This window comes from Brassica napus, chromosome A10 (genome assembly GCF_020379485.1).
Source record: "Brassica napus cultivar Da-Ae chromosome A10, Da-Ae, whole genome shotgun sequence".
Classification (NCBI taxonomy): domain Eukaryota; kingdom Viridiplantae; phylum Streptophyta; class Magnoliopsida; order Brassicales; family Brassicaceae; genus Brassica; species Brassica napus.
Window position 1 is genome coordinate 7,309,358 of NC_063443.1, and position 72,089 is coordinate 7,381,446.

At 33.0% G+C, this 72,089-nt stretch overlaps 6 protein-coding genes and 1 long non-coding RNA gene across 11 annotated transcripts; 4 read left to right on the forward strand and 3 right to left on the reverse strand.

Annotated features, from left to right (window-relative positions):
• The first annotated feature begins 9,193 nt into the window (after positions 1-9,193).
• LOC111216000 lies at positions 9,194-10,388 on the forward strand. Of its 4 annotated transcripts, none has more exons than XR_007317109.1 (6): positions 9,194-9,284; positions 9,355-9,444; positions 9,527-9,595; positions 9,683-9,718; positions 9,807-9,971; positions 10,067-10,388. It is a non-coding gene; the product is annotated as an uncharacterized LOC111216000 (long non-coding RNA). The 4 variants fall into 4 exon arrangements; XR_007317108.1 differs by having other exon boundaries at positions 9,678-9,718; positions 10,067-10,380; XR_007317106.1 differs by having other exon boundaries at positions 9,673-9,718; positions 10,067-10,375.
• A 2,845-nt stretch (positions 10,389-13,233) lies between these two features.
• On the reverse strand, positions 13,234-17,014 carry LOC111212759 (conserved oligomeric Golgi complex subunit 7-like). Its single transcript, XM_022714346.2, has 9 exons — positions 16,603-17,014; positions 16,446-16,535; positions 16,263-16,382; positions 16,075-16,176; positions 15,726-15,997; positions 15,458-15,603; positions 14,889-15,087; positions 14,096-14,762; positions 13,234-14,013 (listed from the first exon to the last, which is right to left on the reverse strand). The coding sequence occupies exons 1-9, from the start codon at positions 16,885-16,887 to the stop codon at positions 13,399-13,401; spliced, it is 2,496 nt and encodes an 831-aa protein (XP_022570067.2). The 5' UTR covers positions 16,888-17,014; the 3' UTR covers positions 13,234-13,398.
• Positions 17,015-17,096: 82 nt separating this feature from the next.
• Positions 17,097-17,909, forward strand: LOC111213927 (23.5 kDa heat shock protein, mitochondrial-like). The gene is made up of 2 exons (XM_022715770.2): positions 17,097-17,265; positions 17,360-17,909. Exons 1-2 carry the CDS (start codon positions 17,166-17,168, stop codon positions 17,743-17,745), a joined length of 486 nt encoding a protein of 161 aa, XP_022571491.1. The 5' UTR covers positions 17,097-17,165; the 3' UTR covers positions 17,746-17,909.
• A 29,428-nt stretch (positions 17,910-47,337) lies between these two features.
• On the forward strand, positions 47,338-50,988 carry LOC106406793 (trehalose-phosphate phosphatase A). 2 transcript variants are annotated; one of them, XM_013847525.3, is made up of 11 exons: positions 47,338-47,614; positions 48,629-49,162; positions 49,270-49,341; positions 49,412-49,537; positions 49,627-49,683; positions 49,761-49,862; positions 49,945-50,022; positions 50,114-50,183; positions 50,262-50,332; positions 50,425-50,520; positions 50,640-50,988. In XM_013847525.3, exons 2-11 carry the CDS (start codon positions 48,725-48,727, stop codon positions 50,688-50,690), a joined length of 1,161 nt encoding a protein of 386 aa, XP_013702979.2. In that variant the 5' UTR covers positions 47,338-47,614; positions 48,629-48,724; the 3' UTR covers positions 50,691-50,988. The 2 variants fall into 2 exon arrangements, with proteins under 2 accessions (XP_013702979.2, XP_013702980.2); XM_013847526.3 differs by lacking the exon at positions 47,338-47,614 and adding an exon at positions 47,978-48,153.
• Positions 50,989-55,013: 4,025 nt separating this feature from the next.
• On the forward strand, positions 55,014-57,081 carry LOC106403523 (monocopper oxidase-like protein SKS2). The gene is made up of 7 exons (XM_048742127.1): positions 55,014-55,029; positions 55,516-55,751; positions 55,832-55,967; positions 56,038-56,374; positions 56,484-56,834; positions 56,914-56,992; positions 57,076-57,081. Exons 1-7 carry the CDS (start codon positions 55,014-55,016, stop codon positions 57,079-57,081), a joined length of 1,161 nt encoding a protein of 386 aa, XP_048598084.1.
• A 633-nt stretch (positions 57,082-57,714) lies between these two features.
• Positions 57,715-63,124, reverse strand: LOC106405345 (probable pectinesterase/pectinesterase inhibitor 59). Its single transcript, XM_013845905.3, has 2 exons — positions 58,838-63,124; positions 57,715-58,531 (listed from the first exon to the last, which is right to left on the reverse strand). Exons 1-2 carry the CDS (start codon positions 59,775-59,777, stop codon positions 57,834-57,836), a joined length of 1,638 nt encoding a protein of 545 aa, XP_013701359.2. The 5' UTR covers positions 59,778-63,124; the 3' UTR covers positions 57,715-57,833.
• A 2,767-nt stretch (positions 63,125-65,891) lies between these two features.
• On the reverse strand, positions 65,892-71,041 carry LOC106405056 (probable pectinesterase/pectinesterase inhibitor 60). The gene is made up of 2 exons (XM_048742730.1): positions 67,197-71,041; positions 65,892-66,684 (listed from the first exon to the last, which is right to left on the reverse strand). The coding sequence occupies exons 1-2, from the start codon at positions 68,119-68,121 to the stop codon at positions 65,987-65,989; spliced, it is 1,623 nt and encodes a 540-aa protein (XP_048598687.1). The 5' UTR covers positions 68,122-71,041; the 3' UTR covers positions 65,892-65,986.
• Positions 71,042-72,089: the final 1,048 nt, after the last annotated feature.

Here is a 72,089-nt window from a genome sequence, read left to right on the forward strand (position 1 = left end):
CTCTAGAATAAAAAGAATGAGAAGAATAAAAAGGAAAAATTATTTCTTATAAATGGTGAAAATAATTAGAAATAGTAATAAATTCATCATTCCCTTTCATTCAGTGGTCACCAGTTAGACCCTCAGTATAGTCAAACTTTTTCTTCCTAGACTACTAATTTGAGATATATTCAAAATTAATGGTAATTGAACAATTACTAAAATAGTACAGTCAAATTATTATTTACCATACTACTATATGAAATATGTTGAAATTTAATAGTAATTGAATACATTCCCAAAGTAGTCCATTTTGTGTTATTGACTCTTCCTCTCGACTCTCTCTATATATATAAGATTGCAAGTGCATGACTATATTTCAACATCACAAATAAAAGATAGAACTAAAAGCGACAGCCATGGGAAGACCAAAAGTGAAGTTGGCTTGGGTCGAGGAACGAAAGAGAAGAGCAACTGTTTGCCAGCGGAGAATGAAAGAATTGATTCAAATGGCTGAAGAACTAACCATCGTTTGTGATATGAGTGCATGTTTGGTCTTTTACAACCGTAAAAATGGTAAGCTGGTGGCGTGGCCATCTCTGGAGGAGGCTCAATCTCTCATCGACTGCTATAACGCATTACCGGAAACCGAGAGGAACATGAAGGCGGATGATGAAGAGTCATCATTCATCAAGACCATTACCAAGGAGATCGAGAAGAAACTAGAGCTTTCTCGGAAGGCTGTCGAGGAGTTGAAGATGGATAATCTCATGCTCCAAATAAAAAATGGTAGTAGAATGATTGCTGATCTTTCTCAAACCGAGATTGAGAAGTTAAATTCATATGCAAGTAAGAAAATTGCGTATTATGATAGAGAGTTACGTAGGCAACATCCGAATACGAGTGGCAATGAGCCATTTCTTGAGGATGACGATGGGGAGATGAAGACCTATGAAGGAGAGAGCAGCGAGTCTGATGGTGCGGACAATGCCTAATGAAGCAGCTAGCCGTCGAATAATAAAATTAATGTGTCTTGGAATAAAGTTGTTACTGTTGTGTCTTTGCATTCTCGTTTCATATTTCTAGTTTTTGGTTCTTTGGTCATGTTTCTTGTTTTTTTTGTTTTTGTTTCTTGTTGTGTATTAAACTTGTGTCTTTGTTTGCATATGTGAACCTAAATTAATGCAATGTTTTCCCTTTCAATCATTGAAGAGCTCATCTCGTATGTAACACTATATGTTTTCTAGGGTTCAACATAGCAAATTCTTTAAGAATAAGCTATATTTTGATAAAGCATCGTATTTAACTGAGATTATCATTGGCATGCATGTCAAACTATAGGTACATGAATTTTCATGAATAATTTGATATGGAAAAAGTTTCTCCAACGTTTCTTTTATGATGCTTAAACCTTAATTTCACACGTAAGATTCATTGTTGTCTTTCTTGATTTTCCCCGACCGCTTGATCTTTCGTTGCTTGCTACGTAGTAAAACTTTTTTTAGCATATACAAGAAGAATACAAATTACTCAGTAACTGCAATTTCAAGAGATTTGTTTAAGTGTGTGTCCTGTCCAAGTTATTGACTTCACTCATTAGTCCAACGCTTTCAGTGTAATGATAAATGAAACCAACGAGAAGAGAGATAGAGAGAGAGTAGAATTACACCCCAAGATTCCAATAGCATTCTTAGCTACACATACTTGATGTAGTACACCTATAAGGAAATCTATAAGGACCACTCTTCTTTGATTGCTTCTTCAAAGTACACAGAACTTTCAAGTGCGCAGTGTTTATAAACAAGGCTTTTGGGGTATTAGGTTGATTAAAGAATCTTGATTAACATTTGAAGCCTGTGAAGTGTGTGAGAGAAAGCTTCAATCTGCACACACCAAACATGTGATTCAGAATACAGTACTCATGAGGATTCAGTAGGGTGATAAAAATGTCCTTCTACTGTAAAACCTTTATGCAGAGAAAGCTATGGGCGTTCCCCAGTCAAAAAAAATACGCTTCTAAACAAGTTTCAGAAGGATATTGCAACTACTTACCTATATCTACTGAGAGATATTCAGAGACAGACACTACATAATGTGTTCATGAAGGTTTATATGTAAAGTGTCCACTGAACTTCGACATGGATATACTTAGGAGAAACGTTTCATCTTCTAGCAAATTCGTTCTTCCTTTTATAATATCTCTAGCCAGACTATGTACAAGTTTTCAACTACCTCTAACAGTGTTCCCGGGGAAAAACCAAATTCTCCAATGTCCAAATCTATTGAAATCTCTAAGGTAAAAGGTCGAGACAGCAAAGCAAGCACTCAAGAAAAAAGTATGCATGTGGCTCTGGTCAATAGGTATGATATTCATATGGAAAATTCATTTTGATAACCCTGGACCAGATATTAATTTAGAAACCATGCTGCCATATTCTGTCAATCATATCCAATAAGATCAATATCTCATAGTGCATCAAATTAGTTGGCAATTGATTCTAGCCATCAAATAGGTAATTCTTGAAGCATGATTTTTTTTTTTGGAAAGCAACTTCATTGATTAAAAACAAAACTGATTAACTCCGTTCTTACATGGCGTAAGGCCTCCTTAGCTAAGATATCAGCATCATAATTCCTCTCTCGAGGAATCCAACAGAAAGAAATAGCATCAAAAGAGCTAGCATCTATTCTAATATCTGAGATTATCCCACAAATCTCCAAAGGCTCAGTAGATATGAATTAAGTGCTTTGATCAGCGGTGAGGAGTCTGATTCGCATCTTAGTCGCCGGATCCCCAGTTCCTTACTCTTCCAAATTGCTTCCCTCATCGCTAAACCTTCTGCCATAAGTGGTGACATAACAAAGTTAGTGGATCTTGAAAATCTCTGAGTTTCTCTTGAAGTTTTGTTAGTCCATCCCAGTCCAGCAGCCCCTGATGTCTCAGTCTTGAAGCATTATGATTTAACTATGTTTTTAACTGGAAAGAAATAAACCACATGTGGAACATGTGCTAGGGAAAAACAATGTGCCTGTAAAAATGGAGTAGACACAACTTAGTGGCAGCTGATCAAGCTCAGTTACTACCTCCGTCAACTCAACCTGATTTTCATTCCTGCATTGAACCAACTGCCTCCTTAGATCTTGAACCTGCTCATTAAACCTCTGAATCTTATTTTCTTGTGAGAAAATTTTCTGCCATAAATATAGATAGTCATATCATTATTAGATCATACTATGAAGGCATATGTGAAATTAAGAGCGGGTGGTTTTCAGATAACTATGGTTAATGTAAGTTTCTTAAGAATCAAAGCAACTAAAGAGAAGTGAATCGGATAAATTTAAAATAGGTTTGCGAGTTTGTAATAGTTTCCTAGTTTCTATTTCTTTTCCACACAAACGATGCATTGATTGTAAAATATGTTTTTATGATGAATAAATTTAACATTCATTCAAAAAAAAGTGAAGCGGAAAAAGACAAACCTTTTCTTGCACAGACTCTTTGCCGTGTGGTATATGATGTTGCTATGTATCTGACTGAATCAAGGAACGACTAGCTTCAATTTCAGTCTGAAGTTGCTCGTTTGGAAACAACAAGCTATATTTAGATAAATCGTCATATTTAACTGGATTATCATTGGCATACACGTCAAGCTATAGGTACATTAATTTTCATAAAGTTGATGTGGAGAAATTTTCTTCATCATTTATTTTATGATGCTTAAACTTTAAATTCACACGTACATTTATTTATTGTCATTCTTGATTTCCGTCGAATGTTGGGTCTTTCGTAGCTTGGTACGTCTTTTCTTTTCTCTGACTAAACATGGGTGTTATGAAAATAGTAAACCTATACTAAAATACGATAATAAATAAACATTAGACTTAATAATTAGAACAACAAATATATTTAATATACTACCACAACAAAATATATAGTCTAGTCAACCTTTTTATTCCTAGAATACTAATTTGAGATATATTCAAAATTAATGGTAATTGAAAAATTTCCAAAATATTACAGTCAATTTACTACTATATGAAATATGTTGAAAATTAAAGGTAATTGAATACATTCCTAACGTTGTCCATTTTGTGTTCTTGACTCTTCCTCTCAACTATCTGTATATATAAGATTACAAGTGCATGACTATATTTCAACATCACAAATAAAAGATAGAACTAAAGGCGACAGCCATGGGAACACCAAAACTGAAACATATATATAACTAGAGTCGGTCCGCCCTGCGGGCGGGATATATTTTACTTGTAATCTAGATTATTATTTTTTGTATGATTTTTTTGTGTCTAGGATAGAAATTAACGCCCTACAAACTTTCAGTTTTGAATTATTGCTTATACACTATCTAGCCCTTGAGTAATTTGCCAATAATGATTTCAAGAATTTTAATCATATTTTTCTTCCTCCCAACAAGCTAGGCATTTCGAATCGTGACTGTGACCAGTTTTACAAGTGCATCACATCCGTCTTCTCGAAGTCCATGCCTCTCAACATTTGCCTTGCTTAACTAACTCAATGTTTCCGTTGTAGAAGACGCTCTGGTATGGATTCCTTCCACTGCGAAGATGACATAACCCACCAGATCAAATATTCCAGGCTCTGCAACAGGGAGGAGTTTGATCAAATGCTCTGGTATGGCTACGCTTTCCATTTTCCATTTTTTCTGTATATCACTCTCTCCTGCCGTGAACCACAAAACATATCACTCAACCTGAACAACATTAAAAAGCTGAACTTTAAAACACATCGAAAGATCACTGCTTCTCTACACAGCTAAAGTCAGAAACATTGGATAAAACAGCAAACTTTACAATTTAAAACGAAGTTTGTTTCCTAAAGAAAGCTATTAAGTAAACAGAATAAGATTCAACTTTCATGGCAAATCCTTTCCATCCACTTCATCTACCAAAAAAAGAGATAAAATCAGAATCAAACTTCATGGCAAATCCTTACCATGGTCTTTTTCCAGCCTATATAAACTATATATAACCAATCATCTTCAAATCACAAACCTACAAAAATAGAAATAATATTCATCAAGAGTTTCAACTAAGAGCAAAATTCAGATCTGATAAAACTCAAACAAAACCCAGATTTGTCTATTCGACGGTGGTAATCCTCCATACAGCCTCTCCTCTCTTCCTCCACACTCCTCTCTGCTCCTCCACACCGTATCGATCCTCTGGTTCGTCTTCACACTTCGATTATTCAAACTTCACCAAAATCAAAGCCACACAGAAGACATGATGAGAAAGTAAATAATTTGTAGATCTAAAAAGGAGGAGGGGATTCATTACCATTAATTGATAGAAACGGTAGTGGAGATGGAGAGACCTGAGAAGAGATCTCCTGATGGTGGAGAGACATGGAGCAGAGATCCGAGGGAATAGAAGAACAGACGTTGAAAGCGAGAGAGAGAGACGGGAAGAGTAGAGACGTAATAGCTGGAGAGGAGAGGAGCTGTCACGAAGTAGGAGAGGAGGCATCATGGTGCTTAATAACTTCACGTAGGAGAGAGGCAGAGGAGGAGAGGAGGCGTCACAAAGTTATGATCTGTAACTTAAATGAAACGCTAGTTTTTGGGATGGTGGGACACGTGTCGCGCTCACAAAGCTCGACTTATCTAGGTGGAATCCTAGGTGTCCTAAGGAGAAGAGAACAAACTGTTTCTTTATATATAAAAGAGTGTTTTGCTCTCTCCTGAGGCTGCCACCTAGGATTACACTTAGGAAAGTCGCTTCATGAGGAGTCAACACGTGTCCCGCCTGCTCGAAACACAGTGTTTCATTAAAGGAATCATCGATCCATATGGGCTAAGTTTGTGTGTGGGCTTTTTTTTAATTTGGCACAAGAAAAGCAGCCCGATAGCAGTCAACCCTAATAGCACAATGTTCATCTCCGTTCTTTGTTCTTCATCATCTGATCTTCTTTTTCATCGACCAAAAACGTTACCAGTTACATATTTGTCTCATTAAACCTCTTCTTAACTCCATCAACCACGATCTGGTCTTGAATGTGAACTTCTCTTCTCCGAGGCGGTGTCACTGCGAATATAAAAATTTAAGCCTTCCTCTTCTCAAAACCATCTTCTCGATCTGTTGAACCAACAAAGTAAAGTTATTTTCACATAAATGGCCAACTCGAAAGTTCTTATTTCTCATTTGAAATCTGGTAAATTTTCTTCTCCGGTTGAGGTTAGGTTGATGCGTTGACTTCCTCTGCCTAGCAAAGGGAAACATGAACGGTTAGTGGCTACACTCTGTCGATTCGTCTGGACTTCTTCTTAAATCGTTATGGGCGTCAATATGCTTCTCCTTGAAGCCAAGGTTGCTCCGGCGATTTAAAAAACAAACTCAAGTTTTTTCTGTAAGATTTACAAGTAACGTGATCTTAATTAATTTGTGATCTTAGTCATACGATGTTTGCTTCTTCATTTTGTTAAGCTCCTCGGTCTTTTTAATCTGACAATGGCTCGAACAAATGCAGATGATGATTTAAAGTCAAAGTCTTTACAAGCTGAGTTTGGCGAAAAGAGGAGCTTTGGTCGCGTTTTCTGTATTACAGTCAAGGGATTGCAACATATAAAAAATTACTAATGCTCTGCTTCATAGAAGGTATGAAGCTACATATGGAGAAATTCAATGATGGTATTGTACTAAGATAAAGGCTCCTTAGTATATTGAAACGAGAGTCTATAGTGGGGACATGTAAAGCTCCTATGTTATAAATACCATTAGAGTCAAATATCATATGTAAATTTTTTCCTTGAGTCGATTTTAGTTTTCAACAATGTTTTTGTTTTAAAAAATAGATTATTGTATGATAGTTTTAAGCAATCTGCAGGATATTACTGAAGAAAACAAATCCCATCCATGCCCAACAGAGTGGTTATTCCATGTTGATATCCCTTATATATTAATTGAGGAACATTTGAAAAGATGTAACCTCAATTTTGTATTAATTAAAAGAGGCTCCAATGCATAGGTGGCACTCAATTAGGTAGTCAATTACATTCAATTGAAAAATAAGTAGGTCCACATTCGATTTTTATATGTTGTTAGATACATAAGTTGGTCAAACTATATGATATAATGATATGATATGATATTTTCTTTCCTTAAATAAAACCTACGGAATTACCATAAATGTCTAATATATATATGACAATTAATGATTTTAATAATAAAGATTTGATAACAATGTATATCTCCTCCATCATTTTTTTGTTTAATTTTATATTATTAAAATAAATTAAACAATCAAATTAGTTATAAAAATAAAATTTAGATTTTTTCGTATATGTTATATTTTGAATTTTTAAAAACGACAATAAATGACTAAAATTATAAAAATTATTATGTTAAAAATTAATGATCAATGGTTTAACATTTTTATTATAAGAAGATACACATGATTTTAAAACCATATGAGTAAAAAATATCATTTAATAATAAAATAAATAAATATATATATATATATATATATATATATTAAACACTATATACCATAAGATTACATAAATATTTTAATATTAAAACTTTCAATGAATTTTCAAGAACATTTATAAATTATAAACTTATTAAAGATTCCAGATTGAAAATTTTGTTATCGATGATTTAAATATTTTGTTATAAAATGATATGAACGATCATAGAACCGTATGATTATAAATTCTTATTTAATAAATAACTATACAAAATATACTATTCCTAGAAAAATAGGTTGGTTCATCTTAACTTATATTACACTTTTTATTAAACTAACTATCGAATTGATAAATAACGTACCAAAAAATGTTTTGCATTTTCCTTAAATAAAAACTACGAAATTACCTAATATGATTAACGTATATGTGAAAATTAATTATAATGAATAATAAATATTTGATAACAATTTTTGTATCTTAGTTCTTTTTTTAATTTTATATTATTAAAATATATTAAAAATCACATTAAATATATAATAAAAACATTTATAATTTTTCTTATATGTTATATTTTGAATTTTTCAAAACGTCTATAAATTATTAGAAATTTGAAGATCCCCACTCTGAAAATTTTGTGATCAATAGATTATTTTTTTTGTCATAATAAGTTACAAATGATCATAAAATTGTATTAATATGAACTTTTATTTAATATTATAAGAAGATACACATTATTTTAAAACCATATGAGTAAAAAATATCATTTAATAATAAAACATATATATATATATATATAGATTATACTATATACCATAAGATTACATAAATATTTTAATATTAAAACTTTCAATGAATTTTCAAAAACATTTATAAATTATAAACTTATTAAAGATTTCACATTGAAAATTTTGTTATCGATGATTTAAATATTCAGTTATAAAATGATATGAATGATCATAGAACTTTATGATTATAAATTCTCATTTAATAAATGACTATATAAAATATACTATTCTTAGAAAAATAGGTTGGTCCATCTTGACTTATATTATATTTTTTATTAAACTAACTATCGAATTGATAAATAATCTACCAAATTTGTTTTTGCACTTTCCTAAATTAAAAGCTACGAAATTACCTAATATGATTAACGTATATATGAAAATTAATTATTATGAATAATAAATATTTGATAACAATTTTGGTATCTTAGTTCTTTTTTTTTAATTTTATATTATTGAAAGATATTAAAAAATCACATTAAATATATAATAAAAACATTTATATTTTTTCTTATATGTTATATTTTTGGTATCTTAGTTCTTTTTTTTTGAATTTTATATTATAGAAATTTGAATATTCCCACTCTGAAAATTTTGTGATCAATAGATTATTTTTTTGTTATAATAAGTTACAAATGATCATAAAATATAACACATATGAATTTTATTTAATAAATATTCAAACTAAATAATATATATATATATATATATATAAACACTAATGATTTAATGCAACAAGATTGGCTGATCAATTTAGTCGTCCAGTTGAAATCTTTCAATAGTATGTGAAAGACTAAAGTCAAAGTAAATATGGATTTAGAATAGTAATTATATTTTACTAACCAAATACCGAAAAAAACAAACCGAACTGAAACCAACCCGATATCCGCATTGAACACCCGTTATCCAAATGAAGCCAAACTATTGATTCATTCTCCAAAATATAATAAAAATAATAACTTAATTCCGCGCAAGGCGCGGGTCTTATCCTAGTTGTTAATAAATGGAAAGAGTCTTAACGGTTTCAGTGCTGCCCAGATGTTTAGAGAATATCAAGATGTCTGATACGGCCTTACTGGTGAGAAGAGCATTGTCTTTAAGCCAATATACTTTGTTTATGGATCTTCAATAGATTCTTTTGTGAAAAGGGGGATCAGAATTCTTTTGGTTCAATGGAAAATTAGCTCAGCAGTCCAGTGAGAAAGTGTTGAAGGATGCAATGAAACCATCACAAAACAGTAAGTAAATTGATAAGTTTCTGACAAAAAACTGTGAATCAAGAATAAAATTAAATAACTGTATGATAATATGATGTATCAGGTTCTGCTTATGTCTATGAAAGCTGGCGTCGAACTGAATCTAACCGCTTCTTCACACATCTTCTTAACGGTACAGTTTATCTTTACGATTACGTTTAAGTTCTTCTTGATCATGGAGAGTTGATGACATAATATGAGAATTAATAGCGTAGGGCAGAAAAGAATGGCATGTGGAAGAAGCTTCATTGTTAAAGTAATACTATAAATTGCATTCTCATTGAGTTTCTTGCATCGTAAGTAATATATTTCTCAGTAACATGGTATGTTTTTGGATGATTCAGACCAGGTCACCTTCTACACTCCTGGGCGTGACAAGTCAGATAATAGGAAAACAAAAGCTTGCTACATGTCTCTCTAAGGTAGTTTTGTTGCTTCCTGAATTGGTCTAAACAAGCAGAAGAAGGCTAAGGGAAACCGGAACATTATCTTCTGGTTGGACACAGAAGGTAAACCAAATCAATTTTTTAACCATCTGAACTGTTTTTTCTAATCAAACTGGTTTTACTTAACGGGGTTATGATTTTGTTGTAATATCTTTAAGCGCTTGGAATGCATTGGATCGTTTGGTGCAAGAAAATTTTATGTCTAAGAAACCAGAGGAGAAGAAGGTGGTCAAGTAAAGTGATGGAAGATCTAACTCCATTAATGGAGCTATAATAGGAGGAAGTTTTATGCTTGGATCAACAAGTCTCCACCCATAAATGTAGACAAGACAATCAGTTTTTTTTTTTTTTTTGCAATTATTATTTGATCCCAATAGTCCAAAAACTACCGTTGACGAAGCCTTTTTCTTTTGTATTTCTCATTCACTATAATAAAAAATTCAAATTTCTTCTTGATTTTGCCTTTATGTGATAGATTAAAACAAAAGATTTTGTTTGGTATGTACAAGCAAATGTTACTTTTATGTTAGTTTTGACTGCGTTTAGCGTTTGATGTTGTTTGAAATGTCAATTTGATCTCTTTATTTTGCAATGGTGCAACTGAGAAGTTTCATGCAGGCATAAAAGTATTCAAATCTGTTTTAAATTTGTGGCCAATATAGTGGATATTTACTCTTGGGTTGCAATAGCTAATGTGATTCACGATATTAGTTGCAAAGGCAACAATGGTACATGATCAAGCAACGGGCTATTGGTGGCCACGAGCCACATGAGCCATGTTAGTTGCATCAGTGATTTTACATAAATTTTTTTGAAGTGTGATTTTACAAGTTTTTCTGAGTATTAATATTACGTTTGAATCATTGGAAAATGGTAATAATTTTCATGAGATTAACAGAGCATAAACCCATATGAAATTAAGTTGTGAGGGTTTTAGAAAAATTGGATATTTAGTTCCAAAATAGAGCAACGATAAGATTTTTTTTTTTTGTTAAAGAACAATGTTAAGATTTGTTATCATATAAATATATGTACTAATAGTGTTGTCATATAAACATATGTACTTATAGCAAATCACACTTCAAAAATGTTCAATTGTATCAAAAATGATAGGATACATATTTGTTTGTGTATGTACATGACTTTTATCGTATCTCCCTTCAAAACTATAGTATGCAATAATGCTGACTTTCATTTTACTATTGAACAAACTTCCAAATACGTTCCAACTAAAAACTCTAACAATGTGATTTCACCATTTATTTATAATATCCCATAAAATAAAATAATAAAATCAAAAAGAACTAAAAAATATCCTAACAAACAATGATTTTAAACTCATTTTCAAATGGAAATAATGTTTCATAAGCTCAAACCAACTAAAAGATCTAATCTCACAAATATTTTTTCTTTTGTGTTACCAAACTCAAAAACCAAAAAAAAAATATGAAAATTAATGGAAAAGCAAAATGAGCAATTATACTTAATCAAACATATGGTGAAAAAAGAGTAACACTATCTAATAAATAAAATAAAATACAAATAGCATACATATTACTATCTCCCAAACATTGACACACTTTTAAAGAAAGCAAAATGGCATCGTAACATCGTCTCTTGCATTTTAAAAATAACATATGATAATGGATTACCTCAAATAAAAAAAATTTAAAAAAAAAAAATACATCATCGCAATAAAGATAAAATATTATATCATTCCAAGAATCACAACAATATAATTATGCAATTTGGTCAACAACTGCTAATTCAGCTCTCGATATCATTAGATATTATATAAATAAAGATCACATGTAAATAATGTTTCACAAAAACAGAAAATTATGCTTTTGAAAATAAAAATATGTTGATCTAAACACTTAATTACGTACTTGCCCTAGTATCAATACTATTAAAAGGGAAGGAGTCTTAAAAAATCTACCTATAAAAGTTGTTTGGACCCTTTCATTTAACTCATTATTTATTGGTCTTACCTTAAACTTAGACTAACAATATGTTATCATATATTTCTCTAACAATAATTTATTCAATTTTTTTATTTATTCAAATATCACTCCTAAATCTTAATCATTACTATTACTATATTTACCATTTTAACTTTTAATCATAAAAACATTGAAACTAATGTTTTATATTATTACTTTTATCATATAATATATGATTTAAAGCAATAGAAGTTACACGATATATATGTGTACATTCTAACTTTCTCTTTCCTTTATAATAACATAATCAAATCATATATAAACTTTCCTACTAAAATCTCATATTATATACTAAACTTTCAACCCTCTATAGTTTGATAGATATTTTCATATTTAAAAATGAGTTTTCTAAAAATATTTCATCAACCATGTTTTTGTACAATAACATTAAAAATTTATATCAAAAGGTTGTTGGACCCGATATAGACGTAATAGGTCCACATCTGTTCGGGTATTTAGGATCCTAAGAAAATTCGAAATATCTAAAAAATCTGAAAAATATCTGAAACACGAAAAGTACTTGAAACTCCAAACAAATACCCAAAAAAATTAAAATACCTAAAAATTCAAAATCTTATTCAAAATCTGTCACTAAACTGAAAATACCCAAAAATTTATCCAAATACCCAAAAAAAATTTTAATTTGAAAATTTGCCTGAAATAAAAACTATAACCATAAACCAAAAACCTAAAAGAAATATCCATAATTCTGGAAACATATTCGAAATATCCAAATATACCTAATAAACACAACATATGTATGATTGGGTCTAGGGTAGTACCCGGACTCAAACAAAGACATGCGGGTCCAAAAAAAACCCCCAATTCTTAACTTCTCTAGACCTGAACTAAACCTATATTTCCGGGTCGGTTCGGTTTGTTTTTTTGATCCGGATATAATTCTCATGCCTAAAAAAAATTTACGTAAAAGTGTACATATAAAATATCAAATAAACTAATTCATAGATTATATAACTGTTAGAAATTATATTTTCAATATAATAAAACTTTGTATTATAATATAATCCAAAAAACCTGCGCTTTCCAAGCGCGGGTCAAAATCTAGTTGCATAATTAAGAGTTTAATTACTTTCTCGCTTTCAACCTACATGAATTCTTAAGTTGGTGCATAATTACTCTGAAACTTGTTTTTATCTAAAAAGTATTATTAAAATATAAATTGAAAATTGTTCAATCAATAATAAAATAAACTACAAAATATCATTAGTTATGCAATTTTTGATAAAAGTAAAAATTACATTGAAAAAATGGAAACATCTTCTATTTTTAAACATCAAAAACTTCCTTGTTTAAAACGGATGGGGGTATAACTTTATTACATTATATTAAGAAAACAAAGAAACTTGTCTTATGATAGCATCAAAACTTGGAAATGTGTAATACAAATATGACAATGGCCAGCCGAACAAATTAGTTAGCAGGTCCTCTTCGTAGGGCACAAAAGCATGTTTTTGAGAGTTCAGAGACTAATCGAAACTGATACGACGCATCTTACAAACAAGATTAGCCGTAGGGAAATCAAGTTCACTACCAGCGTCTGATTTCATCACATCTTTCAGCTCATCTCTTGGTGTAGCCAAACACGTCTGGAAAGTTGCAAGCACAGGCGGAATCGGCATGGACAAGGCCGCAAGCACATTGCTCAAGTACTCTATATCTACACACAGTTGCTGTGCTCCTCGGTCTGAAATGTATTGGATTCCTCTCAGTTGCTCCATGTACAGAGCCGTTGCGCCTTCTGCTACCTTGAACATCCACTCGGTTGCAAAGAACTGTGCGTCCTCGTTGTTTGAATCACCATTGGTTGAGATTCCTTCAGCTAGAGGCTCCAGCTGCTGAGGTAAAGTCAGGAGATATTCTCCAACGCTTGTAACGTAAGCCTGAGGGTATGAGCTGAAGTTTGGTAGAGCAAACGCAGTTTGTTCCTCCACAGAAGACCAGATTGGTAGGCGAGATACTTCCCCGAGTCTTTGCCTGACTTTTGATATGAGGATGTCATAGACAAGTTCGTTCACTGTGTCCGCAAACGCAGCTACTCTCTGAGATGCCAAAGGCAGTGCGTGGAACCTTGGATCTTTTGACTGCAACAAAACAGCAAAAGGAAATTATACATAAGAGAGAACATTGTATATTAATTTATGAATCTTTGTCAATTAAGACTACCTGCTCCAACAGGTTTAGGAGTTTGCGAGCCTTCTCCGGAACATCAACCAACCGAATAGCTGCCACATCCAGGGAAGCTCGTCCAGCCATAGACAAATCTCCAGCTGTTTGTTCACTTGTCAAATGTGACAGGTTCTGATCCAGATTTGTGCCAAATAATGAAATAGACAAGCTGGAGTTTAGTCTAGCCAGAGTGGCTCTCAAAGAAGCTTCAAATACAGAAGACCTGCTCGTAAGGCAATCCGCTACTGTAAGTATTTGAAGAGCTCCCTGGACAATGGACCACTCCTCATTTGAACTCAAGTCCATCTTACGAGAGCTTTTCTCTGCACTTCCATCTTTCTTTGAGCTAACTCCATCACCTGTACCATCCACTCCGAACACAACTCTCAAAGATTTGAGTGTTTCCTGAAGCATAGAGATATACTGCAACATAGTGTCATCTATTGCAAGTATCAGCTCGTCTGCCTCTGAGCCCCCAGTGAAACCAATACACCTCTCAACCGCAGCTTCAAGAAGAACAACAACTTGGGGAACAGACTCTTCCATCCTACGCACTGTTTCGCTGAGTTCAATTCCTTGAGCTCCAACACCACGCGTAACGGCCCCTCTCAGATCCACAACTGCGATCTCCGAAGACAGAATAGCACGTTCCATCTTCCCATACCTAAAGCATGATCAATTCTAATGTCACAAGCAAGCCTTGAAGAACTATTGGAAAATGAGACATTCCATAAATGCTAGAAATGGACAGAGACGTGTTGAGAAGAAAACTACACAACATGAAACTTACTTTTGCTTAAATGATTCGAAGGGTGAGTACACGGCCTTCAGCGTATCTATTAAGACCCTAAGTTCAGATTCAGCAAACAGGTGCTGGATATTTCTCGCAAAGGACCCAGTTACGTTGTGCAGGTCAATAAGGGCCTCAAGATGCTTGGTCTGGATATTAATACCCTTGGGTAAGTCTCCGGATAATAGATCCATCACACCTGTTCAAGAAATACATCAGAAGTATCAGTACTCCTCTCATTGCACAAATATAAATGTAAGACAAACGAAATATTGCTTAAATGTTTGGGAGATTTGCAATCGCTAAATGAGTAGGTTTAATAACAAAACTTCAGACTTTTTTCCAAACTTTCCTGCTAAATTGACCGATTCACAAAGTTGGCTATTTTGCATCAAAATAACAACTCAGACAAAACACCAAGAACAGTAGTAGCTCATGTCAAAGCAGAAGAAAACTAATCCTCTTAGTACTATCTAGCAAAGCATGCTGATGGTAGAGTAAAACCACCATGGAAGCAAGTAACCCCAAACATTCTGGGTAAAGGACTAGACTAAGAAGGAAAATCTGACCTTTTGCGAGTGCTTTTGTTTCAGGAACAGCATCTCCTGTTGCAAGGTTAAGACGCGAAACAAAGCTAGACCCAAGTACTCCCATGGTCTCAACCAACAGCTTTGGGACGAGAGTCATGTAGTCATCAGGGAAGGCAACCATACACCTGAACAATCATGAAAGAAAAACCCACATGATCGGGCATAAAGGTCTGACATGGTGTTCATGAAAGCCAAATCATATGATTGGGTCTTTAGTTACTGTTAAAAAAAAAAAGTCCAGAAATACCATTTCCACTCCTGCTCAAGATAGAGTAGCAACTCGTCGTAAAAGCTTGGCAGCGAACTGGCAAAGGATGTCAAGTGAAGCTCATCGCCGCCACTAGACAACGGTTGGGTTTCACTTCTCTCGCTGGAAAGCTTGTTGGGTCTTTGCTTAGTGTCGAAATCATCCCAGAGTTGTTTAATTGGCTTAAGACGGACTTTTGAATATTGCAACTCGAGAGACTTGAATCTCCCAATCCGGATGAGAATTCCTCGCAAATCTTGGGCAACATCAACCTGCCAGATTTGTGAAAAAGGCTTTTCAGTCGAATCTAACAGCAACAACCTAAATTAAAAGATACTAAGGTACCAACCTTGTGATATGTTAATGCATCAGTAAGACGTGGCTGCACCATCGCCTCTAGCCTATCCTCCAAAACTTCTAGTTGCTTTCTAACATTAGCAAACTCTGCAACCTGTTTATCAAAAACTGGAGTTGAGTGAGTGAGTGAGTGAGTGAGTGAGGGAGGATACACTAGTCAAGAATGGTATTTGGTACAACCTCTCCAACAGCAGACAAGCAGTTTCTCATGCTGGCAAGAGTTTCTGCAGCACGAGGAAGATCGCCACTGGCAAAAACATCCTCAACCGTCGAGCTTAACTGAGTTAACCCAGCTGCATCCTGTCCCCCCAAAGAAGATAATTCAATACTGGATCGAACCAAGTCTGGATTGATTTACCAAACCTGTAGTGTTTTGTAGGCAGCCTCCATTCTCTGTTTGACACTGTCCACTCTAGCAAGTGTAGCTATACAATCTGCTGATGATCCCTCTGCCTGCAAGTGCCATCCATTTCTAACTCATGAGATCTCAGATCTAGTGTGCAGAATACACAATGCGTACCTTCTTGAGCTTCTGGAGGATTCCGGCAACTGAGCTACGCAGAGACACCGCGTCGTCACGTAGCCGCAGGACATCGCGCGTTGCGCGAGGGACGCGAAGGAGAGCGCTTCCGCTCTGCTCTTCGAGAGACGATCCGATCTCCTCGGAGGCGATCTGGAGCTTCATTTCCAGATCCACGAGGTGTTTCTCCAGCGAGTCCTGCGGGTGACGCGCTTGGCACGACGAGTTAACCCACCGCTTCGCATCGAACTTCTCATCTGAGAACGGACCCAGATCCACCATCATCTCTCGATCGACTACTCTCGAATGAATAAACGAAAATCATTAATCTCCCATCGAAGAAGAAACAAACTGAACCAAATCAATCTAAACCGGTTTTTAATCGGCCGCCAATTCATACAAAACCGAACCGTAGAGAAAACTTTAATTAGGATCCAAAAGAGTTATTATACGTATTTTACTTGCGGACCACGTACTTCTAGAACCTTCTTCTATATAATTCACCCCTCTCTCATTATCACTTTACCCTCCTTGCTCCTCGTACCTTCTTCTCTTTTCTGAAAATGGCCTCGACATCGCGTCTAGCTTTCAGGAGACTTCTCTCTTCCACCGTCGTCGTCCCTCGTCCGGCGGCTGCTTATCGCCTCTTCAATACCAAATCAGGTAATCGAGGTCTAATTCCTCTCATTTGTTATTATTATAACGGAACAAGTGTCGGATCTGAATCTGGTTTTCTTTGATGTGACTCCACTTCCAGGCTTCTACGATCTGATTACACCAGCCATGAGCTTGAGCCATGTGATTCAATCCCTAGAGGACGAAGAAAAAGGCCCTCTGGTTGTAGCAACGGGTGGAAGACTTGGGTGGGATGTGAAAGAGAAGGAGAATGCCTTACACGTGAGGATTGATATGCCGGGGCTTAGCAGAGAGGATGTGAAGCTTTCTTTGGAACAGGATACACTTGTGATCAAAGGAGAAGAGCACGAGGAAGGACGTAAGTTTTCAAGTAGGATTGAGTTGCCCCAAGAAGAATACAAGGCGAATGAGATAAAGGCGGAGATGAAAAACGGCGTGTTAAAAGTGGTGGTTCCTAAGATCATACAGCTACACCTTAACAATCCTCTCCACATTAAGGTCGACTAGAGGTTTCCTCTACGTTTCTGCAAAAGTTCTTCATTATCTTTCCTCTTTGCTACTTTCAACCTTCTATTTGAATTGTTAAAGCTTTCTCACTCCTTTGGTTTATTGAACTATCCAGTTTCTTAATATTTCTGTGATCCTACTTGTCAATTGATCGTTTCTGTGAACTTGGTTCTCCACTGTTGGATTAAGATTTTTAGTATATAAATCTGGCCACAAAAATCTGTTAAAGCTAATCCTAGTTTTTTTCCACCATTCCCTCTCTGGACCTACCACTCAAGCTAATCCTAGGAACAACAAGACCACCGCAGAAAGACTCTTTACATTCCGCAACATCAAAATTTATATATACAAAAGAGATTGGCAGATAAACAATCAAGAAACTAATAGTTCCAAGAATATAAATAAACTAGTATGCATACAAGACAACACATAAACATATAACCACTGTATTTACCCCAATATTTGGACATAACAAAACGTTCTCATAAATACATTCACCTAACAAACCACCACCAACTAGCTAAATAACACTGTATTTACCACAATATTTATACTTTTCTGTTTTATAACTTAAGGTTCTCATACTGAAATTAGCTTATTCATATAACATGTCCCAACCCATAATGCCAAAATATATGTCCATCGCTATTATATCATCAGACATTGTATATTCTTTTAAAAACATAACTAGATTTTGATCCGCGCTTAAGAAGCGCGGATATATTTTTGGTGACCGTAAACTCAAATATTAAATAAATTTATATTTATTATTAGATATCTAAAATATATAAAAGCTGTTCTACTATTATTATTTTAGTCCGGTACAATGTTTTCATTGAGTTTTCATATCCGAATCAGACTTGTGGTCGAACTGTAAGATCTAGTAACTCATATATAGTGGGATAGAATATAATAAAATGAATATAGTAAAAGTATCTGAAAATCAAAAAGACCGTTATTAACCCACTGAGAAAAATATAATTTGTTTTTTGTTTTATAAATTTTTGATATATTAATTTGACTTGTATAAGAAATTTCTTATAACAAATATTGTTAAGTTTATTTATAAATATATTAATTATCAATCTACCAAAATAGTGAAGCAAGTATTATTTTTTTTCCTTTTTAAATTTTCTATCAAACTATTATCAATTTTTTTTTTTTTTAAAAATCAGTTTGTGAAAGATATTTTATTATTAGAAATCCATACAATTTAAATAGTATTACATTTATATGTATTTATGTATAAAATAGTTTTCATAATTTGGGATTTTGTAAAAAATAGGTCTAAAGTTAATTTGGTTAATTTTTTTTATGTAACAAAAGTTAATTGGATTTATAATTTTCTTTTTTGCATGGATTGTATCAGTTAAATTATCTTTTTTAAGTTAAACGCCCAAAGCCCAATTAGTAATATTTATTTTGCTGATAACAAAGTGAGAATAAATAGGGATAACGTATAATATATAAGGAAGACCAAAAAATAAAAATAAAATAAAGAATCCAACAACTTTTTATAAGTAGATTTTTAAAGACACCTTTTAATGGTATAGATTAATGTCACCATCACTATAATTTTTTAAAATAAACCGGATCATTTATGTGTAACAAAATACAATGTGCGGTATTGCTTTGATATATATATATATGTAAAATAGGATAGTATAACCCTAGGCCCTAAGTTAGAAAACCCTACACTGTAACATGATGTGTAATATGAAGAAGCTATTTTAGTTATAAGCATCCCAACTAAATCGTAAAATATGTAAGCATTTTCTCATTTTCTTTATTATTTATGATTTTAGCATCAATTTAGGAAAGATACGAACCAATTGTGTGAAGATATTCTTAGGAATAATTTGAAAAACACGATTTTGTGCTTTAATTTTTCGAAGATTTACCATATATAGAAATATATAACTTCCATAATTCAAAGCATATATTACTAAGAATATCTTGTGGAACATTATACATCATTAAAGCCACGATTTTTTTAAAAATTAAAGTTTGAAAATATTAGGATTCACAAAATATATAAATTTTTGTTTATTCTGCTAAAATATTACTTACTAATATCTTTTGCATTTCTAAGATCATCAAATATACTATTTTAATATTGGATCCACAAAATATATTAACTTTCCATATTTTCTACACTAATATTCCTACTCATATTGTGTACCCAACTTTATTTCCCAGCCTACACTATTAGTATAAAGTTTTCAATTGACAATGCTAACTGATTTGAAAAATTAAAATTAAAATTTATAACGCAAAATCAAAATCAACAATTTATGGATATATTCAAAATAATCCTATACCATAAATTTTTATGATTTTAAATCAATACTATTAAAAGGGAAGGAGTCTAAAAAATCTACCTATAAAAGTTGTTTGGACCCTTTCATTTAACTCACTATTTTTTGGTCTTACCTTAAATTTATACTAACAATATGTTACCATATATTTCTCTAACAATAATTTAGTCAATTCTTATATTTATTTAAATCACACTCCTAAATCCTAATCATTACTATTACTATATTTATCATTTTGATTTTTAATTGTAAAGGCATTGAAACTAATGTTTTATATTATCACTTTTATCATATAATATATAATTTAAAGCAAGATAAATTACAAGACATATATGTGTACATTCTAACTTCCTCTTTCGTTTATAATAAAGTAATCATATCATATATAAACTTTCCCACTAAAATATCATATCATATACTAAACTTTCAACCGTCTATAGTTTGATAATATTTTCATATTTAAAAATGATTTTTCTGAATATTCATGTTATCTTCACAAAAATGAAGAAATTTATTGGTTCTATTAAAGCTAACATGACTTCACAATATCAGTATTGATTATTCAAGATTTTGAAAATTATTTGTTTAGATATTATACTTTTATATACTTTTCACTTCAAAACGAATCAATACTATTAAAAAGAAAAGAGTTTTAAAAAATCTAATATAAAAAATTGTTGGAGTTATGTATAACTATTTATTATTTTTCTGATAATACATTAATCACTCTAAACATACAATATTTTAAATATTTTTAACAAATTTTAATATTATTTCTTATGATACATTTACTCAGAAAAATATTTCATCAACCATGTTTTTGTACAATAACGTTAAAAATCTATATCAAAAGGTTGTTGGACCTGATATGGACATAATGGGTCCATATATGTTCGGGTATTTAAGATCCTAAAAGAATTTGAAATATATGAAAAATCTGAAAAATATCCGAAATACGAAAAGTATTTGAAACTCCAAAAAAATATCAAAAAAAATTCAAATACCTAAAAATTTAAAATCTTATTCAAAATCTGACACGATTAACTGAAAAATATCCAAAATTTTATCCAAATACCCAATTTTTTTTTTTAATTTGAAAAATTTACCTGAAATCAAAACTCTAATCGTAAACCAAAAACTTAAAAATAATATCCATAATACCGGAAACATATTCGGAATATCCAAATATACCTAATAAACACATATTTATGATCGGGTCTAGGGTAGGACCCGGACTCAAACAAAGACCTGCAGGTCAAAAAAACCCAATAGGTTATCTTCTCTGGACCTGAACTAAACCTATAATTTTGGGTCGATTCGGTTTATTTTTTTGATCCGGATATAATTCTCATGTCGAAAATAAACTTACGTAAAAGTGTACATATAAAATTTCAAATAAACTAATTTGCAGATTATATAGCTGTTAAAAAATATGTTTTTTGATATAATGAAACTTTGTATTATAACATAATCCAACAACCATGCGCTTTCTAAGCGCGGGTCAAAATCTAGTCAATACTATTAAAAGGGAAGGAGTCTTAAAAAATCTACATATGAAAGTTGTTTGAACCCTTTCATTTAACTCATTATCTCATTATTTTTTTGTCTTACCTTAAACTTAGACTAACAATATGTTACCATATATTTCTCTAACAATAATTTATTCAATTCCTTTACTTATTCAAATATCACTCATAAATCTTAATCATTATTATTACTATACTTACCATTTTGACTTTTAATCATAAAAGCATAAAAACTAATGTTTTATATTATCACTTTTATCATATAATATATGATTTAAAGCAAGAGAAGTTATACGACATATATGTGTACATTCTAACTTCCTCTTTCATTTATAATAACGTAATTATATCATATATAAATTTTTCTACTAAAATCTCATATTATATACTAAAATTTCAACCGTCTATAGTTTGATATATATTTTCATACTTAAAAATGAGTTTTCTAAAAATATTTCATCAACCATGTTTTTGTACAATAACATTCAAAATCTATATCAAAAGGTTGTTGGACCCGATATGGACGTAATGAGTCCACATTGTTCGGGTATTTAGGATTCTAAGAAAATTCGAAATATCTAAAAAATCTAAAAAATATCTGAAACATGAAAAGTACTTGAAACTCCAAACATATAGCCAAAAAAATTCAAATAACTAAAAATTCAAAATGTTATTCAAAATTTGTCACTCGACTGAAAATACCCCAAAATTTTATCCAAATACCCAATTTTTTTATAATATCCAAATATACCTAATAAACACAACATATTTATGATCGGGTTTAGGGTAGGACCCGGACTAAAACAAAGACCTACGGGTCCAAAAAAACCCCAATAGGTTATCTTCTCTGGACCTAAACTAAACCTATATTTTCGGATCGGTTCGGTTTGTTTTTTTGATCCGGATATAATTCTCATGCCTAAAAGAAATTTACGTAAAAGTGTACATCTAAAATATCAAATAAATTAATTCATAGATTATATAACTATTAAAAATTATATTTTCGATATAATAAGAATTTGTATTATAATATAATCTAAAAAACCCGCGCTTTCCAAGTGCGGGTCAAAATCTAGTATTTATTTAAAATGTCAGAATAACTTTGTGATTTTGTACGAGGTGGGTTGAACAAACATATTAATATATTTAAATAAATTTTGATCAAATTTGAAATAATTAATAATATGGATTATACTATTGCATTTTAAATTAATAAATATAAAATCAATGTAATAAATACTTTACATAAATGGATTACCATAACACGGGTCCAAATAATTTGAAATTTCCAAAATTTTAGTCCATTTAAGATAAATTAAAGCATACAAATTAAACAGAAATTATATTTTTTTTTTATAAAAATATAACTATTATGTATACAAATTATAATTTTCATTGCATAAAAATATTTTAATCAAATGGTAACTCCGCGTTTTTAAAGCGCGTGTCAAAATCTAGTATATCCCCTATATATTATTTGGGTTATGGGTTGAGTTGACCCATTTGACCCATTTTGACACCCCTACACGTGGCTACAAAAAATGTTATCCATTAAATTAAATGGGTCAGATGGGTTAATGGTTGACCGATCAACCCAACATCTTTATAATAAATTTTAAAAAACAAAGAAGCACGTTAACACTCGCTGTGATCAAAACATAAACACTTAAACAGGAGAAAAAAAAGATGAATCCACAGCTTATAACGATCAAAAGGTTTCATTATTCATCAATATCAAGCTTTAGTTTTGAAAAAAAAAAAGGTATTGAGCCATATAAAGCGTTGTTATGAAGCACTCTGCGATAGCAAGGGAATGCAGAAACGTTATGCAGAAGAAGGATACTCTAATCAGCAATAAAATTTAAATAAGGTCCCTTTAACTTGTGATGATCAAGACTCCTGCGCACAAGAAACATTAGGGATCAGCAAAAGATGCAGCATATACTAACGAAAAAGTAGTTTAAATCAAACAAGTTTCAAAACTTACAAGGCATATACTCAGCTTCTCGGTGCACTGTCTCTCTTCAAGAAACAACAAAGAAGCTCCTGAAGATAAAGAAACTTCGATCATTAGATTGTATAACAAGAACAACTAATTACACTGAACTATAAAACCTTTCAGATTCTTCTATTGAGATGACCATTTCTCTACAAGTTTCAACATTAGCCAAAACCAGACTACTAAATCTCAGAAAGTCACTCACTGTCTCAGACCCGAACTCACTGCCAAATCAGTGAAATCACACACCATTATAGCTAACCAGATCACTTGCAATCTTTATGAAACACTAAAAACTTAAAAGACTCTCTCAAAACACTTAAGAAACAGAGAAGCAAAGTTGTTATTATTAGGTCTCAGACCCGAACTCACTGCCAAATCACAGACCATTATAGCTAACCAGATCACTTGCAATCTTTATGAAACACTAATAAACAGTTCATTTGGGTTAATGGGTCAATTTGGGTTGGGTCAACCCATGGGTCATGACCCATTTTGACACCCCTAGCCACGTGTCATCACTATAATGGTTTTTAGAATCATTAGAGAAATAGGTTGGTCTATCTAAATATATAATAAGCTTTTTATTAAACCACAATAAATACATTATTAATGTGCTTCATTATTTCTTTAAATAAGATTACGGAATTGCCTAATGTGACTAAAGTATATATGACAATTAATGATTTTGAATAATAAAGATTTAATAAAAATAAGTGTGCATTATAATTATATTTTTTTAATTTTAAGCTATTAAAATAAATTAAAGAATCATAGTAATCATATAATAAAAATTAAAAAAAAATTATTTATATATTATATTTTGACTTTTTAAAAACGAGTATAAATTACTAAAACTGTTAAAAGTTTCACATTCAAATTTTGTGATCTATCATTTAAAGTTTTGTTATGACATTATACAAATAATTAAAAAATAATATAAGTTGAAAGTCTCATTTAATAAGTATCAAAAATAAAAGATATATAAATATATGTATCATTTTAAATTAAATTATATGCCATATAAAAATACATAAATATCTTAATTTTGAAATTTACTTTGAACAATTTTTTGATAAAAAATTTGAAAAAATATTGACAACTTAATATTTTAAAATATTATAAATTACTTAAACCATTAATCCCACAGTGAAAATTTTGTTATCACTAATTTAGACTTTTTGCTATAACAGATACAAATGATAAAAAAATATATGAGCAAAAAGCATCATCTAATAAATATTAATATTAAAATATACTATATATATGTTATTATCATTTAAATTTAATTATATATCATATCAAATAGAAATAAATATTTTTTTCGATTTATAACATTTATTTATATGTCCGCACCAATTTAATTATATAAGTAGTAGATAATGATTTTTTAATTATTCAATATATATTTATTATTTCATAATATGTTATAAACATATAATATATAAAATAATTTATATATATAATGTTCATCCCGTGCAAGGCGCGGATCTTAACCTAGTTAATTATTATAAAAGAGTGTTTGTTTCACTCTCATGAAACCACATAGGATGTCAGCTAGATAAATCGTTTCCTAACGTTGCGACACGTTTAAACGTTGTGTTTCATTAATAGACCATATTGTTTGGCTTTTCATTTGTGGGCTTCACTTATGCTCGATGAACTCATCTCTCACAGTACGCTGCAACGCTCGCCGTGTCTCCAGCGGTGCCACTGAGCGGCTACCATTGATCGCATCCAGTCCGTATGATTCTTGGCGTCTTTTCTTCCTGGCTGCCATCAAACCCGCTCTGCATCACCATTGGAGAAACAGAATGATGGATTCGTCACCAAATCGAAGCTTGCTCTCTCATGTATTCAGCTCGAGCTCCGCCGTCGCGGTTTAATCTGAAGCGTGTCTCCAACACACGAGCTCTCCGCGTCAAGGCACTGCTTCCGTCGCGTCTTCTTCTCGATTCACAGACTCATCCATGCTTCTTCCTCAGCCTCGTCACGCTCAAAAGTTTCCACGGTGAATCAAGCTTCGCCGGCGTGAAATTACCAATCAGAGGGCTCCATTCGTCGTCATATCTTGCTCCGTTGTGGCCATCGTCACCGGAATCAGGTCTTGCCGTCGCGGTTCCAGATGAAAGCACTTCGAGAAAAACAATTGCCAACTCTTGCTTATTGGCACACTTGGTCCTTAAACTTTCAGCTATTCTCATAGTAACCCCATAACTCTTGGATTTGTACATATGTCATTTTGAATCAGCCCCAAAACAATTGATGGAGCACTATAGACCTCTTCGTAATTCCACAATGGTCTCTTATCTTTTGATGATTTTCAAATCGGCCACAAAAATTGTTATTTTCAAAGATAACCCCACTATTTCACCCCAAACTTCTCAAACGTCCAATTTAGCCCCTATCAAATGCAAATGAACACACAAATGCAATATATACATTTAAATGCATCCTAAAATGATAAAAATGAATAACAAATGTTAACTCATGAAAATAACAAGATATCAGAAGCTCAAATTCAATCCTCGGCAATATGTAGACGACTGTTAAACGTTTACAAATAGTTTTGAAAATTCTGTCTAATCAATTAAAAACGATATTTCATAGTATAAGAAGAAAATGAATGTTTAAAAAATAATAAATTAATAATCACTGACAAAAAAATTAATAATTCAACAATCCACTGAAAGTTATTGACTTATTAGGATAAACCTACCATAGAGGCGGATGAACAAGTAAAAAGATACATTTTAATGAGTATTTAATTTTATTTTTATCCTTAATTTTAATATTTATATTTTGTTATTATTATTATTATTATTATTATTATTATTATTATTATTATTATTATTATTATTATTATTATTATTATTATTATTATTATTATTATTATTATTATCAGACTATAGGTTTAGCTTACAACTTATTTTTCATGTATATGTAATTTTTAACTCTTTTCAAAGTTTGTTTACATTATTAATAACCACAGCATACAATCAACGATCATTTAGTTTGCATGACCTGTAGTATTACAAGAACACAAGACATAGTAAAACAACACAGCAGAGAAATTTAGCTATTCATAAAAACAAACAAGGTGTGGAGCCAAACAATTAGGAGAAGAATCCACTCTCAAACCCTTAGGAACAACCTGAATCCATAATTAATTCAGTCAACACGTTCCTTTAATCAAAAAAAAAATCAGTCAACACGTTCCATGTTTAAGCTATAGGAGAATAAGACGTAGTTGATTCGCTTAAAAGTAATCAAACAAAAAATATATGAAAGTATATGAAATTCAAATTGAAATTTGTGTTCATTGTCACTTCCATTATTAATGAAATTCAAATTACGTACAAAAAAATTATATATCCAAAATGTAACTTCACGCCAATAATGCAGATTTACAATTGTCGAACAATAGTCTAATAATCCACCGAATAAAAGAAGAAGAAAAAAAACATGCATGCATATAACCATGGGCAATTGTCAATAATAACACTTTTTGAAGTTTATGTCTCAAAAATAGCACTAGAAGGAGAAAGTCACAAAAATGACATTCATTAAAGGGTAAAATATCTCTAATACCCTTAGTTTAAAATTAAAAAACAAACAAAAATAAATAAAAATAAATAAAATAAAAATAAAAAAAATGAAAAAAAGAAATTTTTTTTATAGTTTCAGATTATATGTTTTCAGATTCGAAATTTTTATAATTTTTTTTTGAAAATTTTTTTTCGAAACTTTTTTTTATTTTTTTTTCAAATTTTCTTTTTATAATTTAAAAATACTTTTTGAAACTGTTTTTAAATTTTTTATTTTTTATTTTAGTATTTATTTTTTATAAATTTTAAACCCTTTTTAAAATTTTTATTTTTTATTTTAGTATTTATTTTTTATAAATTTTAAACATTAATTCCAAAACCCCACCCCTTAACTCTAAACCCTAAGGTTTGGATTAATTAACCCAAGGGGTATAAATGTATATTTACCTCTTTAACGAAACCTATTTTTGTGACTTTGAGCCTTGACTGCTATTTTGGGAACAAAAACTTAGTTTGGTGCTATCCTAGTCTTTTTCTCTATAACCATCAAAAGAAATAATTCAAATAACTTGCACCAACCCAATTAACACATTCAATCAAACCTAGCACTTGTTAGACGCAAATTTTAAAAGTGCAACTAACATCGCTACCTCAAAAGGACAATGATATATAATCCAAAATCCCATGACACGTAGTTTCATACAAACAAATTATCAAACAACTTAAATCATACAAATAGTTTCGCCTCAACACCAACCAAAACATATACCGCGCGAAGCGCGGACCGACCCTAGTAAGATATGTAATTTTGTACAACCAAAATGATAGAAAATTAAACTAGGATATTTTCATTTTGCTTTTAATGCAAGATTTTGGAAAACAAAAACTGGAATGGAAAGTCAAGGTGCACTATGACCATGATTAACGCAGTCTCTTAGGAGGGTGTTTTAGTGTAATTAGGAATTTAAAAAAAAAATAGCTTTTAACTGAAGGAATGTATCCTAAATAAGGCATAGAAAATATGTCTCTTGTATACATGTGTTAAAAAAATTTTGGTCATGGAAATTTGAGAGAAAAAAACAGGTGTAACAAGATTCTTTCGTTTATCTCTCTATCTCTCTCTTGGTGGCTCTCCTCGGCGAAGAAAATCATCTGTTGCTGCTCACTCGAATCGAAAGGTAAAGCTATATTGTTTTGTTTTTATGTTTGAATCCTTCAATTATGCAAGTCGTAGATTGTTGTTTTTATGTTTGAATCCTTCAATTATGCAAGTCGTAGATTGTGCTCCTTCTTGTTCGGATCACAAATTTTCTCAATTAATTTGGAGTTCTTCAATTGCATATGCGAGTTCCATTGAAGAGACAATCATAAATTCTCTGCAGAGACAATCAATCTTCTCTACAATCTCAAGGTTTGATTTTCCCCAGCAACATCGATCTTCTCGGTTCTTTATGCAATTTGCGTTTCTGATAATGAGATGTTGATGAAGAGCTTTCGCAATCTTTTGATCCTTTCCTTTACTGTTTGACTCAATGGATAAATTTCCATTCAATGATCATCATGTCTATTAATTCATGTTCTTATTGGTTTAGTAGCTTCTTGTTAGGTGGCTTGGTGTCATGATCTAGATTCTTGAGAATCAAGAACGGTTTTGATCAATTTGAGATGATTTTCTCTTGCTTAGGAAGAACTGCTTTTCAAATGATAGATATTTTTATCTCGTTTGTATGAAGCATATCTCGTTTGTAGAACTCGATTCTCTTGTGTTGGTTTATGTCTCGTACTTCTCAACTTAATATATAAATCATGTGATTCTTTTTTATTTGTTTACGTCTTTCTGTCTTAAGATGGATGGATCAAGAGACATGAGCAAGGTTCGCCAAACAAAAGGACTACAATTGCAATACAGATAAAACATTTCTCTTTGATATGTTCAATTGATTAAAGTTTAAAAAACATTTTTTATATTCATTGGTGGTTTTTGATTATGTTTAGATTGATGTTGATTTTGATGCTTGTCTGTAATGAATAGATTTTGATTCTGGTCTGAAAATCATCGGTAATAAATGTTTTGGTTAGTGCTAGATTATGGTTGTGTTAGGTAATAAATAGATGTTATGGTTAGATATAAATTGATGGTGTAGTGTGATGAATGTGTTAATATATGTCAAGTCGATTTGGTTGGATGTGATGAATACATTGATTCTTCTCTTTCATCTATTAAACACATTCCTTCGTCTCATTCTTATCATCTTTTAAACATTGTGCTTCTCTTCCATCTATTAAACACATTCCTTCCTTTCTTTTTTATCATCTTTTAAACATTGTTCTTCTCTTTCTCTCTTCCTTGACATATTCGGATATGGCTTATAATCCATATAGGCACACATCAAATTTTTTTGAACTTCTTAATAGTCAACAAGATAGTGTCTTTGGTTTAGTGCAAGATAGTGCCGAACTATTTTCATCACAAGTTCATTTATTTGGCACTCAAGGTACTGAAGATTCAAACTTTGAAGAAGACACTCCTGCAGAGCGTAGAGAATGAAGGAAATGGACGCCAACATATGATGTAGTGCTCATCAGCTTGTGGTTAAACACGAGCAAAGATCATGTTGTAGGGAATGAGCAAAGATCTGGTGCTTTCTGGAAAAGAATTGCAGCCTACTTTGCGCCAAGTCCGAAGGTTGCAGGCTGTGAACACAGAGAGCCTAGTCACTGTAAGCAATGTTGGCGCAAGATCAATGACCTTATTTGCAAGTTTTGTGGATCGTATGAAGCTGCAACCAAAGAGAAAAGTAACAGTCAGAATAAGAATGATGTTGTCAAACTAGCTCATGAAATCTTCTTCAAAGCCATAATAAGAAATTAACCCTTGAACATTCTTGGAAGGAGCTGCGCAATGACCAGAAATGGTGTGTCCTTTCTTCTTCTAAAACCGATGGAAGCTCTAAAAAAAGGAAGTGTGAGGACGGTTCACAATCATCAAGCTCTCACACAAATGAAACCAAGACTGCTGAAGCTGATCAAGGAACTAATCGTCCCCCTGGTGTTAAGGCAGCAAAGGGCTATGGTAAGAAGACGATGGTAGAGGGGAAAGCGATGTCTTAGTTTCAGAGTATGTGGTCCATTAAACAGAATGATTCGGCTATGAAAGAAAGGCTGACAAAAAAAAAATAACTATCTGAGTATGAAGAAGCTCTAAAGAAGAAGCTCATTAATGACTTGTTGTATAATTAGTTTAACTTTAAGTGTAAGAAGAAGATGGGTCATCTGTTTAAATTTCTTTGTTTTAGGTGTCGAGTTCGTGTTTCTTAATATATGTGATTGTTTGTTGTTTGTTGTATTTCAACTTAGAAGTTATTGTTTGTTGTATTTTAAGTTTGTGTTTTTTGTTCTGGTTATGTCATGGAGTTATTGTATTTTAAAAGTTATTGTATTTTAATTTTGTGTTTCTTGTTCTGGTTAGAAGTTATTGTATTTCAGAATATATTTTTAAGTTTGTATTTGTAGATCCAACGGTAAGCTACTCTTTACTACATTACTAATTGTTTTCTTTTTTCTGATGATATAAATCAAAGCCAGAACGAGTAAAGGTTCACATTTTGTTTACTTTATTATATTGTTTGATGGAATCTTTGTTGGTTGTGTTTTGTCTATACATTCAATGTGGTTCTTCTTCTTATTTGTTAGACTAGTTTTGCAGAAAACTGTGGATTTTATGTTTGATAGTTCTTGAATAATATAAAATTTTAAACATTTGGTTGTGAATGAGGGTAACTGTAAGATTTATTTTAACTATTTATTTTGGAAATTTTCAGGTCTTGAAAGAGTGAAAGAGTGAAGCAGGTCTTGAAATTTTATTTTGTATTCTTGTGGCCAGGCCATAAATCACGTGTGCCATCAGTCACGTTTGTAAAGTTTGTAAACTTTGTATTCTATTAGTTGTAGTTTTGTATCACAGACAAACAAAAAATGAGAGAACCATGTTCCCTCAAACGTATATGAAAAAATAGGTGACAAAATAAATAGAAAAGTCACAATTATATTGTTCACAAAATTTGATTTCTTTCCATAAATTAGACAACACAACTTTTATAAATAATATCTCTTTCTCTTCCTCTATTTTTCATTCTCTAAACGAACATCTCTAAAAAATGTATCTTCTCTCTTTTTTTTTTCCATTATCCTTTTCATTTTCTTCCTTTTATTCTTTTCTTTGATCAAAATCTAAAACAATTTCCACACATAAATGGCATCTTCTTTCCATAACACTTTTGAGGGATCAGTTGATAAAAATTTCGATCAATATTTTGATCAACATTTTGATCAAACGCTCGAAAATATTTTCATTGATTATGGTGATCAAGAAGATGAAATGAAGGCAAAGAAAAACAAGTTTTTATCGAAAGAAATCGTGAAGAAGGCCATATACGTTTATGGAATGATTATTTCAGTGAAACTCCAACATACCCTGCAAATTTATTCCGACGACACTTTAGAATGAACAAGCCATTGTTCATGCATATTTTTGATCGACTATCCAATGAAGTTCAATTCTTTCGACAAAAAAAAAGATGTGAGAGCAGCTATTCGAGCGTGTTTTTTGAGTCTTGCAAGTTCGATTTGCCGTTATTAAAAATCCAACATTTTTTGGGATAAAGTCAAAATTGGAAAGATATGAGAGCATGTATCATACTCCATAATATAATAGTAGAAGACGAACGAGATGGATACACTCAATTTGATGTTTCAGAATTCCAACAAAGAGAAGGCAACAGAAGTTAACATGTGGATCTCACGTATTTTGTAGATATCCATACAAATCTCGCCAATATGATGGGTGTTCGAACTAGAATTTGTGATAGACAAGTGCATCAACAACTGAAAGCTGATTTGGTTGAACATATATGGCGTAAATTTGGACGTAATCAAGATAACAACTGAGCTTGGATGCTTCTTTGACATGATTATCGTTTATTTTACTAATCTATGTTTTATGTTTTTATTTTAAAATCTATGTTTAAAATGTTATCTTTGACTATGTTTCATTTAATAAATAAATTCTATCTATAATAAAACAATGTTTTATAATTTTTTTTTAAATCCCATAATTTAGTTTTACCATTGGAGCACTCAAACTAATATTCTCTTAACAAGAGTTCTTAACTTTATTAGTAAAATATTTATTAAGAACCTAATTAGGGTCTCTTTCCATTAATCATGCTCTAAATAGGTAAATTGTATTGGCTTTTCTTTTTAGGAATGATAATAATTAATACATGAAAATTAGCTCAGGAACAAAATGCAAACGACTTTTTTTATGGTTTTCATTTTTTTTTATGGATCAAATGATTCAACTATTTCTTCTTTCTCTTTTTTCTTTATGCGAGCAATGAAAAGTCAAGAAAAATAAAATTGAATTAAATAAGCAATAGACATAAATGAAAATAAATACTCCTTCCGTTCCTAAAAGATTCATGTTTTAGAGAAAAAAAAATTGCAAAAAAATACATTTTCAATACATTAATTAATGAAAAATTGTACTTTTCAAAAAATACAATTATGTTTAATAAAATCTCATCGGTTAAAAGTTATTGGTAATAGTTAATCCAGAAAAATAACGTATTGGAAAATACAATTTTATATTTTTTTTTAATAACTGCGAAAAACTATAATATGCATCTTTTAGGAACCGAAGGAGTATAACTTTTTATAGTTTTTCTTTTCTTTTTATGAGAATTAACCAACCAAAATCAAGAATGGAAACACAACTTTTGTTGTTAAGTATTTTCTGGGGATCAAATAACCGAAACAGGAAATGCAGCAAACGATCTTTTTTATTTTTCTTGTTTAAGAAAAAACAAAGAGCAAAAACAAGCAATTGATAAAGGATAGATAGAAGTTGATTCAAGAGCTTTTAAGCTCTAATACCAAAATGATGTAAGATCCAAATGGACAGTCTAACTTATGGTTGAAGGGGAGATGAAACATGGTTGTACAACACTCTCTTTCAAATCCGGTGGATGATCAATGAAGTGAAGTGGTTTGATGAAACCAAGCCAACTAGTTGTTCAACACTCTCTGGACTTGATCAGCGGGTGGAATGGATATATGGTGGACCGAGGATGCCACAAAATCTACGGAAAAGAGCTTTGATAAGTCAAGAAAATCTGAACACAAAAAAAAAATAAATAAAAAATCTGAACACAATGAATTACACACAAGTGTTGAGAGAATTAGTTTTTGGTTTCTTTGCAAAGGCAAAAGAATAAAATATGTTTCTGACTAAAAATGGGAGCTTTACAAAGAAGAAAACAGAGGTTATACAGGCTCATGGAACGACTCAACTAAGGACTAAAACAAGAAAGAAATCAATAACTGAATAAAAATAGCCATTGGAGGCTTAATGGTAAAAATCTGGCTAAATAAGAGAAGATGATGTTTCTTTTTTATCTGGACGGTTTAGGGGGATAAGAAAATTTTCTTTTCATTCCAAAGAATCCAAGGAAAACACAACAATCTTGGTGAAGTAGCCGTTGACGCATTGATACTCTTAGTGTGAATGTATCCGAATATAGCAAGTCGGTGTTAATCATGATCCTATGGTTGATGGTGTATGGTAAGTGGACGTCTGGCTCTCCTAGATGGTTGGATGTGTTTCATGAGTGCTTAGATACCTATTTTCTCGCCACAATATTGTTTGAATGTGCTTGAACTTGTGATATTCCAAATAAGGGAAGTCGAGAAGTAGTTGGACCCGTTTTGGGAAATGGGTTTAACTTGAAATTCATGTGGACATTTCTTGTGATTTCAGGCTTTTTGGATAACTAATATATTCACCTTAAAGTACACAGTGGTGCAGGCTGCTTCATGGTTGGGATGATATCTACTTGAGTGGGCTGTGACTCACAATTGCATGAACTAGAGAACCTCTGGTTTATAGATTTCATAATTTTCTGGTCTGTCCTGTTTTTGAGGTGATTCCACTTGGCATTGAAATAGGTTGAGTTGAGAATCTAGACCAATATATATATAGTTTGGTTGCTTATTTCCTCATGGTGAGATATGGTTTTTTGAGTGCACATATGTTCATGTCGGTTCCTAGGTGGCTTGATTGTCACGTCTTGTTGCCTCTAGTCTAGACACCGTTCTGAATTAAAATCACAACTCCTACCTACCATACAAATATATATACGTAAACAAATCTGGATATTGGGTGGCTAGGACTTTATTAAAGACAAATGAAGAAAAGAAAGTCGTGGAGCCAAGTATTATTGAGATTCAAGCCTTTGCTTGGAAGCTGAAGGCACCGAAGAAGATATGTCATATTATATGGCAATTGTTAACTGGTCATGTGGCATTAACAAGGAACTTAGTAAGACGCAAGATGAGGTGTGATAACTACTGTCCAAGATGCGGAGAACCTGAAGAATCAGTAACCCATGCCATTTTTGAGTGTCCACCAGCTATGCAGGCCTGGTTATTATCATCAACTCCAACAAGTCCGAATTTGTTTCCAGTATCAAGCGTCTACACGAACATGGATTATCTATTCTGGAGGAAAAGCATCATTGACCCAGAACAAGACAGGGATCCTTATCCATGGATAATCTGGTATATCTGGAAGGCTATGAATGATAAACTCTTTAGAAGGATAGACAGAGACCCATTAGATCTGGTTAGATATGCAGAAAGTGAATGTCAAGCCTGGTTTGATGCGAATGAAGTGCCAAAACTAGTGATACAAGAAAACAACACTGAAGAACCCCAAGTCTTAAGCTTGGGTAATATCTGCTTGTTAGATGGATCATGGACATCTACTGATCACTTTAGTGGATGTGGATGGGTGTGGATGGACAATGGGAGCAATATACAGCTTATGGGGACCAGAAATATCACTAGACGCGAATCAGCCCTGCATTCGGAACTTGAAGCACTGCGGTGGACAACGGAAAATATGCTCCAACACTCGACATGTCAGAGTTTTGGGACAGACTGTAAGGACCTGATCGCAATGTTAAAGGAACCTCATGCTTGGCCAAGCTTTACGACGGAACTGGAGAGGATAGAGACGCTTCAAATATGCTTCCCGGAATTCAGCATCATTCATGTACCAAGAGCGCGCAATCAGACTTCAGACTTTTTAGCTAAAACTGCGAGATCCTTCCATAGGGAGTTACTTTTTATTGGTTGTTCTACTCCGGTCTGGTTACCTAGACCACCTCTAGCTTGAGTAATAGAATAGCCTTTCGACGTCAAAAAAAAAAAAAAAAAAAAAAAAAACAAAAACATTTTAGCAACTCTCCTTCATCTTTTTATACTTTAAAGTAAGCAATATGAGTATAGCATATTTATCTAAGGTCACATATTATATTTCAAATGTTACAAACAGCTTATACTATTGTAACATGTGATTCAAAAATCTTTCAAAACCGTCACACATTACAAACAAATTATTTAGGGAAAATTGTTTTTTAGGCAAAAAATGGTAATTTTGTCTCATTATACTAATCTCATATACTTATGTCCCATTAGGCTAATTATTTTTAAAATGGCAACAATACCCTTAATTTCAATTATAAATTCAAAATTACAATTAACAAAACAATTGTTAAATATTAAAAAATAATAAATACTTAAACTAACTAAAATAAAATAAAACATTAAAAATCCTCAAATTAAAAAAACCCGATTATGTTCTTCCCATATTTTTTTTCTGAAAAATCAATTTTTTCACATATGGAAACTGAATATTTCCAAATATTTTCTTCTCATATTTTCAGAACTGATTATTCTTATCCGTAGAATATAGTAAATCTGTAGAACTCGGTTCCTACAGGTTTTTAGATTTATAGTAATGTATAGATTTTGATTTCTACAGGTTTTAGATTTACAGTAAATTTGTAGAAATCGTTTTCTACAGGTTTCTAGATTTATAGTAATGTGTAGATTTCAATTTCTACAGATTTTAGATTTATAATAATCTGTAGATTCCGATTTCTACAAATTTTAGAAGGATATGTTAAACGTGAAATGTGTATTCCAAATATTTTTAGAGTATTATCTTTTACGTAGATCACATGTTCTAAATATAATAGATTCAATAAAAAAAGTGAATTTTTTTTTACTTCGTATATAGAATGTCAATTCTACTTTATGTAGAACATAATTTGAAATTATGATTTAAACATTTTTAGAACTAAGAAAATACCACTAAGTTCATATAGGTATTTCATTAGTATTTACTATTTTTCCAAAAAATTTGTTTGTGAAACTATTTATTTAATTTATTTTCGAAAATACTAAAGAGTATTAGAAACAAAAATGGTACAAAATAGAGGTCCTCTATGATATTTTTGTCCTATTTTGATGTTTTTCATTAATAAAGGGTATTCTTATAATTTTAAAATTTATCTTCCTCATGCGCTGAAATCTAAAAGCTGTCGTTGGTGAATATATCTTCAACTAATACCCAATAACTATAGTTCATGCCTTGTTTATTTCTTCTCTTACGAACAAGATATCCCCGATTTTCATCACACTTACACGACCGATTAATATATTTAAGCACCAATTTTTAACAAACCCACGAGTTTGACAGAGGAACTCAGGCTCGCCCAGGAATGAGGTTGGACACCCTATATTTGTCACAGTCACCTTGTAACATCCCGAGTTGTGATATGTGAAAAAAACTTAAGAGAATTGATTTGGCTATCTATGTCATCAAAGTTGATTTATTTTTTCCGGAGCATATCCTGAAAGAACTCCAGAGTTAAGCGTGTTTGAGCTAGAGTAGTGGAAGGATGAGTGACCTATCGGAAAATGATTCGCGATAGCATGTGAGTGAGGTTAAAGCATGGGAAAAGGTCGGGTGGTGATAGCAGGGTCAATAAACAGTGATTTAGAGCCTTTGGAAAATTAACAGACCGATCGCTGGAACGGGATGGGGCCCACGGGCCAAGAGAGCGGGTGTGGGTAGCCTATTAGTTGTGGACGGTCGGGGCGTTACAAGTGGTATCAGAGCTGGTTAGCCTTCTCGGTTCTGAACCGAGAGGCGTCTTGAGACCTATCGTGGGGCGCAACGAGGACGTTGAGTTCTTTGAGAGGGGGTGAATTGTAATATCCCGAGTTGTGATATGTGAAAAAGACTTAAGAATTGATTTGGCTACTTATGTCATCAAAGTTGACTTACCTTTTCCAGAGCACATCCTGAAAGAACTCCAGAGTTAAGCCTGCTTGAGCTGGAGTAGTGGAAGGATGGATGACCTATCAGGAAGTGATTCGCAATAGCATGCGAGTGAGGCCAAAGCATGGGAAAAGGTCGGGTGGTGATTGCAGGGTCAGTAAACAGTGATTTCAAACCTTTGGAAAATTAACGGACTGGTCACTGGAATGGGATGAAGTCCACGGGCCGAGAGAGCGGGTGTGGGTGGCCTATTAGCTGTGAGCGGTCGGGGCAATACAGTAATTTTTCGAACACTTGCTGTAAGAATGAAATGAGAAGAGGAAGAAAAAAGAAAATATATTTCTGCAATAGTAACTTTTTAAAAATCCTTAAAAATAAAACATGGCTGGTAACTTTTATCCCTCTATCCATTATCCCTCTATTGTGGGTTTCCATGTATCTTTTTGTTTTTAATTATACCTCCAAAAATTATTAAAAATCCTAGACAAAACATGTTGACATTAAATGAACAATTAAACCCGATTAAAATTATACTCCGTCTGTTTCATTTTAACGTTTTTTTTTCTGTTACACAAAAAGTATCACTTTACAGTTTCAATGCAAATTATACTTAATTTCAGCTGAAAATTAATTGCAAACTACATTGATTTTATAAATAATTTTATTTATCTCAAATACTATTGGCCAGAGAGGCGTAATTAATAACAACTTACATATATTTTAGCAACTTTCTTAATCTATGTGAAAAATATCATAGTGACACTTATTCAGAAACGAATGGAGTATATTGTTTAATGTAATATCATAATTTGTAATGAATTCGTATGAAAGGATTACATTATAGTAGTTTGCTCAGCTAAAAGCACCGTAATATAACTTGTATCTAGGGCGTGGCTAGTTGAAACGCATAGGTTGCAGTTGCAAGAGTTTGTGGATGCGGGTGGCTATGGTTTCTAGCGTTATTAAGCGATTTGTACGACTGATACAACGATTAGATACTACAAGATATTTATGACTGGTTGATTATGAGATACTGCAACGATTTAATAATAAAACTAGTATCAACGCATTATAAAAATATCAAAAACATACTATTACCATAAATATAATAATTATTAATATAGTATAATTAATGACAATATTATGTTTACTTATTTATTTTTTAGTTTAAATTAAAGTTAGAATTTCAGTAATATTTGTTTTGAAGATTTATATTAGAACTTTTAAAACATTTTTTTCGTTTATATATGTATTTATTAATGCTTAAAACTTATAGTGGATAGTTTTGGTTTAAGTTTTTATAAAATAAGTTATGCTACTGTTAGTGAATTTAAATTAAAATATAATATATATATAATATTCTAATTTTATAATTTAAACTAAATTTTTTTTCATCCGATTGAATGCTAGGGGAAACCATCTTTTGATTTTTAAAAATGTTATCAACCGCTGGTAACGTAAAAACTGTGTGAAACGAGTCACACCCCTAATCTAGTGGTATAAACCACTTTTTTACATTTTTTGTATGGAATTTGAAACTTGTTTCATGTTAGATCAATTGTATACGTCAACGATCTATTGGCCGAAACCAACCCTAGTCAATATTAGTATATAGGAGTATTAGATATTAGTATATTAGTAGAACTTAATGTTTATGGTTTTTGAAAATAATTATAAAAATGAGTTGTTGAGGCCTGAGGTATGGTCAAACAGAGGGAGCATAAACATCGGCGTCAAACGAGAAGATTCGACTGCTAAATTTCAGTTTCCAAAAGATCTTCCTATTTTTATACTCTACGATTAAAATCAAAAACATGTTTTCCTTCAATATAAAACAATTAATTCAACATAAGACTCGTAAGTCATAGTTCATTTGGTCATTAAATAATCAAATTAGAAAATGGAGATTCAACTGTGACGTGGTCCCACAATCTTCCCTCATTGGTACCTAACGAACCTTACATCTCCTCGAAAAGCCAAATCTCTTTTCTCCTCTCTCTTTTTTCCTTTGGCTTCCGACTTTTTTTACAGTCTTCCAGAATCCCAAAATGGTTCATCAAGTTTGTCGTCTTCTTGTCAGTATCTTTGACTGTCTTTGTTCTAATATGTTCATATTAGAGTCGCTTCCTCTCATCAAGACTAACTACGTTTTTTTGCTTAAAACATCAAAACTAAGTTTGACCCGACTTTTCTCTTTTAACTTCTCATGTTGTACTTCCGTTAATAAGTTTTTTTTTTTAATAACTGTACCATAGTTAACGTTTCTAATCTATGTAGTAGAAACAGCATAATAAAATTAGGTTGAGTGAATATTTTTCAGTGAATATTCGGTATGCATAAACTGAATTACATCTCTATCATTAATAATAACATTTTTATTGTTGTCTCTTATCAAAATATTTTGTGAGCAGACTATCCAATTATTTAATTTTGGACCGGTTGTTTATATTGACACTGACATAATAGTATTTGCATATTATTAAAATTCGTAAAAATATAAGTACTTTAAGTATTTGTTTGACAACATAGATAGCATTTAAAAAAAATACTGCCGTTTGGAAACGTGGATAGCAATAAGTTAAAAAAGTAATGGACTTATGCTATTGAAAAAATTAGAAGTCCATTACATTATATTAAAAAATAACGGGTTTATGTTACTTAGGGTCTGACTGGTTCAAACGCAGCGGTTGCGGCTGCGGGTGGTTGAGGTTTCTAGCGGTTTTAAGAGATTTGTACGACTGGTTCTGCGGTTAGAGATTGGTGCGTTTGCGGGATACTTATGACTGGTTAACTACCAAATACAGCAGCGGTTAAATAATAAATTAACAATATTTATATTTTATATAATTATAAAAATATCAAAAATCATAATATTATAATAAATATGTAAATTATATTTTCAAAGTTATAGTTTTAAATTTTTTAAATTATAGAAAATATTTTTATTTTAAAATTTTATAATATTAATTAAAATATAATAGATATATTTTAGTATTTTTATAATTCTATTTTAAAAATTTTATTTTTATTTTTATTTTTGTATTTATATGGTTTTTAAAAAAAAGAAAAAAAAATTATCCTCCCGCAACCGCCCGCAACCGCAAACGCTAGCTGGAACCAGCTTTTGATTTTAAGAGGTTCGGAGCGGTTTGAAGCGATTTGTAGCGGTTTGTATGATTGTTTCAAAACGCTGTCAACCGCTACCAATCGCAAAAGCTGCGTTTGCGGGTGGTAGCGGGAAAACCAATCAAGCTCTTAATATACATATTCAAATCAAAATAATAATTTAAAATTTATTTATATCAAAAATTCATTCAAAAATATACATATATTCAAAATTTGATTTTTACTAACATATTTTCTAATAACCATTATAAAAATGTTTCAATATATATAAGAAAAATACAATACAAAGCCCAATTTCAAACACCAACTTAAATACAATACAAAGCCACATTGAAATTTAAAATATAATATATGTGATTATTTATATGATTGTACGTATAAAATATTATTAATTATAAGAAAACTTATTTGATGGTACGTATAAAATACGATTAATTATATGATAACACATATTTTTGTAACCTATGATGACACATATAAGATATATAATAGTGATTAAGGGTTCGTTTTCAGGTCTGTCTGGGATTTCGTGTTTGGTTCTAATCTTTGAGGATTCGGTTCAGATTTGGATAACCAATTTAATTTGGGTTGGTTTAAATATTTGGATAGAGAATTAATAATTATTTTAAGTATTTTTGAAATTTTGAGTATATTTTAATAATTTTAGATATTTACTTTTGATTATTTGTATATATTATCAAGTATTTAAACGAACTTAAGAGTATCATATATATTCTAGATGTTTATATATATATTAAATCTAAAAATAATTAATATATATATATAAGTATATAAATCTAATTTGGATACCCAAAATACTCCAGTTCGGATCGGATTAGGTTTCAGTCCTTCAAATACCAAAATTTTGAATAATTTGGATATTTAATCAATTTCGGTTCGGATTTGTACTACTTATTCGGATTGGGATCGGTTAGATTCTTCGAATTCGAGTTTTTTTTCTCAACCCTAAATAGTGACATGAAAAACAAATAGTATCATATTTTTTGAAAAATGCACCTAAGCGGACACGCATGTCAAAATCTAGTTATTATCTTAATACTCACTCTGCTTCATATTAAGTGTCACTTTAGCATTTTTTTCTTGTTACAAAAAGAGTGTCATTTTAGAATTCCAATGCAACTTTCAGCTTAAAATTAATTACAAATGCATTAATGTTATAAATAGTTTCATTTATCTCAAATACTATTGGTTGAATATGTGTAATTAATAAAAACTTTAATGTATTTCAATCATTTTCTTAATCTGTGTGAAAATATCAAATTGACATTCTTTATAAAATGGAGGGAGTAGTCTATATTATAATAATTGAGTTTTTGCTCACTCCTCAGCGAGCCATGTCAGCATTTTGTGGACTCTACTTTTAAGAAGTGTGAAAAAATGTCAAGCCCATTATTCGAACATGGTTTATTAAAATTTAAACACCAACGTTTATACCACTAAGCTAAATGATACTTTGTACATTGATGACCAAGCCTAATATATATTTATAAAGCTCGGCAACCCTTACTTCTTCGACTTCCTCTGAGGGTCGACCAACAAGTGTATTATGAGTTTCATTTTTAAATGAGATTCATCACGTTATATGAAAAAAGCTCAAGTTTGCAACAATTATAATTTTTCCATATTGTAAACTGTTGTCGTTTAGCATGAGTTTGAGTTCTTTTCATCATTGTCTCAAACAAGTCTGAGTTACAGAATTGTGCCGTGTATATGTTCGTAATCTATTTTTTCACCAGTGAACTCTTCATGTCCCCATCTTAAATCGCTTGATCATAAATGTTCCTGATTTGTAGCCCCTATGTAAACCCTATATATATGATTCTCATCTTTGATGGACCCAATCTGCATCTCCACAAAACTCATTGATTCCTCTTACCTTTAACCATCTTCTAAAAATTGTTTCTCTCTGCCTCACCAGTTCCTCAAACTGGCGTCCCGACGTCCGTAACTCAACCTTCGAGTTTTTCCGTCTTGGTCGTAGTAGTCAGAGCATAGCCTCTGGCTTCCTCCGCTTCTGGGATTCTCTGAACTTCATGAAAGGCAGGGAGTTTGTGAGGAATCACAGTTCTTTTCCTTGATGAAAAGGTAAGTTATCTTCGATCTATCAAACTCATTTAACATAATTGTTTTAATTGATTTCATGATTCTTTGTTGAAAAATATTATACAAGTGAATATTATAATTTTTCAGGTTAAACTCATCCCGGTGAACAAGTTGTTATCCGTCCCCTGGACAAAACGTTCTGTCCAGGGCTCTGACCTCACCAAAGAAACAACTTGAGTCGTTATCAGTCTCCTCGTTGATCCGTAAGAAACAATCAACACATAATTTCCTTTATATTACTGTCTGTATTGTGCTAACATCAATAATCAAAAATATTTCCTACCCAAAATTTGTGGTCGTCTATTTATCTCCCTTACGTATCAATCTAATTTTACACAAATCTTTATTTTATATCTTAAAAGAAACCACAATAACCCAAACAATCAAAACACCAAAACCTAAAATCTCAAAAAAGACGAATCATTAATGATCATCTCTCTTTTTGTCTAATCTTACAAATAAACTTCAAAACAAATATATCAAACCAATCAACTCAACTAAAACTCAACGACACATACATTGAGCTAGCTAAAGAAATACAAACTACACTGCCAACTATTTAACAATTTACAAACTTACTTTCGCAGATGCTTACGAAGAAGACAAAGACGACAACCAAGATTAGTGAAATTACCTAAACAAAAAAGCAGAGTAAGTTACAAACTCTCATAAATACAACTCACAATATTTTTTGTTTATATATTGCTCATCAAATAAAAGAGAAACAAACACAACCATATCAGGAGATACAAGAGACAATCCCAACATACACAAAGGCGGCAACAACATCTCCACCTGCTCACTCCTCTTGTCTTATGAAAATAGTTTACATGCTCAATGTCAACAAGCCAATGTTATTGTCTTCTTATGAGAAATACATATATTCGTTTAAAATTCATTAATGCCTAAACATTAATTGTCACTCATTTTATAGTTATTTTTACAAGTCTTCATGTATTTGTTTTAAAAGTCCGATAAAATCAACAAGTTTAAAAAAAAACATATAACCAACATAATAAGAATAAAAAAATTATTACTTAATACACACGACTTAAACAATTAAATTGGAGAAAAAATATCTAGAAACAAAAGGTGCTCTCAACAACCTTAATATAATGGGACAATTTGCTGTATAACCATAACAAAGAAAAAATGAAGAATATAGCTATACTTTGGAAAATGTGTCATTATGCCACATAAATAGACATCCCAGTCCTTTACGGTGAGTGAACGTGTGTATATCACATACTATAATCATATACTATTCTATTTATATTTTCGATATAGAATAGATTATTTTAACCATATATGTTGTAATACATAATAATTTGATCTATTAGTATTATCTATTTATAGGGTTCAATGCAGTTTAAGTAGTAAACAATATAAAAGAACATATTTATAGAGAGGAATGATGTTTAGTGTATATTAAATTACATAAAATAATATATTTGACTGATATTGTATATTGTTTATCTATTCTATGTTTCTAAATAGTTTGGAATACAACAAAATTATGTCTTATTTGAAAACAAAATATGACTATACTATATATGTTTCTATGATAGTATAGATTTAAAGTCGTGTTTATGGAATATTGTAAAAAAATTATAAAATATATGTTTGTTTTGAAAGTTTTAAAACATAATATGTGTAGAAAAAATTCTATGTTTTTATCATGTTAAATTTAAAGTTTAATAATTGTTCTAACCAAAATTAAAATCAATTAAAAGTAGAAGGGAAAAACATATTTGTAAGAATAAAAAAAAGTGCTGTCAAGGGTAATATAGCAATTATTATACAAATATCATAGCATAAGTTCTCTTATGGTTATATGCTTAATTTGATGATCTGTTATAGACATGATTCCCAATTTCCCTATTATAATTTATGTAATCTCAACGCTACAAGTAACAAATTAAAAAGATAAACAAACAATAAGTCTCAGTGACACAACAAACAACACTACATACTATATCAATCACATTACTAACACAGTTTAGTCCTTAATGAGTGGAGAACAGCGCATACACAGTTCATCATCACAACTCTAACCCTATAACAGTAAAAAACTTGGAAAACAATGATCAACCTAAAACACAAAATTCACAGCTACAATAACGCTAACAAATATTAAGATAAAACAAGAACTATGTCCATAACACCGCGCATGCGCGGAGGCAATGCCTCTAGTAAAGTTGAAAACTTAACATGTAGCTGTTAGCTAAAAATTGGTGGGAAACATTATATACTAATATGCATGAGGAAAGAAGCTTAATAGTTTATAGTGTTAGTTGAAACTATAAACAACGTGATTGGTGAGGAGAAAGTACTTAAAAATGCTCATAATCGTCGAGAAGGAAGTACAGCAGTAAAATCATAAGAACAAAAAGAGAAAACAAACAGTAAGTAAAATATCAGTAAACTAATCAGCATCAAGCCACAACTTGGTGCCACGAAAACAGATCCTATTGGTTACAATTTAATATAGGTCACGTGGAGCCCATGTCGATACCACCACGAGAGGCCCCTCCTGTTTTTTGGACATAGACGACAAAAATATTTAATTAATTTTTTATCCAAATTAAAAAGAGAAAAAAAAAACCGTCACCGAACTCACGACTCACTCACACAGTCACACCAGCTGTGTCCGAGAGCGACCGCACCAGGCAGCCATTTGTGGTCCCCAACATTGGACTTATCCACGTCAGACCTGACTCAACTAATCGGCTCGTCAATTTTAAAACCAACTGCCACGTGTCTAGCACCATGGATCCACACTGTGGGGGCCTACATGGTCTGGGTTTTTTTGAACTACAATAAAAACTTTATAAATTACTAATGTTATTTGCTCAAAAAAAAAAAAAATTACTAATGTTATAAAATGAATTTTATAGATACAAATTTTATGTTGTTACTATTCAATAATCTAATGCATAAAAATATTTACTGTAAATGTACATGTATTATAGGTGTAAAGTAAAAAATAACATTAAAATATTCAGAAGTATTTATACAAATTAAAGATAGACGTCATTATAAATAAAAAAAAAATTATACAATATATTATTTATATGTATATAAACTTTATATAAACCTATTATTAATTTATGATTATATCATAATCACATATTTACACGAAAAATTTCAAAACTTTATTATTTTATTATATTATTAAATTATGTTATACTTTCTTTGTTCGGTTTTATTTGATGTTTTAATGCATTTTCTCTGTATCATTATATTTGACGTCCACATAATTCTATGCAAAGAATGATGAAATATGACATTTTTTATCCTTATAGTTAATGATCTCTAATGATAACGATATAAAGTCAAGTTAATACTTATTAAACACAAATGAAGAGATTAAAATAGATATTACATCAAATTTCTTAATTTATGTGCCAAGCTGTAAAATGTCAAGTAATTCTGAAGTATAATTTAAATTGATAAAATTTATTAATTTATTATGTTTATTAACTTACTGATTATTAATTTAATTAATTAATTAGCAATCGCGCGTTGTACACCAACCCACCACCGTGGGAGTAAACTCTAGAATCACGGCGTCGCTCCACGCGCTGAACATTTTCCTTTTGTAGTTACGCGCTTTATTCATTGGATACGTGGACAACACGAACACGTAACCTAATTGCTCAAAATAATTTTTGGCGAGTCAACAACCGTCGGGAGAGAGTTTTTTTTAATACGGAAACAGGTTCTTCATCTTTTTTTTTTAAGGGAAATTGGGTTGAATAACTACAAAATAAAGCATAATTCAATATCTAACCAAAAAAAAAAGTACATCCATTACTTCTATAATATATACTATATTACCCCTCGTATCCGGTTAATGAAATATTAAAATACCTTCTTCTTCTTCTTCTTCAATTACCAACCACCACCGCTCTTCTTCCATCACCACCATACATCGTCTCTGACTTTCTGCTTCATATATCGTTTTTATGCTACGTTTCTGCTTCTAAACTTTATAGACCACGATGGTGTTATGGTCGAGACGCCTTCGATTCTCTTCTTCACATCATCGATTTATGTTTAGATCAGTTGAAATACTATATGATATATTTCGTTTATTGCTATTCTATTTTAATAATATTTCATACTATGTACTATTTGCATATTTTGATATTTGGGTTAGGGTTTATATTTACCCTTTAGGGTTTAGTGATTAGTATTTTGGGTTTAGTTTATGAAAGGGGTTGATGTTAGGATAAACATTATCTGATGCCCTGCTATTTGATAATTTCATTGTTTCTTCCATATCTATTTAGTTTCCATTCCATTTAGTTTTCATTCCATTTAGTTTGTTCCATACCATTTTGTAATCTATGCTGTAAAAGGCCATTATTTCGTCTCCATCTACGACAAATTTTTTTCTTTTGCCACAACGACAACCATCACGGCATAACAACAGTATTTACTGCTACAAAAAAAGTCATAGTCTCTTCTATATCTATGACCGTAACTTCCTCTTCCTCTGTAACTACTACCATGGTCACCACCACCGTAAACACCATCATCGCCGATGCCATAACCACCATCACTGTAACAACTCTTTTTTTTTTTTTTCATTTAAGTGATACATGATCTTTATGTGTTATCACCGTCTACCGTCTTAGAAAAAGGAGAAAACCGGAAGAAAGAGAAGAAAATGATAGGAGAACTAATTATGTCAACATCAATGCCATATTCTTAATTTTGCTCTCAAAATTGGCTAGTACACAAATTAACCCTTTTTTTAACCTTCCGAAAGTTTTATTAATTTATGCGATTTTCTCGGGAACTTATTTAAGACATTCACAGTTCGTCTCTTTTGGCAAATATTGTCTTCGTGTTTTCCTCTTTTCCCATATATTTTCTGTGTCCCTTATTTGATTGCCGAGAAACTGCGAGAAATAAAAGATTCGAGAAGGAGAATAAATCTCTCTTTCAAAATCTTTGTTCTTTTCTTTCATAGTTGCTTTCAGTTTTCGAAGCGGTATCTGCATTTTCCACCACAATTTGTTAGATCAAAGGTTCGTTTTCTTTCTATGTATTTCATTTTTGTTGAAAAAAATTAGACATTTAACAGTTTCATCCTCTGCGTTTTTTTTTAAAATCTGTTATGGGCTTGGATACGTTTTTATTAAGTTGGGTATTTGCCTGAACTGGTTTAAAAACCTGATTTTTTTTTCTTCTGTTAATATTTTTTTGGAATTGGTACTTTGTTCTGATTGTGGGTGGATTTTGGGTTGGAGAGTGACAATGATTTGTCAAGCTTTACGCGCAGCACATTTGAACTAGTGGTGGTGGGTCTTAACATGTTTTTTTTTTTCAATTGTCTATATCCTCCAAGTGTGTTATGAAACTTGGTTACAAATTAATTGTTTCTTCCAAACAATACAAATTCTCATGTTCTAACGCTTTTTCAAATTTTTTTATATGTATCTGTATTTGTTCTCTTTCCATGTCTTTTTACCTTTTTTTCTCTAAAATGTAGGTTTTACAAGAGTAGTGTCTCTCCAAGCGTGTACGTAGTTTTGCAGAAACCAAATGTTTATGCCCCTTTTATTGGGTATCTGATGCTTTACCTTTAGCTTCAAACGTCGGTCAAAATTGTGAAAAGATGCGAGGTTTTCTGTATCAGTTAGGAATTCAAATTTGGACAAATGATCCCACAGTTTGTTCCTTCCTTTGGTAGCACATGACTATAGAAGAAGTTGTACTATTTTACAAATCTCTCTGGTTTTTTTAATCACGCTTTCAAAATTAAATTACAAAGTTAGGTTCATTCATGATTTAATATGTTTCCTTGATTACCATTTCATAACAACTGTCAGGGAAAATACAAAAAAAAAAACAGGATATGTTACATAACTTTTTGTTTGTTTCTCATTCTGATAATAACTTGAGACCCATTTGGGTAACACTTTGGTATCCAATGTTCTCTTGTCAAAATATTTCATCTCTTATCAATTTTCTAGTTCACAACTTAAGTAGCTCTTTTGGGTCTTAACTGGTTCTGTTTGTTCTTCGTATCTGCATTTCAGGGTCCTTGAGTATAAAGAAAGAGAGTGAAAATCCCAAAGCCTTCTTCATACACAATCCGCTGAGGAACTTTGGTATTGTTAACAACTGGTCTTGTTATGGACATAAAGTCTGGTCACTCGTCTCCAGTAATGACTGATTCTCCACAGATAAGCAACTCGAGATTAACGGTTCGTCAGAGTAGACTACCTCCTTACTCATCAGCCACGGCTGTGTCACAGAACAACAATCTCTTGCTAACAGTTCCCAGAAAGAAAACTGGGATTATTGATGATGTTAAGGCTAATGCTTGGCTTGATGCAATGATAGCTTCTTCTCCTACCCCAGCAATAGTTAATAAAGACAACATAAGCAGCAGTGATGCTACTACGGATATGACTTATCGCGAATGGACGGTCAAGTATCCATCAGCACTTACTACTTTTGAGAAAATCATGAGTGTTGCAAAGGGCAAAAGGATAGCTTTGTTTCTTGATTATGACGGAACACTTTCTCCTATTGTTGAGGAACCTGATGCCGCCTACATGTCAAGTGATGTAAGTTTTTCTTTATTATTCCAGTTGAAGTGCTATAACAAATCAAGTTTATACTTCTTCCTTTTTAATGAATTATTTGCTCCATGCCCTTTTTTAAACATGTTTAGATGCGTACGGCAGTGCAGAACGTTGCCAAGTACTTCCCAACCGCTATCATTAGTGGAAGAAGCCGTGATAAGGTAATTAATGATGTCTACTGAACGTTGTCTTGTGTGGTGTAATGCAATAATCAATAATATTATTTTTTAGGTGTATGAGTTTGTTGGACTGAGTGAACTTTACTACGCCGGAAGCCATGGGATGGACATCATGAGTCCTGCAGGAGAGTCGTTAAACCACAAACATCTCAGCCGTACTGTATCAATTAACGAACAGGTTTTCATTTTCTTGCCTTTTTTTTGTTTCTCTGTAATATCGGTTTATACAATCAGATTCTTGATATATGTGACTTTGGAAAATTTCAGGGGAAAGATGTTAATCTGTTCCAGACTGCTAGCGAGTTTCTACCAATGATTGATAAGGTATTCACAAATACATCTTCTAATGTGTAGCTGAGTTATAAACATCATATTTGATTCTTGAGATTTTATCCTCTCAGGTGCTTTGTTCGCTTGTGGAGAGTACAAAGGATATCAAAGGAGTCAAAGTAGAAGACAACAGGTTCTGCATCTCTGTGCATTACCGCAATGTAGAAGAAAAGGTTTTTGTTTCTCTCAATTTTATTAACCGGTCTGGTTCCTTTAAACCAGAACACGTTTCTTAACAGCTCGTTCTGTTTACAGAACTGGACACTGGTTGCACAATGCGTTGATGATGTCATTAGAACATATCCAAAGCTACGGCTAACATATGGCCGGAAGGTACATCTGAAATCTCTTACATTTATTTCAACAAAAAGAAGTTTCAAAGTTTTGACTTTTGTTTCTTGTTTTTTTTTTTGTCTTAAAAAAGGTTTTAGAGATCCGTCCGGTTATTGACTGGGACAAAGGGAAAGCTGTGACCTTTCTACTTGAATCTCTCGGTATGTTAAAATAAATCTTTCAGCCTCTGCTTCTGTTCTGAATCTTAGTTTAGATATTGACACTGAAACTTCTTTCAGGCCTAAACAACTGCGAGGATGTTCTTCCAATCTATGTCGGGGATGATCGAACAGATGAAGATGCATTTAAGGTTTGTTATTATGCTATAAGCTCCCCTCCAAAGCTCAATTCTAAACATTCTGTACAAGAAATAGTTTTGACTTAAAGCGCAAGTAATGTTAGGTCTTACGAGATGGACCAAACCACGGTTATGGTGTATTAGTCTCTGCTATGCCTAAAGTCAGCAATGCCTTTTACTCTCTTCGTGATCCATCTGAGGTACAACTTTTATACCATTAACCATTTTAACTGAATACTTATAATGAGCTTGATTATGTTTGATTGAGCGACCGTTTTGATCATATGAGTTTCATTTTGCTGCAATTTATATTTATCAGGTGATGGAGTTTCTGAAAGCATTGGTGACATGGAAGAGATCATTGGGTTAGTAGAAGAAAATGACTGACGTTAATATATATATATATATATTATATATATATGGAAGTTAGAAGATTGTTATTATACAGAGACAATGGAGAAAGAGCTGTTGCAAAATTAAAGCATTTCTTTCTTTTGGTTTTTGGTTGTTGTTTAAGTTGTTTAAACAGTTGGATTTTAATTTAATTGATCGGAGGAAGATCACATGAAGGCTTAAACATGCCAGAGATCTTCTTCATGATCATTTTCTCATTTTCATCTTTTATTACAGCTGTAAATTTTTCTTTCATTATAAACATTTTTTTCATGTGTTGTTGGTCTTAACCTTGGTTGTTCGGATATCCAACTGGTTCAGATTGAACCGGGGTTCAATGATTTCAGTTTTTCAAAGCATGAAATTCGACTCCATTTGGTTATTTTTAAGAGAGAGTCACATAAAAGGACATATTCTGTCTTTAGTTTTCGCTGAGAGACACTTTGGCAACTTGACACACTTTTCTTTGCCAACTATTTTTTTTTAGTCAGAATTGACCCTGCTTTTGTGTAATGAAAAGTTTGTTTCCTTTAAGAAGATATCCACCGTAAGATAAGTGAGTTGTAACCAAGTTTGTGTTCAGTTAAATTAAAAGGTAGATATATCAGAAAAAAGTAATTGATTTGAGGCGTTGGATCTGTTTATAAGCATAAGATCTAAGGACTGTTGATAGTGTTTGGTAGATTGTGTAGTTAAGAGGGCTGCTCTTCGTCTTAACAAAGAAGATGAAGAAAAAAATATTTATTAATAGGTGTGGATGCTCTTCTCGAGGTCAAAAATAAAACGTTACGTTCTATCGTTGATGTGTTCGTGGAAGTGTAGCTGTGGATGGATAGTATTTGTTTGTTATTGTTGGATTCATGTGGATATGATCTCGTGGTTAGTTTAACATAAAGGCTCGTCCACAAAAGACCCTAAGGTTGTTCTTGCTGTTTTTTTTGTTTAGTTATTGTGAGTGATATTACGTTTTTCACGTAGATTGAATTTATGATTAAGAGGCCAAATGTAAGCCCTGATGGTTATCAAAAAGTAGAGCAAAGTAAACAATCAGAGAGCAATAGATTAGTTATCTCCCGAAAGAACAACGCAGTCTAAATTAGTGGCATTAGAATACATGAGAAGACGTAGCCGAAAGCGCACATTAGTAGTACTACAAAAGGTGCCTCCCAAACAAAAAAACCTAGGGATGAGATGACTTCTCAGTTTGTCATGGTCAACGAAGACTTGATCAGTAGGAGAGTTGTGAAAAGACTTGACAGGTGAGTTGTGGTCAGGTGAGTTGTGGTCAGGTGACTTGTGGCTAGAAGAGTTGTGGTTAGGAGAGTTGTGGTCAGCGGTTAGCGGAGACTTGGTTAGGAGAGTTGTGAACAGGTGAGCGGTGGTCAGTCGAGTCGTGGTCAGGGTAGTCTTGGGCAAGAGATTTGTGGTCAGGAGATCTCCAAAATTAAGGCTAATTATAGTCCCAAACTCTTCAAGGCCTAACCTAAGGGGATCGGCTCCAAACACAGTCCAGAGCGTGTAGTCTAGTTTACAAAGCAACTGTCGGGACAAAAGACATTGTATTAACTTAATAATATGGGCACTGTCGGGTCTGGAGATCAAAAAGCTTCCCGAAGGATAACTCTCTAATCCTTCTAAAATCTGGAGTATCACCATCCATGTCGGTGGTTGATTTTGAACGAGAAGATAAACTAGACTTAAGTAGTTGATTTTGAAATCAGAATCTAACCTTCCATGTCGGTAGTTGTTTGTGAAACGAATCGGAAGAGAAGAACAGGCGGCGGAAGAGAACACAGAAAGTTGTCTGGAACAAAATTAGAGAAACAGAAACAAGGATTCAGCGAGAGCGAACAAGATGCCGGGGTGGTGGAACGAGAGAGATACAGAAATCGAACGGTGGAAAGGGGTAAGATGTCGAAAGAGACGAAATAAAAAGATGTAGAATGGAATCAAACACAACGACTGAGATCTAGGTGGATGAGATGTTGCACGGGAGAAAGGGGTTAGGGTTTCGTCGCATTGCATACTTTTCTCAAGTTGGGGATTTGGTTTGAAAGAGGAACCGGCACGATGGACACATTATCGCTTTTATTTTTGATTTATTTTTTTTTTTTAACATTAATCGTATTTGTTAGGGATGAATGTCTAGTTAGATAGTCTAACGAGAAGAGAGGTCCTTTAGTTAGAGGTTATCTTGGTAAATTTGTTAAGGGAAATTGTCTTGTAGATTTAATGTGTCTCTTAGGGTAATTGATAACTTAGAATATGTCTCTTAGGGTAATTTTCCTATTTTTAAAGTTCAGTTTAGATTCGGTTCAAATTTTCTCAGGTTTGGTTTGGATATAGTAACACATCATAAACCCAACTAAACATGCTTTAATTTTGGGTTCGGTTTTACACAGGATTTCGGTTACCCAAATATTTGTTTTTGATTCGAAAGCACACAATTTAATTCATAAAATTGACAAGTTTAATTAATTTACACAAACAAAAGCTTGGTAACATATGTTAACAAAATTATAATTAAGGGTTTATTTCACAGGATTTTTAGTTGAGAGTTTTTTTACGATTCATCTTTAGTTAAGGGGTTTAATTACTAAAGATCCTTAAATGCTGTTTAGACTATAAGTTTAGTAATAAACAGTTCGGTTGGTCATTTTGTCCTTCCCCTGACACCCCTAACCTGAGTTCGATTTCCTTTCCTGCACCTTGTGTTGTCCTTTTTTACTTTAAATTAGTTATAGTTTTGGCTTTTTTGTTAGACTCTAGGCTTAAGTGTAAATTATAACCCAGTCCGCCACTGAAAGTACAAAAACGAGTCATGGGTCCATGAGCCATTAATCATTTTTTTTTTAACGCTGGATAATTATGCTATTACAACTATGAGAAATATTACAGACGATTCACAACAACCGCTTATGGGAGAGGCTGTGGTGGATCTTCCCGAGGGATATGAAAGCATAACAGCTAGAGAGTTGTGGTTAGACGGTGGGGGTGGAATCTTACCAGAATTTCTCCCTACATAAATGATGGGAGATGGCTTGAGCTTCTAGCAGTGGTTGTGGACACTGTAACTGGAGTGAAAGACCGTTTAGCGTGGGGAGAAACTCCAAATGGGCAATTCACAGTTAAAACAGCATACGAGTTGATAAGAAGAGATGATACTTCAAGACAGCAGATGGAGAGTTTATTTAAGAGTGTGTGGCGGGTGGTAGCCCCAGAGAGAGTTAGAGTGTTCCTCTGGCTCGTTGGGAATCAGGCTATCATGACAAATGCGGAGAGATATAGACGACATCTCAGTGGAACTGATGTGTGCCAAATATGTAAAGGAGGGGTTGAGACGATTTTACATGTTCTTAGAGACTGTCCTGCAATGGAGGGAATCTGGAATAGATTTGTCACAGGTACTAAGCGGCATGCATTCTTCTCGATGCCTTTGCTTGAGTGGTTATATCGGAACTTATGTGATAACGATGCTCCAAGTGGGATACCTTGGGCCACGACGTTTGCCTTGGCTGTATGGTGGGGATGGAAGTGGAGGTGTGGGAATGTGTTTGGGGATAATCGTCTTTGGAGGGATAGAGTCCAGTTCTTACGTAACTTGGCCAGCGAAGTGACATGTGTGAAGAAGGCGGAGGAGAAAAACATGGTTATGAAACAAAGGGTGGATATAATGATTGGATGGACGCCTCCTCGGGTGGGGTGGATGAAACTGAACACTGATGGAGCATCACATGGTAACCCGGGGCTGGCGTCGGTTGGAGGGGTGCTGCGTGATGGTAATGGTGAGTGGTATGGTGGATTTGCTCTTAATATAGGGAGGTGTTCTGCGCCTCTGGCGGATCTTTGGGGGGTCTACTATGGCCTTGTGATTGCTTGGGAGAAAAACATAAGTAGGTTAGAGGTGGAGGTTGATTCTAAAATGGTGGTGGGCTTTCTTTCGGCAGGGATCGAGGATACTCATCCGCTGTCTTTCCTGGTATGCCTATGCCATGGCTTCTTGACGAGGGATTGGTTGGTCCGCATTGTTCATGTGTATAGGGAAGCTAACCGCTTAGCTGATGGGTTAGCTAACCTTGCTATTTCTCTTCCTTTTGGTTTTCATCGTTTTGATGTTGTTCCAATTGAGCTTGTTAGTTTCATACGAGAGGATGTTGATGGCTCATTACAGCCACGACAAGTTCGAATGTAGTTTGAAGTTGTTCTTTTAATAAAATTGGGAGGCTCTCTCCCATCTTTTTACCAAAAAAAAAGACGTATCTATCAAAAAATAATAAAATAAATCACATCGTTAGAGAACATGGAAGCTTACTCAAGTAATTACAATTTACACGTCGTTACACACACAATATGGTAGGTAAATCAATAGGAAACAAAAAGAGGAAAACAGAAATCAGTGAGAATCATTGTGTTTTGAGAAAGTATCCAATTCACAGCCACACTTATAAAGACACATGTCCACTGAACTTTTGCAGAAATCAGCATGCCCAAATAAATTACTAACAAATTAGAAGAACCGGTTAAGTGGGTAAACCAGTAAATTAAACGCGTTTAGGGATTAGCAATAGAAATCTCCATTGTTAGCCTTTGGTTTTGTCTCTGTCCCTAATAAATAAATAAAATGAGAGAATAAAATCTTCATTATTCTCTTTTTTGTCAGAGGAGTTTCAAAAACTACACGCACTGTACACACCCTTCATCTCCTCCGTTTAACGTTGTTTTCGAAGATCAACGAACCAGAACATAAAAATGGCGGCGGCTAGTTTCTTATCGCGGTTTTCTATGAACTAACTCGTGGTAAGACGGTGTTCTTGGAACTAACTGTCCCATTCCTCCTCAATGGAACTTCACTTATAGCTTTCAAGTCAAAGATCAGATCAGAAGCTTCTTCTACTTCCCTTCGCTTCACTTCCAGAGAGCTTCTGGTGGGTTTGGTCCAATCGTAATCAACAACCGGGATCTTATTCATATCCTTTTCAGTAAGTCTGATGGTGATATCAGCTTTATGATTGGTGATTGGTATACTCACAACCATACAGTAAGTGAGAAGGTTTTATTATTTTACTTTTTGATTGTATGATCTTCCAATGTTGGTGAAAACTTTGTTTGCTTCTTTAGGCATTGAGGAGTGTACTTGACTCTAGTGAAGAACTTGGGATGCCTGATGGAGTTCTCATCAATGGCAAGGGTCCTTACAAGTACAACACCAATGTACCTGATGGAATTCAATACAAAACCATTAACGTTGATCCAGGTTCATCATCTTTGAGAGTTCCATTGTATATTTGCTTTGAGATCGAAAGTTTAAAGCTTTCTCTTTACAGGGAAAACATACAGGATCCGTGTCCACAATGTTGGTGTCTCGACAAGCTTGAACTTCAGGATTCAGAACCACAAGTTGCTCTTAGTTGAAACAGAATGTCGCTACACCTCCCAAACAAACTTCACCGATTTTGATATTCATGTGGTACAGTCTTACTCATTCTTGGTCACCATGGACCAAAACGCATCAAGTGACTACTGCATTGTGGCGAGTGCAAGATTTGTGAATGAAACAGAATGGCAAAGAGTCACAGGCGTTGGCATTCTTCATTATTCCAACTCCAAAGGGCATGCCTCTGGTCTTCTACCACTTCCATCAACTGATGTTTCTCACCCTTGGTTTGTCGTGAACCAACAAAGGGGCATTAAGTAAGTAGGTCTTTAAAACTCGTATCTTTAACTGTGGGCTTGACTCTTTTTCATATTGAATGCAAAACACATATGCGAGGGGAGCTCGTCCAAATCCACATGGATCACATCACTATGGACAGATAAACATCACAGGCACATACATCTTGAGGAGTATGCCTCCAACCAAAATCAATGGGTCACTTCGTTCTACGCTTAATGGGGTTTCATTTCTGAATCCAAGCACGCCCATGACGCTTGCGGATAAGCATAGACTGAAAGGAGTTTATAAGCTGGATTTCCCATCCAGGCCTGTTGACAGTAAACCTCCACGTCTGGAGAGTTCTATCATCAATGCAACATACAAGGGATTTATTCAAGTTATCTTCCAGAACAATGACACCAAAGTCCAGACCTTCCATATCGATGGATATTCCTTCTACGTCGTTACGTAAGAAAACCATACCATTATTACTTTGGTTACTAACATTGTTTATCAGTTGTAATTGCTCAAAAATCTGGTGTTCCAGGATGGACTTTGGTAACTGGACGGAAGACAAAAAAGGTTCTTATAACAACTGGGATGCAATATCACGAAGCACGATAGAGGTTGATTCACATTTGCAATTTGTCTCTCTTTTATACACATCGTTTAGTTGTTTAGTTGTTTCTTTTTTGATGTTTTCATTCAGGTTTAACCAGGGTCATGGACTGCTGTACTTATTTCCCGGGATAACGTCGGAATTTGAAATATCCGAGCCGAGAACCTTGACAGATGGTATCTTGGCCAAGAAACATACATGAAAATCATAAACTCTGAGGAAAACGGTAAAACAGATATTGGTCAGCCTCAAAATGCTCTTTATTGTGGTGCTCTCAGGAGCATGCAGAAGTAAGCATTAGCAACTTCACTGCTCTGTGCCTTCCTCTCATATCATCTTTAGATCATGACACTTTTTTGTTTCCTTATTTATCCATGCATGGAACAACTCCGCAACTCTGCAACTCTGCAATATCAATACTAAACGGATAGTTGAATCTAATTTTGACTTTCATGATGCTTTTGCTCGCCTCGGTCACAACATTTTGCTGAGTCTCGTCCATCATTCAAGAATCATCTCTGGTTCTTGTCTCCCATTGGTTAGTTTGTATAAGTACAAACTGTTGGGCTCTTGTTTTCTTCTTTGATTTCATTGATTGTTTGTTTATATACTCAGATTCTTTACTTATGGTTTTAATTAACTTCAATTCATGGTATTTGGTTTGTTGTCTAAATTATTGTAACTAAAACTTCTTAGAGTCGTATCAACTTCTCTTTTATGGGTCTTCCCTTTTTGTTCATCCGTAGTTAAAACTTCATTCATAATGAATTATATTCAGTCGTAAACTCTTTTATATCATTGTAATTTAAAGCATGAAGAAGGTAACAAAGAACCAGAGATGCATAGCCTTAAAGGCCGGGAGTGAAGGGTATGCCTGTGCGTGGGAGCCACGCAGGACCAGCGATAAATCTTCCAACGGTGAAAGCAGAAGCATCGGAAGCTCTTTTCAACACATGAAACCCATTCCAACGAACACGCCACCGCGTGGAGGAAGCTGGTCCGCTATTCTTATACTCCGCATAGAACAGCGTGTCTAAGCCGAAAATGGAACCTTCGATCCACGGTGACCATCCGAATGGACTCACAACACTATCCAAATACGTCTGGAGTACCACAGTGCGCGAGTACTTCATCCAAGGCCGGCCCATGTATGTCTTAACAGTACGGAGGACCGGTTTGAGATCAGGGGCCGGTAGGATTCTTGAGTTATGGATAGAGATCCCTGTGTTCTGAAATGGATCAGCACGACCTTGCGCGGTTATGACATTGGATTGACCATGTAGTGGCCGGCGAGGGAGGATGATACAGTTTTGAAAAACTACAGCTGCATTTCCAAATATGAAATCAATGGTTCCGTAGATGTAGCACTCGCGGTAAAATTGACGTTGCGAGTGGACCATCAATGTGTCTTGGTATCCTTCGATTGAGCATTTGTAGAAGATTGAGAGGTCTGAGGATGACCGAAGTGCCACGGCCTGGCCCTTGGCAGGTCCTGCCGTGTTCCGAAATGTTAGGCCTTTGGCTATGAAGTGAAGTCCTTCAATACCTGGATCACACGCAATTTAGCCAATTGTTACAATTGAAATAAATTTTCAAATGGTAACGCTTACTTATTTTGCGGGAAATAAAAGCATAGGTTACGTTTTCTTTGTGTTTTTTAAAACTAGTGCTAATAATTGATGACGATCCCAATGTATGATTTAACTTGGACGTCTCCGTCATAAATCTTATTAATTGGAAAACTCAATTCTCACGGATAATTTAGAATATTTTTATTATTAGTAGATATAGAAACTTGTTAGATCCATGCATTAACTAACTAAATAAAATAGTAGATGAATTAATTATTTACCCGCAGTGGCGGAGTTGTAAGTGGTGTAACCACCTTTGACACTTCGACCACCGGTGATAATGGTGGATCTCATTCCATCTCCGACCAACATTATGTTATCGTTATTGAGACGTACGTTTATGTTTTCTTGATATATCCCTCTCTTCACGTATATCACAAACCTCTTTGACATCAACTTTCTCCGTCCAGCCACGTCTATAGCCGCTTGCACCGTCGTGACTTGACCCGACCCGTCCTTGGCAACCACGATGTTAGCTCGTACAGCACGCGCTGATTGCAACTGTAGAAGTCTCCTCTCTTTACCGGATACCCACGTCGGAAAGTCCTTTCCATCAGCAGTGGTGGTACTATTGTTACCGGTGGGCAAGAGGGCTCCGTTGACAGCTAAGCAGTTGCTTATTAAGTTGGAGATTTTGGTGTTTGAAACTATCGGTGTAATGAAATCTGAGACGTTGAGATCGGAAGAGCCGCGTCGGCAAGTCTCGATGTTTGTAAGTGCGGTGCTCAGCCACGTCTGAGCGTCAAAGTCGGTGCACTTTTTTCCAGCACCGGCTTTTGGAGCCACGCCAGCTAGCGTCCGAGTTAGCTGCACGATCGTGTCTTCATATAAGTTAATGCAGTCAGCAAAAACGGCTTGCTTCCGGTAGTCAGTGCAGTTCCCACTTGACCGAGCAAGCTCGTCCCGGGCGGATATAGCCCGATCCATGGTTGCTTCCACCAGCATTAGTCGGAACTCGGATAGCTGTGTCGGCAGTCGGAAACCATTGTGGTTTTTGAAGTAGCATTTGCATGGATCAGGATAAGGAGTTTGGTTGCACCACTTGTCAATGCCGGTGGTGGAATTATCGTCGGCTGAAATGGTGAAAGGATGAAGGCAGAGAAACAATAGTGATATTAAATATAGAGATAGAAAATAGATTCTGTGCATCATCACATGCATGTTGCTTCCTTGGCTAACTGATGTTGTTTAGGTGTGAGGAAGAGAATGTAATTCAAAGTAGAATGTTAAAGACTAAATAGAGTGGGAGCATGACACCAATCTGTATTTATATATTGTGGTGGTATTAACATCAAACCAAAACAAGAAACACAACATTAAAAGAAACACAACATTTATATTGGTTCTAGCTAGATCCACCTTCGCGTACATTGTTTAGCTCGATTGGCTGTTTTGTTATTGCGTGAACGATTCTATCATCACTATTAGCTATTAACATATTATTTTTGGGGGATTTTCAGAAGCTACTAAAATATTTGGACGCTTCACCTTTTTAAAAGAATTTTTGGCTAGTTAATAATCCTTGACGATAGTAGTTTTAAAAAAAAAAAAAGACGATAGTAGTTTTCGATCGATATATCGTGTATATTATAATGTTTGGATCACAAGATATTTTATTGTAAATATGTGAATAAATTGAAAACATTAATTTATAGAAACAATATATTTTTTTTCTGCCTTGTCCTCATGAAACAACAATAATTAAAAAAATTAGTTCTTAAACTATTATACTTCCCAACTTCTAAGGCCAGCAGGTCCGGCAATAAACGATCTGCATCGACTATTGCTAGAAAAACGCCGTACCGTACGAGATCTTGGATTCTTTATATACATCTAAAATAATCCAACAACAATTAAATATCGTCACTTGAAGGTGTTAAATATGATTAATTAACATCCTATATAGAATCCAAGAAGTAAAAGTCTTAAGCAAACGCTTAGATGTTCATACCATTTTTCTTCTCTCCGGATATGAATCAATCGCTTAATCAGTTCACATGCTATTTATATCTTCAACCACCATGATTAACTACTAGACTCGAATCTTAAATAAATGCAGAACCTGTCAACATTTTTTTTTGTTTTAAATATCACCAAGACTATAGTTTAGTGGTTTCTAATTAATGAACAACCATTTTCTTTGTTTAGAATATCATCAAGATTGTATTTTAATGGCTTCTATAAATTTCCCCATCCATATTATTAACAGGATTTGATGTGTTCAGAAGCAGATCTAGAACTTCTTAACATGAAGCATTTTTATGATCTTTGAATGTCAGAGGTATTGTGCTAATTATTTTAATAAATTCAAAGTTGTGGATTAAAAGATTAAAGCTAATTCTATTTAAGAATCAAAATATTGAATTACTTTTTTTTTGAATTATATTGAATTACTTATATTGAATTACTTATACAAAGAGAATATTGAATTACTTATACAAAGAGAATTTAAATTTAGTATGTGACATTTCACACGTGACCCGTTGGTTGTAACACGACCGTGGATGTGGTTCGCTCTAGTTGAAGGTAAATATAGCAAGTAAAACCCATGAAGAAAATGACACCAACAAGCTTTAGATATTAGATATAATAACTATTTTTTCTATTAAAGCATACAAGAAAATAATAAATCTGTTCTTTTTGGTAGTACCTAGGTGGCAATTAAAAATAATTTTTAGATGCCCTTCCAACAGAAAAAAGTAATTTGTCGTGGATCTAAATATAGTCCAAAATGTATAATTATATCACAGCCCAGTCCATATATAGAACAATTAGTTACGTGATGATTACACACGGTTTTTTTTTCTGTTTCACGCAAAATAGTCTATAACTTACATTAATATTCATATATAGTTTCGGGTGTCGGCGACCTTAGTATAAATTTATGCGCTGCAAGTTCTTGTTAGTTGTCACACAAGACCCAACTGATTAAATAGGTTGTTATCTTCAAAATATATAAATGATCAGTTCACTATATAATGTTTAATAACCCTATGCAGTTCGAATAATTATGTAATTTAATATATAGTGAACATTCAACTTGTCGAGAAAGATGTCATGCATGTTCGTCTTCTCTAGCTGATAAAAGTATCAAAATTGAACCATGTGATCCCTCGAGTGTCCATGCACACATTCTCACGCAATCACCACATTTCTCGTACAAGAGATGCTCTTCTTTTTTTTAATACAAAAAATAATTTTTCTTTTTCTTTTGTTTTATTTAATGACAGAATATCGTTTTTAACTTTTTTTGTCCACATATCATTTTTAACTTCTATTATAGAAAGCAACTGTTTCAACACGAAAACTATATTTTTCGGTATATATCAAAGGGGTAGTATATGCTATGATATTTTATTTGTTATAAAGGAATATATGTGAAGTATATAGAAAAATTAGGTTCAAGTACTACACTAGAAAAAAAATATGAGCCTGGGTCAATTATTCCAAGGCAATTGGTCTCCATCATGCATATTTAAATTTAGTTTTTTTTAGCTAAGGTATATTTAACTTATTTAGTGAATATTTATCTACAAACTTTTTTATATATTTATTTGGAGATTTCCTAAATCCATGTAACGGAAATATTTGACATCTATATTATCGGGAATGAGAAATTTTCAATATAATTTATATTATTCATAATAGATTTTTTTTTTAAATTGAAATATATTTAGCAATTTTTTAACGTTAAATTATTATGTTATTACAAACTATTATAAATATTATTTAATGTTATGAATTATAGAAGGATTAATAAACTATTAGTTAAGGTTTTTTTTTTTCAAATATGACCAAAAATTTCAAGTCAAACACAAAAATAACTCATTTTCTTTTTGAATTTTTTTCCCTATTCATCCTAAAAGTTCGTGAAATTCACGAAAATGAAATTACATTTTTTTCGTTTCTTTTCTTGAAAATAATTCTTTTACCTTATCATCCTCATCTTCACCAAGTATTTACAATATTGACATTGTCGTCAATATACTAACCACCCTGAACAACCAATTTGAAGTTCTTAATGCACCAAAGTTTCGATTTTTACTCTTCATATCTCATTAATTATGCACACAAATCACATATCTTTCACTATCTCTTTAAATTCATTCAAAAAACTAAGATTTTGATTCTAAGCTTTGTAAGGTTTATAGAGACATTGAAGCTCATGATTCGTGGTCATTAACGACTTAGTAGCTTTTGTAGTAAAGTTCTGGGTGCTTGGAGAAGCAAACCAAGTAATCTCACCGGCTCAAAGTATGAAATCATTTTTTTCCCATATCTGTTCGCGAAGACTTTCAGAAGACTTCACCAGATGTGCTCTACATCAAGAAAACTTTCCTAGAAGTTTTCTAACTTTGCTTTATTAAGAAAAAAAACCTGAAAATCCCAGAGAAGACTTCTCGGATAAATATGTTAGTTTTGCAATTGACCGAAGTTTGTCAGAAATTTAACTTTTTATAGAAGACTTCTCGGAAAAAACTTCTATAGAAGTATTATGAAAGTTTTTCTGAAGTCTTCTTACTGTCGAAAGAAGTCTGTGTGGGTTATTTTTGCAATTGAAAAATAATAGTGAAACATTTAATATTAATGAGAAGACTTCTTCAAATTTTATTCTGGGTTTGGTCAAGCCTTTGGTTACAAGACTTCTATAGAAGTCTTCTATGAAAAAGTTAAATATAGTCAATTGCAAATGTATTTCAGGTAGACTTCTTGTGACATTGAGAAGATTTTCAGAAGACTTCTACACAAGACTTCAAAAACATTCAAATGGCTTCAAAACAAAGAAATCTCCAAAAATAAAACTTGTATGTTTAAATAATAAAAAAACAATCAAATTAGGTTGAATCTATAACTTTTTAGAATCTAATATATAAACACATACAAAATACATATGCAAAACCATTTTGGACAGAAGACTTCAGAAGACTTTCTGAAGACTTCGTGGGAAGTCTTATAACAATAAAAATGCATTAGAAGACTTGTCTAAAGTCTTCCGAAAAGTCTTCCGAGAGTCTTCTGAAAAGTTTTTCAAAGTCTGTCTCAGATATGAAAAATCTGCAAATTCAAAAACATTCAAATGACTTCAAAACAGAGAAAAACTTCAAAAATATAATTTTAGGCTTAAATAATAAAGAAAACAGTCACATTAAGTTGAATCTATAGCATTTTAGAATCTAATATTAAAAAAAACACAATAATACATATCTAAAATTTATAGATCTACCTTTGAAGGAGTGAAAGATGAAAACCATGTAATAAAAAATCTGTAATAATAAGATAAATTTGTGAAAAGACAGTAGGAAAAAAATGAGAAATTGATTTAAAGTTTGGTGTTTTGATGTTCAAAGAGATTAGAGAGAGGTCGGAGAGTTTTAGAGTGAAAAAAATTATATTTTTATTGCAACCATTTGAGAGAAAGAAAGAGAATGTGTAAATTTTCTTTATATATGGAGACAAAAATTTCAGTTAGGTTAAATATTTTTGATACATAAAACTTCTTGGTAAGTCTTCTACGAGAAGACTTGCTGGTAAGTCTTTTAGACTCTAAAATCAAATACATGAGAAGACTACTCTTAAGCCCGGAAACTAAAATTCTACTAAAATTTAGGCGGAAATATGTGAGAAGACTTCTCCTAGAAATTGTCCTGAAATACTTTTGCAATTGTCTATATTTAACTTCAATATATTCAATAAAATTTATTAATTACTTTTAAGATTTAATACATGAGAAGACTTCTCGTAGAAGACTTCTGGAAGACTTCGATTTAGGCGAGAAACCTAAATTCCTTTAAAATTTAGGCGGAGACCCTAAATTATACTAAAATTTAGGTGGGATATGTCAGAAGACTTCTTGGGAAGTCTTTTGTGAGTCTTCCAGACCCTATAATCAACTAAGTAAACAAAAAAAAAAATTTCTTAAACTTTCAAGATACTTAGAAAGTGTTTAAATCAAGTTATTAGATAGGCACTAAACACATATAGGTAAAAAAAAATTTAAAAAAACAAAAGATAAGATTTCAAAATCTAACCCTAAATATACCAACAATGTTATAACATATGTTACCAAACCATAAACCAAAGACTATCATGAGTTAATCTTCTTTTACTCATCTATGTTGAAAACAATTCAGTTTTAGTAAAACTAAATTTACATTATTTAGAAATGTTTATTATTACATGATTTTAATTTTTATCCCATCAAAATATTTTTTATAAAAATTTTAAATTATTTTTAGGATCTGCTGAACGAGAAGGGTTATAATGGTAAAACTCAATACATGTTTTTTGTTTAGTCATAAGGAAGTTGTTGTAAATTCACTAGCCTTTTGGGTTACTTTTGCATTTGATTGAATTTGGGGTACACTTTTGTATTCAAAATCAAGTTTTGAGTCATTTTTGGCAATTTCCCCAATAGTTAAACCACTAGACCATGTGGGCTTACACAAAACAAATATCTTTGGCAATAAATGATGAATTTTTTAATCAATAAAATTGGTAATATAAATTTTCTTTTTCATATTTTTGATAAATGATACTAATTTATTTAAGATCTTTACAAAATTTTAATAAGATATCAATAATAAGATAACCTATATTGATGTAGTTTTATCGTGTTTTAGGCTTTTAGCCCATAAAATGGGTCAAGATTATCTTCAAAACTCAAAAGCTGCAACTGGAATGCATTTTTTTGGAATAAAAACTTTTTGAATGCTTAATTCATGTGCATTCCAAAAAAGTTTCACCAGTTACAATTAAAAAATGGAATGTGTATTCCATTTCATTAAATAACATTTCATACCATTCCAGAAAAAAAAATTAACTATCATTTGAAAAATCATTTCAAATCAAAAACGTTTTGGAATAAGTGGAATGCTGATTCTATTCCATTAAATTCCAGAAATTATAATTCATATCATTCCATACATTCCTTTTAGTTGTCACCAGTTACACCCAAAGTTTTATCACACTTACAAAATAACTAAAGCAAATCACAGAAACAAATAAAAAAAAGATTATATACACAAGTTAAAAATTCATATTATGTAATTTTTATAATATTTACTAAATAGAAAACTTTATCAACTAAAAATTAATCCTGCGTTTGAAAGTACGGACTGAAATGAGTGAAGTTTTAATTCAGACAAATATCATGGTCAAATGAGACTATGGAAATAGGATATGTTTACAATATCCGATACTTCGATATAATTTCAGTCTTGTTTCCGCATTTTCCTATACTAAATTCTCCTTTGTCCATTTATAGCTAAATATTCATTCTCGTAGCAAGCGCACTAATATTTAATTACATTCAAGAATTGTTAACTATTACATCATTGTAATTTAAGCATGATAAAACCAAACAACGGCCTTTAGAGTCCGGAAGAGAAGGGTATGCCGGTACGTGGGAGCCATGCAGTACCTGTGATGAATTTTCCAACAGTGAAAGCAGAAGCATCGGAAGCTTTATTTAGCACATGAAAACCTTTCCAACGGACACGCCACCTCGTCGACGAAGCTGGTCCAATATTCTTATATTCCGCATAGAACAATGTGTCGAGAGCGTACGTCGAACCTTTGATCCACGGAGACCACCCAACTGGACTCACAAAACTATCCAAATACGTCTTAAGAATCACGGTGCGCGAGTATTTCATCCAAGGCCGGCCCAAGTACGTCGTAACGCTACGGATCACAGGTTTTAGATCGGCAGCTGGTTGGATTATTGAGTTTTGGATAGAGATACCTGTGTTTTGAAAAGGATCAGCACGACCTTGTGCGGTTATTACATTGGATTGACCATGTAGTGGCCGACGAGGGAGGATGATACAGTTTTGGAAAACTACGGCTGCATTTCCAAAGATGAAATCGATGGTTCCGAAGATGTAGCACTCGCGGTAAAACTGGCGTTGCGAATGGACCATCAGTGTGTCTTGGTATCCTTCCATTGCGCATCTGTAAAAGATTGAGAGGTCTGAAGATGATCGGAGTGCCACGGCCTGGCCTTTAGCCGGACCCGCTGTGTTCCGGAATGTTATGCCTTTCGCTATGAAGTGAAGCCCCTCGATACCTGGATCACACGCAATCTAGTGAAATTGAAAAAAAAAAATGAAATAGAATTTCAAATGGTAACGCTCATTCATCACTCATTTCGGGAAAATATAGCGCTAACGATGTTTTATTTAGCGCCAACTGTTGTATATGTCATTTTCTTAGATTTATAGCACCAGCGTAGCTCAAACGGTGTTCTAACTTCTCTCCTGGTTCTATCTTTTCTGTTTTATTATTGATAGTGCACCCGCTAGATAAATTGTCTAGCTTCACCCCTCGTTCTAACCCACAAAAAATCTCTCACGCGAACCTCCCAAAAATTAATAAAAATAATTAAAAGCAAAACAATTTTCCTGCAAATCGATGATAATAGCATATGTATATCGTACAAAACAATAAGAGCATATGTTTATTGCATGTCTATTAGGTTAGAGTTCTTAGCGTAATATAAGATACGATATCTTATCTTTTAACTAAAAACTTTTTTTTTTGAACAACTAAAAACTAAAACAAAAAGAATCAGTAAGTTACCGGCAGTGGCAGAACTGTAAGTTGTGTAGCCTCCTTTGACACTGCGACCTCCGGTGATAATGGTGTATCTCATTCCGTCGCCGACCAACATTATGTTATCGTTGTTGAGACGTACGTTTATGTTTTCTTGATATATCCCTCTCTTCACGTATATCACAAACCTCCCTGACGTCACCTTTCTCCGTCCAGCCAGGTCAATAGCTGCTTGAACCGTCTTAAAACGTCCCGATCCGTCCTTGGCCACCACGACGTTGGCTGGGACGGTAGGTGCGGATTGCAATTTCAGAAGTCTCCTCTCTTTACGGGAAACCCATGCTGGAAAAACCTTCGGATCATCAGTGGTGGTGGTATCGTTGTTTCCGGTGGTCAAGAGGGCTCCGTTGACGGCTAAGCAGTTGCTTATTAGGTGGGAGATCTTGGTGTTTGAAACGATTGGTGTGGTGAAATCTGAGACGTTAAGATCAGAGGAGCCGCGTCGGCATGTCTCTGTGTTTGTAAGCGCGGTGCTCAGCCACGTTTGAGCGTCAACGTCGGTGCACGGTTCTCCGGCGGTTTTTGGAGACAAGCCTTGCAGCGTCCTGTTTAGCTGAAGGACAGTGTCTCCATATAGGTCAATGCAGTCTGTCAAAATGGCTTGTTTCCGGCAATCAGTACAGTTCAGACCGGACATCTTCAGCTTGTCTTGAGCGGATATGGCCCGATCCATGGCTGCTTCCACCAGCATTACTCTGAACTCGGATAGATGTGTCGGTAGGCGATAACCGTTGTGGCGTCGGAAGTAGTGATTGCATGGATCAGGGTATGGAGTTTGATCGCACCATGTATCAATGCCGGTGGTGAAATTACCGTCCGCTGTGGTGGTGAGAGGATGGAGACAGAGTACTAATAGTAAGTGTAGAGATAGAATAGAGATTTTATGCATCATCGTATTCACGTTCCTTGTTTAGCTAAACGATGTGGGTTTTGATGTGAAAGAGTAGAACTGAATGTAAATCAAAGTAAGACTTTAGAGACAAGACATAATACAAACATGACTCTAATCTATCTTAAATCTATTCTATTCTATACTAATATATTGTGGTGGTATTAACATTAATTAACGTCGTGACTTGTGAGGTCATGAGTGAGATATACCTCCGATCGCATCTGTATTGTTTAGCTCGATGGATGTTTTCTTGTTACGTGAACGATCGCATAACTATTTAGTATGTTTAATATTACGAAGAGATTTTGTTTTGAAAAATTATAAAGACATTATAAAGAGATTGAACTAATTTATAATATAAAATCAGAAACATTCCTATTTTTCTTTAATAAAATGACAATTTCTCAAAATACCTCTACATTTACAAAGGAAATTTAATTTTTTTGAATGACAATTTTATTTTTAGTTTTTGGGATTAAAACTATACATACCCATTAATTTAACTTATTACATTTATGACTCATTAAGAAAGTAAATTTCATCAATCATAAATTTAATTTTATCAATAGGCATAAACTCATTGTATGCTTCTAAAAACAATTATCTACATTAAAGTCGTCGTAGTATTGATCATGCCAAAACCTATAAATTGAAGTTCATATCATAAATACAATGCATTTAATTTATGTGACAAATAAAATAGTTTATTAGCTTTTGTGTATATTATTATAAAGTGTATGAGAATTATAATCCATTTTTTAAAAAAAATAATATCTGATTTTTTTGGGTTTTTGTCCGGTCAATCTATTTCGGTTCACGGGTTAATGACAAAATTTTCTGTTTTATTAGATTTTTCACTTATATTTTTTTTAACATCAAAAGGCTACTCTATTAATTAATAGGTCTTAATTAAACTAAATTTTGTTGAAACATATCAGTTGGCAGAATCATGATAGAATGTTACATGAAGAATATAAGCCAGTCCGTATTATATGCGGCCACCAGTTTACCGGTTCATCTTCAGATCCGGATCGGATATGAAAGCACTGTTTATATATTAATTCGTCAGTAAACTACATATATACTCCTACTAAAAGGAGTTACATAATTTCTAAAAATTAAAATATTTTCTTCGCACCTTTTAAATGTATAAGCACTATTATTCTTCATCATTCTTTTGGTTCTGGTATTCTGTTTTTGGTATTTTGGTTTTAGAAATTTAGGAAACGTTAAAATATTTACAAAGTTTTGTTTGGTTTAAATTGGATTATTCCGATTTTTGGTTCGGTAGCGAAGTTGGGAACCAACTAATATCCAAAACAATTTGGGCCCAATTCGTTCTGGTTTAATTTGGGTTGTTCGGATAAATTAATATATCGGATAATTCAGATATTTTTTTAATATTTGAATAAAAATATTCAATTTTTGAGAATTCAGTTTATAAATAGTATTTTTAGGATATTTAGTTATTTAGAAATTAAATATAATTAATATTTGTTGGTGTATAATTTGTATTTTAAAAATTCAGGTACCCATTTTGTTCACGATTCGGTTTCAATTTTTCAATTTTTTGATTCAGTTCAATTTGGATTTTTTTCTACAGTTTGCTACGATCTTGTTCGCAGTTGTGGATAAATATATGCAAACCTATACATTGTATTATATAGAAATTCAGTTAAAAATGATTTAATTTCAAAACTAATCCGTGCTTTCCAAGTGCGGATCAAAATCTAATATCATTTTTAAAGGCGAAATAGAAATTTAAAACTCTCTCTCCTAAAACTCTCTAGAGCTCCTCCGTAAAATATACATACGGTGGTCGGCGGTCTCTGTTTTCACCGCCGGTCGCCACCTCTCCTCGTTATTTTCTTTGTTTCTGTTTCCGCTTAACCTCCTGTCTTGACCTCTCTTCTCTTTTTCCGGTGGCTCTGGATTTTTCAGGGTTCTACTGGCGGATCTAGCAAGAGGCTTTGGATGTCTGCAGAAGCCCTGGAGCAACGGCGAAGAGAAGGATAGTCGATGAGGCTAAGGGATCCTGAAGCCTTCTCATCTGTGATGGATGGTCCCAGATCTGGGTTGCTTTCCCTCGCCGGAGATAAGAAGTGTCACTGCCTCCAGACCCTTTGTTGTCTCGTTAGCTTCTCTCTACTCTCGCCGTGGTTTGATTCTAGAGTTCTTGTAGGACTTTTTCACTTAGAACTGAGTGAATAACGCTAAGAGATCTCTGCTTACCAGCTTTCTCCAGATTATCGATTCTTCCAGCAGATTCGTCAACCAGAGCTATCGCAAATCGCTCACCGCACCAATTGATAGAGTTTTAGCTCAGATTCTTCACTAGAACTCGATCGCCACACTCATATCTCTTTATTGAATCAATGGAAACAATGTATTACACTTTGTATAGAGAATCAATTGAGAATAGATGGCTTATCCCAATCGAATCCTCCTCAAGTCAAACGACTCAACCCACTATACAAAGCTAACTTCCAAATGAAATCTATACTCCTTATTTAAGCTCCTCAATGGTCTCTAACAGAAGACCCTCTTATTGAAGTCAAGTCTTTCACTCAAGCAGACCCTCCGGCTGAACAAGAGTCTTTCTCCGAATTCAAAGCTTCTTGAATTTTCCCTTCTTCTCCCGCCACCTTCTTCTTATTCTTCCTCACGTAACAGTATTGTGGCTTATCACCCTCCTGTTAGTTCTGCGACAAATTCCCATGGTGAAATCTCTGGTGGTCCGATTTGCCTTCTTACTGCGTTGGTGGCTCCGGTGGGGTTTGTGAGGACTGACCCGATTGGGAGCTCTTGGCGGCGAGGTCCATCTCTCTCCTGAAGATATCACTTGATTTTGAAGTTAATTCTTAGTTCCTCCTGCGCTCTCAACTCAGGAAGGACACCAGTGGTTACTCCTCACATCCTTTCCAGCATAGTGTTCTACAGAGTTATCCCCGAGATTCTCTTCTTGTGTCGTGGCCGGAGTCGGGATATTAAAGCTCTGCATATGCCCCTAAAGACTCTCCTTGTTCTTCATTACTTGTTGTCTGTTTTGTCAGATGGGTTCTTGATGTTAGTCTGCTGGTTTCTGGTTCGTTGTGTTTGGTGAAGGCTTCTTCACGAGTACCGTGGCAGGGACGCCTAACCTCCCCCGCTTCTCATTATTGGGATCATCCTTCAGAACTTTCACCAAGACTCTGTTTCTGATGGTTAGGGTCTTTGTTTGCAGGTTCTTCTAGCAAACTGAAGCTGTTGGCCTCCTAGAGTTCATATGTTGTCTACCGTATGTTGTATTCGTTAGCTTTAGCTTAGTCATTTAGGTGTAGACTAAACCTATCTCTTGCTATTTAATCTTTTTATCTTTTTATGGAGGTTTTTGGTACCTTCCTAGTAGTCTCTAGGAGATTTGGATACAAAATCATTGTATGTATGAGTGTAAATCCAGTTAAAGATGAATTGAAAAATAAATTTAATCTACAGTAAAATTAATTGAATTAGTTAGTTCAAAACAAAATTGATAAATTATTATTGTATTTCAAAATTATTCTCAAAACACAAAGTCAACAATTACATGATGTGAAAAATCAATTTAATAATAAAAATAAAAGAAACGCTAAAAATACTTTCACAAATGTTATATGATTATAGTATATAGCAGTTCTCACAAATTTTGACTGCACACAGTCGAGAAATATATAATAATAATAAATAAAGCAGATCAAATTTTAATTTACAGAAATTCTTGTGTTTCATCCACCTTACCTTTTGCCCGCTCCCCAATCAAAATAAGAATGGTGAAAATGGATAACAAAATTTGTTTCAAAGTATTATACAAAATTCAAATAGTTTATATAAAATTTTATACTATTATTTACTTTCATAATTAAAATAAGTACGTTATAAAATATACTTTGTTACATACCAAATATCATACGAATATGAAAACAATATAAATATTTATTAACTTATTTTAT

Bases quoted from the DNA above. Each gene is read 5' to 3' on its own strand.
- LOC111212759 (XM_022714346.2), bottom strand. From the start codon at position 16,887: ATGATGGTGGATCTGGGTCCGTTCTCAGATGAGAAGTTCGATGCGAAG. The intron at 16,383-16,445 runs GTTTGGTAAATC...TTGGGGGGACAG, and splicing joins CTGCCTACAAAACACTACAG to GATGCAGCTGGGTTAACTCA. The intron at 15,088-15,457 runs GTCAGATTTTCC...TTTCTTGAACAG, and splicing joins AACAAAAGCACTCGCAAAAG to GTGTGATGGATCTATTATCC.
- LOC111213927 (XM_022715770.2), top strand. From the start codon at position 17,166: ATGGCCTCGACATCGCGTCTAGCTTTCAGGAGACTTCTCTCTTCCACC. The intron at 17,266-17,359 runs GTAATCGAGGTC...CTCCACTTCCAG, and splicing joins CCTCTTCAATACCAAATCAG to GCTTCTACGATCTGATTACA.
- LOC106406793 (XM_013847525.3), top strand. From the start codon at position 48,725: ATGGACATAAAGTCTGGTCACTCGTCTCCAGTAATGACTGATTCTCCA. The intron at 49,538-49,626 runs GTTTTCATTTTC...GGAAAATTTCAG, and splicing joins CTGTATCAATTAACGAACAG to GGGAAAGATGTTAATCTGTT. The intron at 49,684-49,760 runs GTATTCACAAAT...TTATCCTCTCAG, and splicing joins TTCTACCAATGATTGATAAG to GTGCTTTGTTCGCTTGTGGA.
- LOC106403523 (XM_048742127.1), top strand. The intron at 56,375-56,483 runs GTTTGTCGTGAA...CACATATGCGAG, and splicing joins ACTGATGTTTCTCACCCTTG to GGGAGCTCGTCCAAATCCAC. The intron at 56,835-56,913 runs GTAAGAAAACCA...CTGGTGTTCCAG, and splicing joins TATTCCTTCTACGTCGTTAC to GATGGACTTTGGTAACTGGA.
- LOC106405345 (XM_013845905.3), bottom strand. From the start codon at position 59,777: ATGCATGTGATGATGCACAGAATCTATTTTCTATCTCTATATTTAATA. The intron at 58,532-58,837 runs GTAAATAATTAA...CGTGTGATCCAG, and splicing joins TTACAACTCCGCCACTGCGG to GTATTGAAGGACTTCACTTC.
- LOC106405056 (XM_048742730.1), bottom strand. From the start codon at position 68,121: ATGATGCATAAAATCTCTATTCTATCTCTACACTTACTATTAGTACTC. The intron at 66,685-67,196 runs GTAACTTACTGA...CGTGTGATCCAG, and splicing joins TTACAGTTCTGCCACTGCCG to GTATCGAGGGGCTTCACTTC.